A 72,089-nucleotide genomic window follows, 5' to 3' on the forward strand; every position below is an offset into this window, starting at 1 on the left:
TAGATTATAGTAGTAGTGAAAATATTTATTATCAGCATCAATAATAATGGCAATAAAAATAAGAATTCAGTATTCGGGTCCATCTGGTTATCCCGCACTGTAGGTCTTGTGCATACTTTTTATGCAGTTTTTCTTTACTGTTTTTAACTTTTATAAATCGTAGCTGAATGTTACCTTATTACTACCTCCCATGCACATATCTGGCTGTATTTAATGACTCCTTTATTACATTTGTTATTTATATTTTGTGGACTTGTTTATTATATAATTTGGATTATTTAAATGGTTGATTAATTTCCTTTGGGAATTTGAGAATATGGATTTAAAGATTGTTGATTCCTGTGTTATTATATGTACTAGTAGATGAAATAGAAGGCTTTACCATTACATTCCATTAATACTGGATTTACATACGGAACGTGATTGACTATCCAGCTTGGTACTTTAAGTCCCATGGAGGATATTATATGCCAAACGTGAATAAATTGATGGTAAATCCGCCTTTGTTACATTCCAGTTCACAATGGATTTTCAGCCAGAATTCAGATATGATTTTTAGTGCAGTGTGAAGCTACATTCTAGTTCTGGAAACTGTTAGACAATCATAAAATAGCTGTTTTGAAGCTATATTTTTTATTGAGAATAAGTGTTATTTGTATTTTCGTGAGCTGCACTTTCTCTAGCAGGACACATTTAAAATATTTTGAAGAAAATATCAGTTTTGGAAGCAGGGGGTGCCGCGGTCTATGTCGCAGATCGCAGGCACACCTGTGCCCCTCTCCGTGGCCGCCTCTGCTGCTCCGTCCCCAGGCCCGGACTTATCTCTCCACGCTCCTGCTCCAGATCCGACTAGGCCAAGAGCGCGTTCCCGCTCCCTAGGGTCCTGCTTATTGGCACTGGTCAATCCGGCTCTGCTATTTAATCCGGCGGCTCCATCATGCCCCGCCGGATATTCCTGTGAAGTGAAAGCCCTCCTGAGTCCCCGTGTCCTGTGTTCCTGCATTCCTATGTGTTCCTGCTCCTGAGTTCCCATGTTCCTGCATTCCTGTGTGTTCCTGCTCCTGAGTTACTTCGTGCCGCCGCGGGCTAGTCGCACCTGTGGAATGACTTTATGGTACCCTGCAGCAGCAAGACCATCCCGCTTTGTGGCGGGCTCTGGTGAAGACCAGGTGCCAGTTAGACTCTGGTCCCAGGTGTTGGCTAGTACCATCTCCCTCTGTGGTCCAGAGAGTTCACAGACGCAGAACCCTGACAGGGGCAGGAAATGTGCCAGATAACTATATAAGAAAGCATTATTCTCTGTGATCATTTATTACAAATCCACTTGTATTCAGTGTACAATTGATTTATATTTAGTGGGGAACCTCTTTCACAGTTATTTGATCTGCCAATGGAAGACAAGATAGTTTGGTCAATTATTTAGTAATAAGATCTATACCATCCAGTAAGACAGTTTTGGGTGCTACTTAGGCTACTCTGGGTGACCTTATGTGTGTATTTCCTTCCTCCTTTCTTGATTCACTTTCTATTTAGAAAACAGATATAGTCTTTCCTTTCACTTTTGGAGTTAATGTTGTTTTAAAGCTTTAGATATTTGGTTTCCTGTTATCTTTCTGGGTAACTGTCAGAGACCCTCTTCATAATATTATGCAGTTAGAAGATATTCTGTGATTCAACCAATGTAACCACCAACCAAGGACACATGCTAGACTGTCTCACCATGAATCTTACACGGTTGAGTTACACCCATATATCACACCTCGTAGAGTTCTCACAGACTGCTGTGTTTTATCACAGTAGCTGCATAGACAGCAGATTGAGGTTTTGGGCGTTTTCACTTAAACAAAGTGTTTAAAATAGAATGTGAAAACACATTAAGGCAGAAATGAAACATCAACTGCTTTGCAATCATCTTCCAGCAGTTATTGTGCTGCAGCTTTGCCGACATGGTGAGACTTCTACTTTACCTACACAGTCATCATTTTTATTCTTTCACAATGTCATGAAATCATCATTTTAAAGTATTTCCCTTCTCTTATGAATGTACTGCACACAGTGTGAGCTTTGTTAAAATGAGTTTTGTGCAACAGTTTGCTCACTAAATATTTTGCCATCTATAAAGTTATGAGACTAGCTCCTGCTACAGATTTTCATATTTTACCAGGACAGAACAAACTATGACAACTTAGGCTAAAAAACACAAAACTCAGTGGTATAAATATATTTAATGCAAATAACCTGTCTCAGACTTAAAATTGCTTAAATTAATTACATTAAGTGAATAGAAAAATAAATTGCTTGATATCTTAATAGAGAAAAAAATGTCACTCTCTATTTACCTGGCTCCTCCACTAAGAGACTGTAATGCACACTGCTCAAACAGGTAGGAACAATAGACAAAGACAGTGGGCCCTAACACTAAACCCAGCTTTATTTTTCTGATGCCAAATGATAATAGACAAAAAGACATGCCAGGTCAGAATAAAAAAAATCCTAACCATCCGAGTCTCTGTATCAAAGCAATGTTCAGACAAGCTAGTAGCTTAAAAGTAAATTATAAATCCTTCTTACACTCACAGTTGCTTGTAGTGATAATCTAAGTAGGGACTCATAATGTCTTGTTATGCATAAAGAAAGATGAAGGGGGTATAGGGGTATGGATCACTAGACAAGGAAGGTAATACTTAAAGACCAACAGATGGATGGATAATGGCAAACAATTGAAACCATAGATGATCATGGGACCCTATACCCTTAACGGAAGAGGAACTAGTAAGCCCTAAGGCCTCCAATCAGGACCGCAGCACTGACAGGAACTTATACCTAGGTAGTAGTCCCAAAAATTAAACAGGTCCCAAAAATTTTACAAATTTGGACATTAATTGTTTTCGGCAATAGCTTTCACATGCATTTTAGGCATGCCATGTTTCACCATAAAGGCTCATACGGGGATAATGAGTTCTATTAGAAAGGCTTCCAAATGGGTATTATGAGATCACCATGGACAGCTCATAAATAAACATGAGGGGAAATGGCAATGGTGGCTCTCCCGTGATTACCAGTGACTGACATGGTGCTGTAGAAATGGGGACAGATAAGAGCTAAGCACACGGAGGCATATCATGGTGAGTGGACCACAGACGGTTAGGATTTTTAGTCCGGTCTGGCTGTCTTTTCGCCGTTTATCATTTGGCACTTCATGTGCCTACCATTTGTACTATGCACATTTTTTTCATGTTCTAGTTTTTTTATCCTACCATGAAAAGTGTATATTTTTATACCCACTATTTATACTTATTTGGTTAATGGATGCATGTTAGATGCATAGTAGACTTGTGAATGGGGAACCCTTCCCCTTACCACATGGGAGAAGCACACAGCAGAAATTATACATGAGAGTTCCCTAGTCCTGTCATTCTGCTGTCCTCTCCCTGTACCCCCATATTTCTTTTCTGAGCTTCTGATTCATGCTGTGTACTTTGGAAGATGTCCACTATTGTATACATATTGGGGCACATTTACTTACCCGGTCCAACGAATTCCCCGAAGGTGCATTGTCCGACAATAATGCACTCTCCTGCGATTCACTAAGATCATGCGCCTGATATCCTGCATGTGTCATTATCCTGCTCAGGTCAGACAGAGTTCACCTTCTTCTTCCTGGTGCATGTAAGTGCTTGGTCTTGCGGCACAATTTGAAAGTTAAATCCTGTGCGCAGTCCAAATCAGTCGGATCGTCCAACAGCCACGCCCCCCCCATTTCTTTTGCATGAAAGCCAGCGCAGCTGCGACACAATCTGATCGGCTGCGATCCCCTGTTAAATACCTATCAAAGCTGCACAAATCCCAAAAACGGCAAACAGTCCAATGAATGTGAGATCCGCAACCCTTAGTAAATGAGCCCCATTATGTTGTACAATCTGCAGCATAATATGTATATAATGCTGCACATCCTCTATTTTTTTATTGTTAGTTCAGGTGCAGGGGCTTCCTGACCCTGTGGGCCCAGTTACTATGGCTGCTACCCCTGTAGCTACGCCCCCGATTATAAACTTTGATTACATACTAATGTATGTCCCGCTAATCAGCTATTAGGAAAAAGAATGAGCTTTTTGCAGGGGAATTTAGAAGATGCCACATTGTCAGCTGCCAGTTGGGGAAGGAGACTAATTCTGTCCAGAGTCTGCCCTTGGCAGCAATGATTGCAGAATTCAGGGAACACACAGAAGGCAAAATGCTGAAACAATGTAAATTGCTTTTAAAAGTTATTAAAAACCCTTGAGGACTTTTGAGATGTACATTATTATGCTATGAATCCCTTAACAGATAAATACATCTTAAAACAATTACAAGAAAGAGCAAAATGTTTCCAGGCACTATCTTTCAATCATTTCCTGCAACTCATCAATTTAGAGGTCTTTTTTTAATCCATGCAAAATTTGCTTCAACACATATCTGATAAAGGAACATCTGTTAGCACATATTGTTCTGATGATTTGGTCTTGGATGGTGAGCTCTCAAAGCTGGCGCTTTATACTAATGTTTTTTCTCTTTGTGTTTGTGATTAAGTGATGAGAGGTTTGTGTTTGTTTATGTAATTGGTATTTTTCATTTGCGTTGGCAGCATTCATCAGGAAGCCATTTCATATAAAACTCTTCTATTACAAGGTGGATGTAAAATGAGTTCAGTGTGTGTCTCTATTTGTCTATGTGTCTCCAAGTGGTTTCTGTTAATGCTGACTGTCAAAAACCATTACTTTTATTTTATATATTAAATGGAATTATCCCAATTATACATTGTATCTATGTCATTTACTGTAAAAAAAAAAATCTAATGGACACACTTACAGGAAAGAAGTCATCAGGAAATTACTTATTTTAAAAATTACATTTTATTGAATATATTTAATAATAATAATTCCTTTATTTATATAGCGTACAAAGATTACATAGCGCTGCACAGAGTTTGCCAAATCAGTCCCTATCCCCAACTTACAAGTATGTTTTGGAGTGTGGGAGGAGACCGGAGGACACGGAGGAAACCCACGCAAACACAGAGAGAACATACAAACTCTTTGCAGATGTTGACCCGGGGACTTGAACCCAGATCCCCAGCATATTTTATGTATTTACTTATATATGTTTCCATGTCACTATTTGTATTCAATAAAAAATTTATATTTCTTGCACTTTTTACTGCAAGAGACTGTATTATAATTGAAGATAACACCACCAGAAAACCCTGTTATTAACACCACCACTGACATTAGAAGACTTCACAGCGAATTTATACCTCCTATTTAACCATGTACAAAATACATATAGAATAAGCTCAAAATGATCTACAACCAAAATTAAAAGCAGATTAGAAAAGGAGTGATACTTAGTCATTCTCAGATTTTAATACATAGAAATTGGTGAGATATTTCCTTTAAGATTTCAAGAATAAAATAAAACATTTATGCAACATATTTCCATGTGTTATTAGTCATAGCATACCTGTCACTACAGGGTTGAAAAAATGAGCTTTTACTAGCCCACAACCTCTGTCCTTGCTTACTTGTCGGACCTGTGCTAAATCACAGGTGGAAACCTGGCGGCCGCCCCTATACTGCTGAGTGCACAGTAACAGAAGTGAATAAAAACAGACAGATAGACAAGACAGAAAACAAAGGCAATGTCTAACTAAGCCAAAACTAAGATGGCAGCAAGGAACAAAGTCAGCAAGTGAGAGAATGGTTGAGAAAGTCAAGGTAACCAGAAGTAGTACGCAGAGAAGCACTGAGCCAGAAGATTCATTATAAGGCCCCTATGAAGACACAGACAAATATAAATGGAGTGACTAGATTCTGCTGCTGCTGCTAATTGGTTCTGCCGTCCATCACTACAGTTGGCACCTGTGACACACCCATAGTCCAGAGAGGAGGCTAGCTTGTCAATCGTAGCCTCAAACAGTACATAGCCCTGGGTGCGGTCACAAGCCCAGAAACAACATTGTAGAAATACTCTGACAATTCTGAGAGTTCTGACAATACCATAGGAAAAACAGAGGGCAGATGTCCTTGTGAAACCATTTTTTGGCTCTGATTATACCACATTAAATGATAATTTGGAAGCACCCGTACACATTACATGGTCAGCAGAATTCAGGCAATTTTCATTGTGAATGGAGACCTTTAAACTGTGTAGAAATCCACAATTGCCCAGGCTTCTCTGTCACAGTGCCAAGACATCCAAAACAACTAATCACAAGATATAAACCAATGAGGAGTCTTAGATATTAAATGTAAAAAATTATCCGTACTTTATTACAATAATAATCACAAAAGGCAAATCATAAAACATCACACATAATGATAAAGTAAGGGAACTAAAGGGAGAAGCCCAAGATGAAATTAGGGCTTATGCAGAATGCAAAAATTCCCCCACTGCACTATCCTATTCATATTAATACAGTAATGACAACAATGTTTATGCACAATGAATACCTAAAAGGGGTAAACTGGTGCTTGTGTATGAGTACACCAATCTGGAGGTACCATCCAGCATCGGTGAATGTCAGCTAAGTCCTAATAAAGTAATTACCTGTAGGCATACTAAAGTGTAGGGACACAGCAGGGGAATTCACAAAACCCCTCCGCACGTTTCGCACTCTCTGATGAAGCTGTGCTGAGTCCAGCTTCCGGCCAGCCAAGGTGACCAGCAATGTCCACCCAACCCCTCATCTCAGTGCATGATACAGTGCATGGCGTGGCTGGCCACCTTGGCTGGCTGAAACCTGAACTCAGTGCAGCTTCTGTGCCCCAGTAATTGCAGTGCCCATATCCCTAGCTCTAAAAAATTTTTTTTCTGTGGTTAGGTCTTGAATTTAGACAGATAAGTCGAGCATTAATTTTTATACTATCACTGCTCATTACCTCACTAAGATAACGTCTCTCCACAAGACTGGCCATAGAGGATGCATTGCAAGCAACTGACTAAAACCAAACATAGTGATGATCACATGACCTGCCCAGGCATGTGCAAGACATGTGATGTGGACATGTGACCAGTGATCATCTTCTGTCCTACATCTCCACCCCAGGGACAAAATCAATGGACAAATTAAAGGGCCAGTAGCATTTTAATTCATTGTTATAGTGTATGTCCACAACTGCTAAGGAGAGCAAAATTTTAAATAATAACTAATAATATATTAGCTTATATTTTAATGACACATTTTAATATGCATTATGCTTATAACTGGAACACCCCTTTAAGTATCAAATATATTAGGTTTATATTAGAGACATGTTTCATATTAGAGACATTTATCATGAATTTTCATAAATATGTAGCAAACATAAGACAAATTAGTGACAGTTTTTACATAGCATTACAACAATACGACAGAATTGATACATGGGCCCTTAGGCATTTTCCCTCTACTAATATTTTCTTTATTACATACATTTTTCAAGGATGTCATAACCCCAGTTAAACCTAGAGAACTCTTATTAAAAATGGCAAAGGAAAAGTTAGAACAGAGAAGTACTTGTGCTGCTTCCAAGCATACTTCAAGGTAAGGATCGTCTTGTGACTTGTGTCGAGTAAAAATAGCATTTTATTCAAATTTGTAGCCAGAATTAAATACAATGTACTGTGCACTACATAAAGTAACATAAAATCTGTCTCTGGTTCTCAACCCATGAAATGTGTTACAGCACACACCATATGCAGAATTGTCACAATACCATATGTTTGTTTTCCGTATATTATTCAATGTTCTTGTCTAATGGGTACATTTCATCTTGCTCTGTTCTTGTGCAGATGTGTATTCTCCTAGCTCAGTATGGGGGGCTCCGTTCAATTCATCTTGACATACAGTTTGATTCTATTATGAAGGTATTAGCATTCATTGAGGTAATAATACAGATTAACTCTAATATGCAGACAAGACAATCAGAGTATAATCATATTCTGAATTATAGAGGACACAATGGAAGATACAATCCTGTTCTTATGTCAGGTGTTTTTACCCACCAAATGAATATATGTTAGTTGTCTGTTAAGTTTACAGGAAGAGAAATCTTTTTATTCTTTAGTCCACAAGTATACTGCACCACACACAAGCAGTTCTAAATACACAGGTGACCACAAAATATTGAGATATTCTAAACTACTCTGATTTCCAATTATGTTAATTAACAGTATGGTTTGTACATTGAAAAGTTATATATAATACAGGTGATCCCCAACTTAAGGTCACCAGACTTGCTTACCGAAAGTAGGCGAAGGGTACACGCGAGTCCCCTCCCACCACCCCAGAAAGAGGTGGTGGGAGGGGCGCACACGACACATTTTGGCGCACTTTCACTTCAGGTTCGGGCAACATATTTTCTGGTTACACACTCAACTTCCTGTTGGTAACAGGAATTAGCTCCATGACAGCTGCTGCACGTGGGACGCCTACCTCATATAATGGACACTACACCTCACCACAGCACCCCTTAGGAAGCCAGTTGGTTGGCGATACGTGTGGGGTCTCGTGCCCCAGTCTCCCCCTACATCTCCTTGGTCTGTATTTTCATCACCACAGGTAGATACCTTTCTGATCCATTATAGTGCTTTACAGAGAGTTATATGATCTTACTTTGATTTACTGCTTCACAATTTGGATCACTCTCTGTTTGGTTTCTACCATATTCTAGTATTTCCACCTGTTTCATTTTTTTTGTCATTTACCTGGTCAGGAGAGGCATTGCTCATTGGGGGAGCTGGTGTTGGTCAGGTTGACCGGCTTTATCATATGCCAGGTCTCCCTTTTGGTTTACATTTGTGTGTAGTCCACACTTTTAAATGTTTTTAATATGTGTTGTGGTGTACTATGGTACAAATAAAATTTGTTTACTTTTTACTTTTGGGTCTCATAGCATACTTCCTTTTTTTCTTTGTGTATTTATAATTGGTCGTTTTCTGTATGCTTTGATCCTTAGTATATTTACATTAGTAGTGCTAGTCCCTTTGCTCAGTTTTACAATTATGAAATATATCAGGTCCAACCTACATAAAAATTCATCTTAAGTACCAACCTGTACATAACCAGGCCACTTCCTGTACTCCAATATACATTCTGTATCAGTTCCTCAACGTTTTCTAGATCTCTTCTTGCTGTCATTTAGTAACATCCTTTACTGTTCGGTTCCAGTGTATAGATTTCTGTGCTGATAGTAAGATCCTTTACTGTTCTATTCCAGTGTAGATTTTTCTGTGCCCATGCACCGCCATCTTTTTGAAGCCGCCGGCGGCGATCAGCAGGAAAACAACGGGTGTTACTGGTAAGTCTTTGCTGCAATATGCAGCAAAGACTTACCGGCTATGGAGATGGCTCAGCCCATGAGCACTCTTCATGCACTCGCACCTGACATGTGGCGTAGTAATACGATCTATGAGTTTGATTTCCTTTAATACTGAATAAGTGCAGAGGGTACTGTATCTGTGGCTCATAGCAGGTGGATAGATTATATACTGTGGGCACTGGTGTACAATAAGAAGTCCTTAAAATTGTCCCAAATTTTTGTTGTATATAACAAACTTCTTAAGAATCATTTCATGGAGTCCTTATGGTTACTGGATGAGCTCTGTTTAGTAGCTTACAATGTGCAAACAGAAATCCCATTGATTAAACAGCCCCTAGCTACACTTTTGGCTCACCAAATGAGTCTCCTTCCCAGCAATCTCCCTTATATCCTTACCAAAAATACATTATATGGTACAGGATGGATTAATGGAGATTGGATTCCATTTATGTGCATTGGTATATAAACATATAAGTGTCCATTTCTCTTTAAAGATCTTCCCTATTTGCATGCAGTGTGTTGGAGTTCTTGAGCTTATGTTAATATAACACATGGAATTCTATGGTGGCTTGGTATATACAAATTCCAGGTTTGTAGAGTTACACTGATATTACACTGATCATAAATCTTTTAGCATGGTAAATATTTTGATTTCAAGATTGTAAGTCCTGGTATCTGAATAGAAACACCCAAAGGTCTTCTGAGAATGTTAAAACCATCTAGATTTATATGTAAAACTTGCAGTTTATGGCCAGGCACCACACAAAAACAAAAGTCTCCACCATCCCAGTCAATCGGCTGTTGTACCCTACAGTGGAGCTGGAAGAAGCCCATCAAGTGCTTGACTGTACCACAGGCACAGTTCTTATTTCATTTTAATGTGCATGCAGTGGGGCCTGGTTAAAAATACCATCAAAGGGCGCAGATTGGTTGCCATCACAGCTGGGAACCTGTTAGAGTCTCCCATATATGTCAACTGCCTGAGACCAACTGATCGTACTGACCCAAAGAATAAAGGGGCTGTGCCATCTGGACCGCACCACATTTTGAAAGTAATAACAAAGCCTGCAAATTTTTTTTCCAACTTCCAAGTACATGGCACAGAATATTAAATGGTGCACGAGAAAGAACAATTTGTCCAACTGGTAACAAATCCTCATAAAGCTGTGGCTTGTGGAAGGAGTGAAAAAACAAAATGCAAAAACCCCAAAACAGATGGGTTTCAAGGGTTTAAAACAAACACCCTCACAGTGGGAAACAGAGGGGAAAACAATGCCTCCTGTTGCTTCTTTGAAAGGCAGCCCCCTTAACACGAAGCATGACTTACTAGAAGCCTAATAACACGATGTGGGATTAAGCCAAACCAGTAAATGTATTCCAGAAGCAACAGATTCCCAACTGTAGACAGAACTGTTTCAACCTGGTTGAGTCTCTTCAGTACAGCATAAGGAACTGTGGGAATAGGGGCACAGCTCTGTATACAGAAAGGTAAACTTTGATCTAACTTATCTTTTTTCTGAATTAGCCAGTTTTACTATAAAAACTCTTTGGCAATGTGTACACTATTCTCTATGGGGACATGGGGGCGCCAGAAAAAGGGCTCCTGATGACAGGTTCCCTTTAATTGGCAAACTCTCTATAAGGAGAACTTTTACTTCCTGATCACAGTGACTGAGATTGTGTCCTCAGTCACAAATTTCAGACCTAAGTTTGTGGCTTGGCCAATTTGTAGTAGTCTTCTCTGGTTAATGTTGTACTCATCTCCCCAAAAGCCCCTGCACCAGTTTTCTGTCAGACTTTACATGTTCTTTTATGTGCAAACTGCTTGAGTGAAGTGTCCGAAAGACAAATATGTTACACACCACACATTTGTGTCATGGCTGCACTATACCCAATTCACTAAGATCGTGCGCCCGGTATGCTGCATGTGTCGCTTCCCCGCTCAGGTCTTCAGGAGGTCACCTTCTTCTTCCCGGTGTATGTAAGTGTATTGTCTTGCAAGACATTTTGAATCTTAAATCCTGCATCATCCCCAATTCAGTCGGATCGTCTGACAGCACGGCCCCCGATTTCTGTCGCATGACAGCCGACGCAGCGCAGCACCACAATCCCATCGCAGACACAATCGCCTGTTCAATACCTGTCCCAGTGGTGCAAATCCCAAAAACGGTAAAACCAATGAAAGTGCGGCGAGTCCAACAGAATTACTTTGCACGCCCTATGTTAATGGTACACCAAAATAAAGCTGGTGCCCTCTTTTGGAGCAGTGAAGGGAACGACAGATTCATGAAGAACATGCCCCAGAAATCATGAATTCGGTGCACCCTGCGCTATATACAGGCAAACTGCACATAGTGATGAATGTGGGCCAATGTATATCCAGGCAATACATCTCATCTATTCAAATACTTTATGTATCTACATGCATTTCATATTTTACCTTTACATTTGTCACAGCTTAAAGTAGTTTCTTTATGTGGTACTACAGTTTTTCTTTTATGGATATTTCTGTAATATAAGCAAAAAGCCAACACTAAGATCTTCTTATAGATCCTGTATTTTTATTTTTCTAATGGTTTTGTTTTTACTTTAACTGGAGAAAGAAATGTCCATTCTGTTATTATTATAACCCTTTTTTATTGGTTATATACATCTATGCTCTTTCTATCTCTTGATTTTTGGTTGTATACTGTAGTTCACTACTACATATCCTGAGAATACATAACTGAATGCTTGCTAATCTTGGGATGAAAATGTGATACTTTGATATGAACTCAATACATGTTCATGTTCTTCATACTCGTCTGTAATTCGCCATAGCCATGCTGTTTCATTTGCTTGCTTTGTATACACATAGGTCTACAAATAGCATTGGATAATGTGCCATTATTCGCGATCATGTAAGAATATATCATATCTCTAAGTCAGGCTTTTCATCTCAAGAGTAAATACAGGAAAGAGCCATACTCGACAAGCAACATGCATTAGCAGGGAAGGAAATAGATGAAAAAACAAGCATGACTTCTTGCTTCTCTGTCATGTTTGCAGTAATGCCATAGGCACAGTGTTAATTATGCTGTCCATCTATTTGCAACTGTTGGTTAAAGGCAGCATTTAACTTTGATCAGTCTTGGCTAATTTCTGTCTGCATCTAGCTCTCCTTTGTTTAATACTATAAATAAACTCCTCATTTCCTTACTTGCTGTAGCTTTTTAAGTGGATAGAGAAAAATAAACCTTCAACCAAGCCTGTCTGATCTCGAGAGGTGGAGAAGTCATGATGCCCTCAAATGTAGCAGAGAGAATGTGTTATCAACCAATGGAGCAGATACATTGTGACTTAGTACAGCACAAGAAGTAATGTTTTATTCCTTTGTCATTTGCAAGAAGAGGTTGTTAAAGGATGTGACAGCCATCAAAATTCTTTTTCTGCTATATTGTTTAATGAATAGACTGCAGGTGTCACGTGTAATGAAATGCATCCTGTGAGATTGGCATTCTGAGAATATGGACCTAAAACTAAGAGAACTGTGAAGGAGATTTAACACCAAAGTCTGGAGCTTCTAAAATTGCAGTTTCTCATGATATTGTTGGATGTATCCTGAACAAAGTATCAATAAATATAAATATTGTAAAATGTAGCATAAAATGCTAAATATTTATGTATTTATATTGTCTGAAAAAGGTAAATAACCCATGTATCTGAAAGGGGCAATCCAGTATAACATAAAGAGGATCTGTCACCAGATTTTGCCCACCCTAAGTAACAATGCCTTCTGATAAAGGGTTATAAGTCCTCCCCATATCACCTAAAATTAGCTGCCAGTGGGGCAATGTACCTTAATTACAGATGTTTTTCTGATATGCAAATTAGCTTTTCTCACTCTTGTCTCCTGAATCTGACTCTTCTCCTCTCTCTGAGGCTGGCAGTGAGCCACGCCCCATTATTGTGACTGATAGCTCTGTGTCTCTTCAAATCACTGCTCTGCTTCCTTGTACTTATGGGCTGTCTGCTAATAATTAACTACAGACATATAAACATATATGTACAAATGGGAAATATTGTGTAAATTTTTTCTTGTGTTACATTCATGTCATGTGAGCAGTGACATCATTGCAGGTCTCTCAGTCTTCTGAGAATAGCAAACTGTACACCATGTATGTGATTACATGAAAGCAGCCTCCATGGAGGATGGAGAGGAGTAGAAGTCCATGGAGGCTGCTGTGTGGTCATACATGCATGGGGTACATTTTGCTATTATTAAGAGGCTAAAGGATAAAAAGTGATTTATTTGGATGTAAGCAAAACAATTTTTAGCTAAAAGAAGAGTGTCAATAAGTTACTTGGGCTCTATGGGAACCTGTCACTGTCTGTTTATGTGCAAGTGTAGTGAAAGCTTCTCTTTAAAGATACCTATGGGCTGCATTTATGCACCAGCACTACATGTCTTTTGAGCTCAGATCTGATTTGATTTTTGAAAGCCATGGGATAGCTGAGATGTGAAACTACTTTGTAGACTATACTCTACAGGAATTTCTTGTAGGGGTGTAGCAATCTTTTTAACCCTGAAGGTATTGGAAGATATCTTTTACCAGAAACAAATGTGCAGGGAATGATAACTATATTATCCATGCAGAGTACCTCAGTACTTTCTCAGAGGAGCGGGGCACTTTGAGGGCCAATTCTACTGTCTTCCACTCATGAAAGTTTGTGGGGTGCAGGATATTAGATAATTTACCAATATACATCTGTTCTGCGCTGTTTTATTGAAATTTAAAGTAAGGCCCCTGGTTCAGAAATGTCTTTTACCTCATCAGCTGCCATTCCTGCCCATAAAATGTCTGGGAAGAATGCAAATACGTTTTCCAAGGTGTTAAATGGAAAACAATACCTCCTTTTGCTATCTTGAAAGGCAGCCCCCTTAACACCAAGTATGACTTACAAGAAGTCTAAAAACATGGTGTGGGATTAAGCCAAAACCAGTATATCTATTCCATAAGGAACAGACTCCCAACTTTATGGAATAGATATACTGGTTTGGCTTAATCCCACATCATGTTTTTAGACTTCTTGTAGGTCATACTTGGTGTTAAGGGGGCTGCCTTTCAAGGTAGCAAAAGGAGGCATGGTTTTCCATTGGAAAACTTGGAAAACTTATTTGCATTCTTCCCAGAATTCCCTAGTGGAGCATCTATGGCTTTAAGTCTCCACATGCCTCCACATGCCTCTGCTTAAGGAGAACACCTACTGTCTGACCCCATAAAATGTCTGGAGATAGAGGGTACTGTGATGCTAACTGTCCATGACGAATTGCCTATCCAGGACCTTATGAGAGTATTCATGATTTCAATATTAAGGACCTAGAAGGGTGATTGGTCATGACAGTTCCAGTTCCATCTGCAGCCATTTTATGGACAGGGATGGCAGCTGATGAGGTAAAAGACACTTTTGAACCAGGGGCTTTACTTTGCATTTTCAAAAAGAGGAGCATACCTTTTAAAATGAGGAAACATAGTAAATCCAGTGCAGGCGTCTTCATCCTCACATACAATCACAACTCAGATTTCATTTTGCCAGTGCTCATGAATATTTTAAAAGGGAGCTGTGATTGGTTGCCATGGGCAACTAAGAACATTCTTACTTTTAGGCAGCTTGATAAATCTGCCCCTATATCTTTATTCGTGTTACAGAACATCGGGTAAAAACACAGAAAACGATTGATGTGTTTCGGCTAGAGTCTTAGTCTGTATCTGAACAGGTAACATACAATACAGCTTAAATAAAACTCTAAGCCTTTGTCATATGACTTAGGGGGAGGAGACAAGGTTATCTAATTAACCCTATAAAACCTTTCTGTGTTTTAATAGATGTATATTGGTAAATTACCTAATCTTCTGCCCCCCAAAATTAATTAAAACTTGAAACTAAGTGGCCAATCCCTTTAAACCTGGGGTTTATTACTTATTTATTACGCTCCCTGCATAAACACGTTTTGGCTTACACATTTTTAATTTTTCCATTGATATGTCTATACAAGGGTGCTTTAAAGTTTGTGAACTTAAGTCTGATCTCAACCTATTAGATGCAAACTACTTGACTCAAAAATATAAACTAGTTATAATTTGTAAGGAAAATGATCCAATATTGCATATTTTATCTATAAGAGGAAAAAGTATATAAAACTTTGCTTTCATTTGCTGGTGTGGCCCCTCGTCCTGTAATGACATTTCCATTGGTTACTCCTGCATATTGGTTTGGGGGCATTGTAGAATTCCTGTGGATGGGTGATAAATTGCTTTTATATATCCACCACTTTAAAGGACATCTACTACCAGGATGAAGGATTGTAAACTAAACACACTGACATACTGGTGTGTGCCCCCTCTGTCATTGTCAGCTCATATTTTAGCTTCTTAGGACCTTGTTTTTATGGAAAAAAAGTATTTTACAAATTATGCAAATTAACCCGAGGGGCTCCATCTCCATAGATGTCAATAGAGCCTGGAGCCCCTCAGGCTCATTTGCATGATTGTTATAATCTTTATTTCTTAAAAACAGGGGCATAAGAAGCCTAAAGAAGAATAGATCCTGTCAGAGGGGGCACAAGCATGTAAGTGTGCTTGGTTTACAATCCTTTATCCTAGTAGTAGATGTCCTTTAAAGTCTATAGTTGCCTTTGCCTTTATATTCTGCCATCATTTTTGGCTGTACTGTAAATCCTTTGCAGAGAGGCTGTCAGCTAGAATTCCATCATTACCTTATTACCATCTCTCACACATGATGCTGTCATCTGCCAATTTGTTTGATGCATAGAAAGTATGACTTTTACCAATATAGAATTTCTTGTATGCATCAGAATGATTAAATATAATAATCCTGTGACTGTGGCAACAGAACAAATTGAACTGTCAAGTTTGTAATAAATGGAAGTTGTTTGCGACCTTTACTTTGAGTACCCAAAAATAAAAACTGTAAGAAAAAATCATGCTGTCTTGTAGAAGTTACACAAAAATATCTTTGATTTCAAGTGTTGTTTTCATAAGACCCGATGAATTTTAAGTCGCTAAGGTTCAGGAACAGCAATTTCTCTTTCCAAGACTATTAACATGTTTATTGTAGAAGAAAAGAAAATAAGTATTTTGTGCTAGAGGTATTACATTGTGGAAACACCACAGAATCATCATAAATATGTATGAGACTCATTTTAATGCAATTTGATCTGCCTTAAAAATAAACTCAGAATGTTTCCTGTGCTGGATGCAAACTACAAAGCGTGTATTCTTACAATGTACTAAGACATCTTAAGGGAAAGACACTCATCATGGGGCTAAGAAGGGTAGTTTTGCCCCTGGGTGACGGTAATGACATCACACAATAATGGTAGAAGTAAAGTAAATGCCTTACATTACGTTCCCATTATTCACTGTGGGGTGAGACCTGTGACAGTCTTTGATGTGATGTTATTAACACTTAAGTCTCTGTATGCAAACAGAAACAACAGCAAGCGGAGCTGTAGCACTGACAATTAGTTGAGCATTACCTTTTCACCCTAGAACAAATATATTAGAATTAGAATATATAAAATCTATCATCAGACAGCTGTTTAAGGGGGGTTTAGCCTTCAGGAACTCAGGAGCTATGTGCTGATTGTTGCCTAACTTCATATATATATAATAGATCTAAGATATATAATTATCTGGATTCTATTTACATTCTAGTACTATGCACTTAACCCCTTAATGACCGCCCTATCGGGATTCTACGGCGGGATTCTACGGCAGCGCCGCGTCAGAAGAAGATTTCGGGACACCGGGTCTCGCTGGTGCAGGTGTCGGGCTGTAATATCACAGCCCAGACCCGGCGCTAACACCCGGGATCGTAAAAACTCAGATCCCGGGTGTTTAACCCCTTACACGCCGCGGTCATACTTGCAAGTGTGTCCCACGTGGATCAGACCCCCCTGGTGTGCTTACCGGGGGATCCGGTCCCTCCTGTCGCTGCCCCCAGGTCCGGCGAGTGACCCGAGGCTTCCGGCTCCTCTTCTCGCCGGGTTCTGCCTTCCTGGCAGGACCCGGCTGTATGTCACTGAGCATGCGCAGCATGCTCAGTTACTTACACTATACACTGCAATACAAGTGTATTGCAGTGTAGAGGCTTGAATAAGTGATCGGATGATCGCTTGTTTAAGCCAAAAGGTGGAAAATATGTGAAAGTAAAAAAAAAAAAAAAAAGATTAAATCATTTTATAAGAATAATTAAATAAATAAATAAAATAAAGTCCCATAATCTCCCTAGTTACACATACACTCACCGGCCACTTTATTAGGTACACCTGTCCAACTGCTTGTTAACACTTAATTTCTAATCAGCCAATCACATGGCGGCAACTCAGTGCATTTAGGCATGTAGACATGGTCAAGACAATCTCCTGCAGTTCAAACCGAGCATCAGTATGGGGAAGAAAGGTGATTTGAGCGCCTTTGAACGTGGCATGGTTGTTGGTGCCAGAAGGGCTGGTCTGAGTATTTCAGAAACTGCTGATCTACTGGGATTTTCACGCACAACCATCTCTAGGGTTTACAGAGAATGGTCTCCTGTGGGCAGAAATGCCTTGTTGATGCCAGAGGTCAGAGGAGAATGGGCAGACTAGTTCGAGCTGATAGAAAGGCAACAGTGACTCAAATCGCCCCCCGTTACAACCAAGGTAGGCAGAAGAGCATCTCTGAACGCACAGTACATCGAACTTTGAGGCAGATGGGCTACAGCAGCAGAAGACCACACCGGGTGCCACTCCTTTCAGCTAAGAACAGGAAACTGAGGCTACAATTTGCACAAGCTCATCGAAATTGGACAGTAGAAGATTGGAAAAACGTTGCCTGGTCTGATGAGTCTCGATTTCTGCTGCGACATTCGGATGGTAGGGTTAGAATTTGGCGTCAACAACATGAAAGCATGGATCCATCCTGCCTTGTATCAACGGTTCAGGCTGGTGGTGGTGGTGTCATGGTGTGGGGAATATTTTCTTGGCACCCTTTGGGCCCCTTGGGACCCATTGAGCATCGTTGCAACGCCACAGCCTACCTGAGTATTGTTGCTGACCATGTCCATCCCTTTATGACCACAATGTACCCAACATCTGATGGCTACTTTCAGCAGAATAATGCGCCATGTTATAAAGCTGGAATCATCTCAGACTGGTTTCTTGAACATGACAATGAGTTCACTGTTCTCAAATGGCCTCCACAGTCCCCAGATGTCAATCCAATAGAGCATCTTTGGGATGTGGTGGAACGGGAGATTCACATCATGGATGTGCAGCCGACAAATTTGCGGCAACTGTGTGATGCCATCAGGTCAATATGGACCAAAATCTCTGAGGAATGCTTCCAGCACCTTGTTGAATCTATGCCACGAAGAATTGAGGCAGTTCTGAAGGCAAAAGGGGGTCCAACCCGTTACTAGCATGGTGTACCTAATAAAGTGGCCGGTCAGTGTATAATGCAAATACAGTATATAAAACACAAAAACACACGAAAAATGTACATATTTGGTATCAACGCGTCCGTATTAATCTGTACAATAAATCTAAATCAATATTGAACCCGCTCGGTGAATGACGAAAAAGAAAAACTACGAAAAACTTACCATAATATACAATTTTTCATCAAACACCATCACAAAAAATGTTCTAAAAAGTGATAAAAGAAAGCTACGTTCCCTAATATGATACGACTGAAAAGAACAACTCTTTTCGCAAAAAATAAGCCCTCAACCAGATCTGACAACAGAAAAATACAGAAGTTATGGCCCTTAAAAGTTGTCAATAGTAAAAACAATGCGATATTCTCCAATATTGGCTTTGCTCAGGAAAATTGAGCAAAGATAAGAAACTATATAAATGAGGTATCACCGCAATCGTAGTGAACCAGAGAATAAAGATAAAATATTATTTTTACGTTACGGTGAGCGGGGGGAAAAATGCTAAAAATCCAAAATAAAAACTGATGATTTTGTTTGTGTCCCCCTTGAAATAGTTAATAAAATCTCATGAATAAGCTATAGACCCCCCAAATGAATTATCTATACATTGTATCTCATCCCGTAAAAAATAAGCCCTCATATGTTTGCATTACCAAAAAAATAAAAATATATAGGTCGTACAATGTGACAATACAAATCTACTGTGAATGGCGCCTCCATTCATTCTATACTTGGCCGTGCACCCGTACAGAAGTTTACCACCACATATGGGGTATCAGTACATTCAGGAGGAATTGGGCATCAAACGTTGCAGTGCGTTTCATCATTTAATTTATTCTGAAACTGTCAATTTGGCCTAAATGTGGGGTCTATAGTGGGGTCATTCATGGGGTGTTACTATTATTTAGGCCTTTCAAAGTCACTTGGAAGCTGAGTTTTCCCTCAAAATGTGAGTTTTGGCAATTTTCATGAAAATGAGAAAAATCGCACCTAAAGTTCTGCACCTCATAACATACTAGAAAAATGAGAGGATGCATAAAATATCATCTCAACATAAAGCAGACATTCCGTAAATGTTAATTATCAAGCTTTTTGGGTAGTTTTACTTCCTGTCTGGAAAGCAGAACATTTCAAACTTGGAAAATGAAGAATTTTTACAAACTTTTGCCAAATTTTCACTTTTTTTCAGAACGAATCGCAAAACTTATCACTTAAATTTTATAACTAACATGAAGTACAATGTATCACGAGAAAACATTCTCAAAATCACCAGATTTTGTTAAAGCGTTCCGAAGTTATAACCAATTATCGTGAGACATGTCAGATTTGAAAAATCGAGTCTGGTCATTGAGCTGAAAACTAGTGTCGGTGATAAGGGGTTAAAGGGAACCTGTCACCAGGAGACACATTTTTAGCACTCACCCAGTCCCCACAGAGCATAGTACATACTCTGCCAAAGAGTTTTTGTATAAAAAATAGGATTAACAGAAAAAAAGATATGTTATATTGTACCTTTCATTAGCATCTGCTGTGTGAGTAGGCAGTTGCCAATTGGGAGGGGCTGGAAAGGAGCAGTTCCCCCCCACCATTGGGAGACATGTGACCTTTTCAAATATATGAATAACTCCCCACACTCGGGATTGGCTGTAGAGGAGCAGGGGGTGTCGCTAAGCCAAGTGATGGGTGTTTTCATATATTTGAAAAGGTCACATGGAATAGCTGTTCCCCAAGGGTGGGGGGGAACTACTCCTTTCCAGCCCCTACCAATTGGCAACTGCCTAGTCACACAGCAGATGCTAATGACAGGTACAATATAACATATCTTTTTTTCTGTAAAACCTATTTTTTATACAAAAACACTTTGGCAGTGTATGTACTATGCTCTGTGGGGACTGGGGTAGTGCTAAAAATGGGTCTCCTGGTGACAGGTTCCCTTAAAGGATTCTCTGAATCTGTGGGTACAGTAAATATACATAATGAAGTTGTTATACAGAATAGATGTATTTGACTCAATACATTCATCCTGCTATTGTGAACGAAAAACTATCAGTGCTTCTACGCCAGTATTTTGGCACTGAAAAAATTGCATATTCTTGCACAATGCAAGAAATTGTGATTATTATCGTGACTACACCACCATGTGGATGTGGAGGGGGTGTCTAGGAGGGGGTGACAGCAGTCAGCGGAGTGGGCCAGTACAGGGGGTTCCTGCCCCGTGTCTGCGCACTTTCTAAAAAATTGCCATATTTTAAAAAGGCTCTAGAACTTCGCCAGGCAATTACAGGCCTGTAAACTTCCATTGTGGGGAAAATATTGGAAGGGTTAGTAAAAGACTATATATTGGAGTATGTGACATCAAATAGTATAATAAGTGACAGCCAGCATGGGTTTACTAGGGATAGAAGTTGTCAAACTAACCTTATCTGCTTCTATGAAGAGGTGAGCAGACGCCTGGATGGAGGAGCTGCTGTGGATGTTGTGTTCTTGGATTCTGCAAAGGCATTTGGCCCTGTCCCTCATAGACGCCTGATGGGTAAAATGAGGTCTATTGGTTTGGCAGGAATCATTTGAAATTGGATTGAAAACTGGCTAAAGGATTGTATCCAGAGAGTTGTGGTCAATGATTCCTACTCGGAATGGTCACCAGTTAAGAGTGGTGTACCCCAGGGTTCTGTGCTTGGCCCACTACTATTTAATATATTTATTAATGATATAGAGGTAGGAATTAATAGCACTGTGTCTATTTTTCCTGGATGAAAACCTCTTCCAGAGTACCTCTTCCAGCCAAAGGCCTGACCTAAACCCAATTGCACATCTCTAGAGAGTACAGAAAATGGCTTCAACCAACCATACCTGAGAAAACTGGAGAGCATCTGCAAGAAAGAATGGCAGCGGATCCTCAAATCCAGGTGTGAAAAACTTGAATACTTACAGCTGTACTAGCTCAAAAGGTGCTTTTACTCAATACTGAGCAAAGGGTCTGAATATTTATGACGATGTGATATTTTAGCTTTTCTTGTTTGCAAAAATATCTAAATAACTTTTTCAAGATGGGTGAAGATGGTGCGCAGAGTTTACATTAATGAGCAAAAAAAGGAACTTTTTTGATCTTACCAACTGGCTGCAATGAAACAAAGAGTGAGAAATATAAAGGGATCTGAATACGTTCCATACCCACTGTACCTCTTTGATTGCTTCTGCTCCCCACATACATTATGTTGTTTTCAACTAGAGAATGGTTGCATTGTGTTACCACTGTGTGGGCTCTTTTTGTGCTGTATATAGTAACTTTGAGCTTCCCACCTTGCACATTGGGAAGATATACTATATGTGATTTAATTTAACAACATGAAATGTCTACTAGCTGATAAAAATACCTACACATAATGTCACCTGTGATTCAATTAGCCTGGGAAATGCGGAAAGGTCATCGAGAAACACAAGTTAACAGATAAATAGGATGTATAGGAAACAACGGGCACCGCATTTAGCAGAGTAACACAGCATTGTGCTATTTTCTGCTCTCCTCTCTATTGTAATAATGACCTCTAATGGACCTCAGTGAGATTTCCATTGAGTATAATAGAAGAGCCTGTACCTACTTGAGGTAAAGGGCCAGAGCACTTCATCATACTCTGGATGTTTTCGTGCAGTTTTTGATTCATTCACAAATCTGGTTATAACAGTTTAACTAGACATTTCTAGAATAACTTTCTAAAAATTGGTTTAGCAAGACAATTTAGAGACCAATATACACAGTTAAATGACATTTATATGGCTCCAGATCGTCTGGAAATCCACCTAATCAGCCATGTAACAATGCAAGAAATGTGCCTGATAGTTAAGCGTTCTTTAGTAGCAGATGTAATGGAATGCGGGTTCATCTTAATATAGGAATAAGAGCTATATTAATCATCCTAACATTACAGGTAAAGTGAATAATAGTGATTAGCTTGTGACAGTGGCAGCTGTCAAGTGGGGAGGATATTTTAGACACCATGTGAACAGTCTATTCATAAAGTTTATATCTTGAAAGCAGGAAAAAAGGCAAGTACAAGAATATGAACAATATGACAAATTGTGATGGCTCCACAAGTGAGTCAAAGCATCTTCAAAGCGATTCATTTTTAGGTTGTAACTGGTCAGGAGTCAGTGTAGCACTGGTGTGCCTAGGGCCCACCCTACTGCTACATAGGGATATTACACATATTGCGGGTATCTGCAGAGGAGGCAGTGAAATAACAAATAATACCTACTTAAACACAATAATACAAATATTATACCCTAAACACTGGAACTTACCCCTCAAATATCCCAAGGGCAGCCTGCACCTGGTGCTGCCTCCCACTGCCCCAGTAAAAAAAGTGCAGCTGCAGTGTGATGGATAACTATATACTGGGTGAGGAGGGGGTGCACTTCAGTGTGCTGAGCACATATATACTGGGGGAGGGGGCTTCAGTGTGCTGGCTACCTATTTACTGGGGAAGGGAAGGCTGCAGTGTGATGGATACCTATATACTGGGTGAGGAGGGGAGGGACAGTAGTGCGCCGGATACCTATATACTGGGTGAGAAGGAGGTGCACTGCATGGGCAGTATGCTGGATACCTATATACTGGGGGCAGTGTGTTGGATACCTATATACAGGGGGCAGTGCACTTGATATATATATATATATATATATATATATATATATATATATATATATATATACATGTTTTTAAGCTGCCACTTTGAATGCCACTCTGGGGATAGTGTGGCACACACTTAAATCCAAACATGTGTGTCTCTAATATTTTTTATGCTAAAAATCGGGGCACATTGTATATATTTTAATAACTTCGGAGGGGGCATTTTTTGAGATTCTTCATGTACAACAAATTACCTAGAAACTGTACAAAATCTCTAAGAAGCAGTAATGTACCAATTACTTAAAGGGTTTTTCCCACAAAGGCAAGTTAGGCCCCTACCAAGTTCTGCTCCATTAATCTCTTTGGAGCTGACGGAGATCGCTAAGCACCGTGCTCCATAGAGACTAGTGTAGCAGAACGGTCATGCCCGGCCGTCTGTTCCATTAGTCTGAGGAGTTGTGAGGGGTCGGTCAGAACCCTCGTTTTTGCGATCTGCGAGGGTCTCAGCATTGAGACCCCCACTGATCAAAAAGTTAGGCCCTATCCCTTGGATAGGGCCTAACTTGCCTTTGTGGGAAAATCCCTTTAAAATGTAACTGCTTATAATAGAAACAACTCATAGAACATGGGATCTTGGTGCATATGGGGAGAAAGATCTGGTATCTTGGACCAAAACTCCTAGAGATAAGAACTTTATCTCAATGTATATTCTTTCTACAACAAACTGAATAGCCATCTCAGTGCACTGTACTGTGAATTTTATTTTATTGAGAATTACTCACTGAGAATAAATCCTAGTGCCATAACCAGTATGGCGTCATTATATTAGTCTGCAAAGGTTCATTTCACATTATTATACAATATTACAAGTACATTGACCTTTATGCATTCAATCTTGAACTCACTCATCTGAAGCAGAGCCTTTTTGAAGCCAGAATACTTTTCCTATATGTAGCAGTTCTGTTGATTGGTGAGGAAAGACAAGCTTAGGCTCATAAAACAGGGCCAAGATTTTTAAGAAATAACATGCATAGTTTATGCAGGTGTCTACAATGAAATTGGAGTCAGTTTAAAAAAAAAAAAAAAACAGGCTCAACCATGCTTTCTTATGTCACAAGCTTTCCATCTATTTCCATTCGGATTGTCTACTTTGTAAGTAAATATGTAGCAACCTAGATAAAGATTCAGTGACATATCATAGACAGCTATGCCAATATTTGATGTTATTCACTATACAAGAGGAATAAGTATCTGTACTGTATTCTCAGTTCCTATCAGTTGAAGACAAAATGCTTGAAAATTTTTAGTTCCTTTTTGAAGATGAGTTTATCCATATGTAGTTTGTTTCCTCATATAATTGTGTATTTAAAGGTGTATTCTCGTCTGGGCATTCACATTCAGTTTCATTAATCTGCCATATATAAACATTTCTTCAATTAGATGTAATTAAAAAAAAATGTTCCTATGTGAAGGTAATTTCTCATAAATGTAGTCATATGGTCCCTTAGAAACAAGACTAACTCCTCAGATACGGGCACCTCTGCCCAAGAGATTGCACAAAGAAACAAAAGGTTTTTGTATATGAAATGTCTTGGAGTTACTGCATGTACTACAGCCGTCCTGTGGTAATGATTGCTGAAGCCAGGTGGTCAGGCAGGACCCTATAGCGCATGTCTGGCCACCGCTGCCAGAGTGTGACGTGGTCGTATCCGAGGAAGCTATCTCGTTTCTAAGGGACAACATGGCTACATTTATGAGAAATTATCTTCACACAGGAATATTTTTTTAATAACATCCAATTAAAGAAATGTTTACATATGGAAAATGAATGAAATGAAATGTAAATGCCCAGATGTGAATACCCCTTTAAGGTTTATATTTTTATTTCTTTCAAAGGAATGTGTCATCTAAATTTGGTATACTGAACTACCTTGACTGGCCGTCTAGCATCTCAAATAACCCTTCAGTCGCCTATCCAACCTTGTGATAAAAATAAAAATATTAAAAAAAAGAAATGATCTTACCCATACAGGCAGTCATTAGGTTAAATACAATACTGTAGGTTTGTTCCGAAGTTGAATGTGTATGTAAGTTGGAACTGGTATAGTTTGTGTAACTGTCATGGAAATAAGGATTCAAAATAAAGATTAATTGCAGAAACCTTTCACAACTCTTATGATCAGTGCAGCCTGGGATTCAGTAAATGACTAGAATCCAGAGAGCTTCACCAGAGGTCACAGTAAGCAGAGAGATCTGTTTGTAACTTGATTGTTCTTAAACGGGGACTGCTTGTACATGAGTTTGAAGATTGTATTTTCATGGATTCATCTACTGTAGTTCAAATATGAAAAACGGGCTAAATCGTGAAAAATTTTCCCACCCAGAAATTGAACGGAAGGAAACCTCTTTCAATACCAGTAGATGAGTGGAAAGATAATCTACCACCACGCGAGTCATAGTCTGCCTTCTGGTACTATGTGCCATATCCGATGGTGGTGGAGGTTGAGGAGAATTGAACATGGTGTTCCACATTGGGGGTCATTTACTAAGGGCCCGATTCGCGTTTTCCCGACGTGTTACCCGAATATTTCCGATTTGCGCCGATTGTACCTGAATTGCCCCGGGATTGTTGCGCACGCGATCGGATTGTGGCGCATCGGCGCCGGCATGCGCGCGACGGAAATCGGGGGGCGTGGCCGAACGAAAACCCAACGTATTCGGAAAAACCGCCGCATTTAAAAACCTAAAAAGTGTCGCTTGGGGAGCGCTTACCTTCACCTGGTCCGAGGTGGTGCATTCCGGCGCGATGAGATGACTTTCAGCGCAGCAGCGCCACCTGGTGGACGGCGGAGGAACTACCTTCTTAAATCCCGGCCGGACCCGAATCCAGAGCAGAGAACGCGCCGCTGGATCGCGAATGGGCCGGGTAAGTAAATCTGCCCCATTGTGTCCATGCTCACTCTCCATACCGAGTTGTGGCTGGTGTTTCTGTTGCGTTGGTGACTACCTCCTCCTCCCCTTGCTGCCAGTGAGCTCTCAATGTTAAATGAGAACTCTGCCGGTAGTGCATCCACTTGAGCTTGTACTTATTTTTGTCTCATGGTCTGGTAGTGGAATTCAGGATGCTAAGCTATACTTTAAGAGTGGATCATGCAGGATGGCCACCCAGTAATCAGAACGGGTAATTATATGGTAACTCAGGTGTCGTAGCGCAGGCAATTGAGCATATAGTGGCTAATGAGTGCCAAGCTGCTCAGAGCTGTCCTCAGTGGGAGGTGTCTTCTCCTCTCCTGCAACTCCGTAGCGATGTATCATTGAAGCCCAAAAGTTGTTGTAGATATAATGAAAATTCCTCATCCTCCTCCAAAAGTGCCCCCTGGCTGAACAGTTCAGTAACTGACTACTGGTCCAGCAACCCACCCTGCGAGCCATTTGTGCACTGGCCTAACCCCTGTTCCTCTGCTTCTTTCTTCTGTGCCCCCATTACATTAATTATGGTTGTATATTGAAAGCAGTGCAGCACTGAACAAATGTACCTTATGGAGGCCCAGTCATTGGTGTGGATAAAAAGCAGAATGGTTGGTGTCGACAGGTTTCATTATGCTGGCGGAGGCGGAGGCACTGCTGGTGGTGTTAGTGATGGTGGTGTCACATCCTCCCTTTGCTGGAATACAGGAGGCCTGGTCGACTGGGAGGCAGTGGTTCAGGTTGAGCTAACCGAAGCTGCAGTGGGAGCCTCAGGTGTCCGCAGGATTTTTAGTGTCTCATCCAATGCAGCTCTTGTTTACTTTGTAGGGTCCTGGTCAGAATGAGCTGCTCAGATTGTTAAGACTTTGGTTGCGCTTTATGGACTGGTGGTACATCTTGTAATTGACACATGCTCTTTCTTCTGCATTCAACAGCAGTTTACAGTTGACATGATCATTGTAGATCTCTTCTCATAGTTCACTATGCACACTCTAACACAACAGCCCCTTTAAGATATTGCTGGTAGTGTAAGGTAATACTGATGGAAATACTACTAAAACTAGTACTGTAAAGTAACAGTGACGCAAATAGTTCTAAGACTGGTATTTTAACTTAATGTATGATTTTGGAAATGCAAACAGTACTAAACTGCTCCCTTAAAATATTTCTGTATGATGCTGGAACTGCAAAATGTAGTAACACTGGCCCTGCACTAAAGAATCTCATGAGTGGCACATGCGGTTTTTCAGAGTGCTCTAAAAAGGGCAATTATATCAGATTTCAACCTGTCGCTAATCACTTTAGCCTCCTCTTTCTACCTAACTGCCCTTTTTAATAAGACCCTGGAGCTCATTTACTAATGGTCGCGCTGCTCACTTTTGTCTGATTGTTCACCTTTTTCGGGGATTGCACGGCATGGACAGGTATTTAACAGGTGTCTGCGCTGGGATTTCGGGACACGCAATTGTTTTCTGGCACAGCAGGGCGTGCCGTTGGACGATCTGACTGATTCGGACTGAGAGTGGTATTTAACTTTCAAATTGTGTTGCTAGCTAAATCACTTACATGCACCAGTAAAAAGATGGTGAACTCTGCCGAACCTGAGCAGGGATGCATCATGCAGGATATCGGGCGCACGATCTTAGTGAATCGCGGCACAATGCATTATCATTGGACAATGCACTTTCGGTGAACTCCAACGGAGGGGTATGTAATTGTGCCCCCCTGTCTGACTGACCCTTTAAAGTGCAGAAACCTTTCTCTAGCTCTGTCTCCTGTCTGGAAAGGCACCTGCCATGTGACCCTGCCTCTTATACAACAGGGTCACCTGTCCCACCTAGCTAATAACAGCCATGCTTAAATGAAGGCATGGCTGTGGTTGCTAAAGGAGTGCCATTTGGTTAATTGGCTGCATTTTCCCCAAACACGTTCCCGTACAACAGATTGTCATTTGGGGTCATGGGTGCCGAACCTGTCAAATTCCCTAGAGACCAGAATTTGGTGGTTCAGATTAGATCATCACTAATCAACAGTAATTATTTGGAAACTCTGAAGAAACAATCCTGCTACAATAAAAATAGATAAGAAATAACAATATAACACAGAAGGGTTCTTCCTGAGTGAATGTGAAAAGCAGAATGACCTGCTCTACATAGAGAATAACCATTCTGAATCTCCGTAAGCTGCACATGTCCACAAATGCACAAGAACAATGCTGATGGATCAAGCTGATGAAAATGGAAATGTATTTTATATAAATGTGTATTGTATTGTTAGTGCAAAGATTTTATCTACACTTAATGTTTTTCCTTTTTATTGTTGTTGCTCCACGTGAGGCTCTGGAATTACATGTTCACTGTAGGGGAAGACTGCTTTCATTTTTCAATCTGTGAAATCATCTGTAATTTTAAAGAAAAGAACATTCTTTGCTTTTGCCACTTCCTGTGATGTTGTTTACTCTGTCATTTCTTATCTGCCTTCATAGGAACAAACTGCTTTTTCTCCTTCATACAAAACATTCTTTCTCTATGTAGCCTGGGTGTATTGTGCAGCAAGTAACATTATCCCGCGATGCTCAGCGTTTTCTCCAGTACCCAGTGTACCCATCCTGCTGTGATCCCTGGCACTTCAGAGAAAGTAGAGTGCTGGTATCAGGAGAAATCCTTTATCTATCTCACACACCTTTTTTCTCTTATATAAACAACCCTGCAAGGTTTCTACTGAATTCCTAGTTAATGGAATCTTGGCAGAATATTTTGCAGATTCTATTTTTGCTCTTGCCTGGTAATTGTGTGTCAGATAACAATGCTTAAGGATAGCAAAGGTGAAATTACATGTTGTGGTATACACAATTGAAATATATAGGAAGAACAGTTACTCTAGGGCATCTGTCTATTTCTTCATCAGTATATTGTTAGAGTCCCCTTGAGGTATTTGTTCTTCTTCAGTGATTTATAGGAGCAATTTGTTTTTCTGCTTTTATGAAAGCAATGAACAGAAGAATCATAGCACTCCTTACACATAAGGCAATATTTGAAAACAGAACATTTATTTTGGCAAATAAATGTCAAAGCTTTAGATAGGGGACGAAAGATAAGGGACATCTAGACAAGACATAAGGATAGGGTGTTCAAAACACTGTGCTTAGCATTTAATAAAGAAGAATACTGTCCTTGCAGAGGGTATTGAAAATCCATTAAATTGTAAAAAATCCAGTAGACACAAATGAACAATATAAAACAATAGTAAAATACAGCAAGAATCCTGTTTAATCATAGGTTATGGGGCCAAATTATAAAATAGCTCAAGGAACACCTGAATAGTTAATAACAATGCAATTTTAAATCAGTCGTATATTTGTGATGCTACACGGAAAACAAACAGAAAATCCAGTTTAACCAAGTTTGTTTATATAAACCAATATATTCCTCCCAGCATCTACATTTTATTTAAAGGTGTTGGCCACTCTTTTACATAAATTGCCCATTTGTCTTGCGTAGAATCCCTGAATGTTGAAGTGATTAAGCAATCCTGCTACGTACCTTTGTACCGTCTGCAGACCCTCCGTGATTCTTTCTTTACACCATTGAGCTCCGCTGAATAGGAGAAGCTGCAGCAGGAAATTTATGATCATGCTCCCTGCCCCTTCCCTCCCCAGTCTATGTCAGTGTGGACTTAGAAGTGAGACACAGAGGTGTTGTATGAAATGGTATGTTTGATGTTGAATCGTAACCAGTATACCACTCAACTAGGTAATAATCCAGGACAGATAACCTTGGTACTTTTTCCAGAGATGAAGCTTACTTTATATAGATGCCTACAAGAGGCTGCCGTCACTTGGACGTCCTGGAGCAATAAGAGAGAGACGACAGCTGTGTGTGTAGGCAGAAAGTAGCATACTAAGAACAGGTACGGGTGCATGGAGGGGGCTCAAGGGCTGAGCCTTCTCCATAGCCGGTAAGTCTTAGCTGCATATTGCCAAAAATCAGAAAAATAGTAAAAATAAAAAAAAGTTTAGTAAAAAGAATTTTAAAAAACCTAAAATTTCAAATCACCCCCTTTTCTCTAGAACTAATATAACTAAAAATCATAAACACATTAGGTATCACCGTGCCCAAAAATGCCTGATCAAAATATAATAGAAGTTTTTCACTGCGTTTAACCCCATAATGGAAGATAGTGCTGAGTCGAAAATCACACTTTTTTGCCATTTTGAAAAATATAAAAAATTCTATAAAATGTGATCAAAAAGTCGTACAGTCCTTAAAATGGTAGCATTGAAAACATCATCAAAAGTTGCACAAAATTACACCACCCACAGCTCCATACACCGAAGTATGAAAAAATTATTTGAGCCAGAAGCACAAACATTTTTGTACAGGAGGTTTTAATTTTTGTAAATGTATGAAAACATTGTAAAACCTATACAGATTTGGTATCCCAGTGATGGCACCACCCCAAAGAATAGAGTAGACATGTCATTTGGGGTGAACAGTGAAAGCTGTAAAATCCAAGCCCACAAGAAAACAGCACAAATGCGTTTTTTTCACCATTTTCACCATTTTCACTGTGTTTTTTTCACCATTTTCATTGTGTTTTTTTCACCATTTTCACTGTATTTGGATTATTTTTCCTGCTTCCCAGTACATGGCATGGAGTATTAAATACCATGACTATGAAGTGCAATTTGTTATGCAAAAAATCAAGCCATCACACAGCTCTTTATGTGTAAAAATAAAAAAGTTATAGATTTTTGAAGGTGGAATGAAAAATGGAAATGAAAAAAACAAAAAAGGCCCGGTCGTTAAATACACAAAATTCATTAACATTTAAATTTGACAATGCAGTAAAAGCTTTTAAGTATTAAGTATAATTAGCTAGTGCAATGTCCTGCGCCTCAGAACCACTGATAATTGAGCATTTTATCTCTAGGCTAGAAGTAAAATGTTTCAATACAAGGCTGCTAAAAAGAAGATGTCACCAGAAAATATTTATTTAAAACTTATTTTTTTTATGGTAGACATTATTTGTAAAAATATATTTTAAAATAGTATTTCCAAAACCAAATATTCAATATTTTATAAAAAGTACTATACCCTGCAATTTTCACTCTGCTCACTAGTCCTAAAATAGCCTGACACTTCTTTAGGGGGTTCTAAACCACAGACTCCTTCTTTATATAACAGGATTGCAATAAAAAATATTTTAAAAAACCCATCATTACATCCTTTACAGAAAATTGATGAAATCACAGATTATTGACACCTCATGTCTGCTCAGTGAGATTGCTGTATATCACTAAATACATAAAACTGAGCTCAGACAATATGGTAACCCCCACAATCATAGATGTTTAAAAAATCCATCAGAAAATAAAAACAAATTTGTAAAAATGGTACATTTTATTATGTGTTTTTTATTGTAGCCCCTTTTTAACCCTTAATGTCATGTGTAATAGTAGTATGGCCTGAAAACTGGCATACAACCCCAGGCCAGGATGTGCGCTTATTAACTGTTTTATGTCACTTTTAAAGCAAGTGGGCATGGAGCTGCATGAAGAAGGGGGCGCACAAAAGCGGAGTAAAGTGGCACCTCCAGTGTGGCAAGGGGGACAGAGGAAACATTAGCATCAACATATGATAACCCCACAACCTTGTCAAGTGCACTGCTTTTATTAAATTATTATTTATTAAATTAATTTGTATTTGTTTGGGCATTGGTCCATGGATGTGACTGTGAGGTTCTTTTTTGTTTCCCTCCTCCTCTGATGTGACTAAGCTGGAGAAGATCCACCTAACATCAAGGACATGCTGCACCAAAATGCTGAATTGCATCTAAATGAAATGGGAAGAACTTTACCCTAAAAGCTATATGTCTAGTTTGCATGTAATGGGCAGATAACAGGTCCCTTCTAATACAAGTGGTATCTTTGCACCCAGGGGCGTAACTACAGCGGTAGCAGCAATAGCAGCTGTCAAGGGGCTCACAGTGTCAGGGGGCCCCTTCATCCGACCTGACACTAAAGAATGAAGAATGTGCACCATTATATACATATTACGCTGCACATTGTGGTATATATATATATATTGTTTATGTCTGTGTATCTGTTATGTGTATATGCTGTATGTGTATATGGTGTATGGTGGTATAAATACCGTATGTTATGTGTGTATGTAAGCTGTATGTCTGTATATGGCACTGTATGTGTGTATATGTGCGGTGTATATGCTCTATATGTGTGTAACAGTGTATAAATATGTATGTATGAGTGATGAACTGTATGTTTATGTAAATAAGAATGTAATATATGTATATTTTTAAGCCGGCAGGGGGTCCCCTTCAGAAGTCTGCTATGGGGCTCTGCCTCTCCTAGTTACGCCACTGTCTCCACCTATGGAATGATAAAGTACAATTAAAGATAACACTTTTCTTTGCGTTCCAGTCTTGGCAAATAGTGTGAAGCATCTTTCCCTTTATTGCTGTAGTTTCATGCACTGACACAGTAAGAAATTCAATGCCTCTGGTGTGAAAAGGTAATGGAGTCAAACAATGTATCTCTACAGAAACAGTGGGAGACAATATTTATTGCACTCAAAATACCTTTACACCCTGGAGCTATTCTTTTCAGACAAATTCTCTAATCTTAACAGCAGCATTACCAGACAATACAAGTAAGAAGGAAAACACATTTGTCTTAATACATTGTCCTAAATGTCTGTGCTAACAAATAAGAAATCATTTACAATACGTCCCCAAGAAAGCCGCTAGAAAGGATACCCTATTGAATAATTAAAGGACATGCTGCACCACTTCAAGGAAAGGTGATCTTTCTCCCTGAAGGAGGATAGTGAAACTCAGAGGAAGGGAAATAGACCTGTGGTGCAGTCACCTTGAGAGGTAGCAGTATTTTCAGGATTTACGCTTCAAATGTCTCTATCCAAGATTTGCACTCGCCTAATATAAGAATTGGCCTAAAGGGTGTATTTGGACCTTTAGACTATTTGATATGGATTTCAGGATTTTTTGTTCCGATGGAAGATTTATGAGCAGAGAGGTCATCTTATTGGGTGTTTGGTCATATACGGTGGAGTCAGCAGAAATAATCGATGACAGATTTGAAATATATGGCCAACCTTAGACTGGTTCAAGAGTAAATGTAACTTCTGTTTCGAAGTCCAAATGTGAAAGAATTCTCTTTTTCTACTTCTAATACATTTGGTAATACACTGGCCACTACAATGTAAAATCAGGAAGAATTTGAGCTCATATTGTACCAGAAGTCACCCAAGTGCAGCTATTCATAGATCCGGTACCTAGTGTTACTCTGGATCTTGTTACTAGTTACATTTTGTCACTATTGTATAATAGTATTGGATATGACAATATTAATTCAAGTTTCAGACTGTTATAATCTTGTTTTTTCCACATTTTTTGTTAATTATTACACATATAGTTTTTCACCTGTAATCGAGATGTACAATGCTTTTCTTTTTTCATAGCTGAGTAATAAAAATAAAGCATAATGATCATAACAATTCAACAACGGATGACACGTGATATCAAGCATTTGTCAACCAACCTTCTCTATGGTACACTCTATTGGACACTTCCTATGATATGCATTACGCTACACTGTACATTCTATAAACAGGCAGTCCTCTTAAGAACACCCGACTTACAGACAACCCCTAGTTACAAACGGACACAGGGATGTTGGTAATTTATTGTACTTTAGCCCTGGGCTATAATAATCAGCTGTAGGAGTTATAAAAGGCATCTGCATTTAAGCTTTATTGTTAATCCTGGTTCTTGTGACAATCCAACATTTTTAGATGTACTCGATTCTCTACACATCTATCTATGTGTGCACAGGGAATGCTGTCATTTAGCTTATGTGTGGGTAGGAATCTTACTGTCTTTAAGGTCTTGTCAGGGTTTCTTTTGCTTTTTAGACGGCAGCAATCACCACTAATGTTACAGCAGAAATTCTGGTAAACAACAATATAAAAATGGATCTGGCCATGTATAATAAATAATTCCATTACTGGCAAGAAAGTTATTAGACATTTTCAGTTTCTGCCTTACATTTATTGAGAAGATAAAATTGACAATGTACCTGAACCTGTACATTTTACTGTCACTATGCTGTCATTTTTATACATGTCACAGAATGTTCCCGAGCATTAAATATTGTAGAAGCAGAATCTGCTCTATATGTGCAGAAGCCTCATAAATAAGCATGTTCTATAGAATTAATGAACACTTCATTCCTCACAGCAGGCAAAAGGGCAAGATTTACTAAGAATAGAGCAGTCTGTACTATGTGCAGTTTGCCTGTGTAAAGTGCAAGGTGCGCCAGATTCAGGATTTGTGTCTCACTTTCTTCATGTGTCTTGCGCCCCCTCCACTGCTCCAACAGATATCACTCTTTTTTTGTGGTGCAGTGTCTGACTGAGCACCGGAACGCCCCCTATAGTGCTGAAATTTGTGTTGCATTGGCTATAGTGCAGCATGCGCCACAAGTGTGTCGCATGCACCAGAAATGTGTCTTCTTAAACACCTGTGCAAGCTGTTTGCACTGAAAAGAATGTGCAAAGTCCAACAGAAAATGGGCGCACGGCCCTTAGTAAATGTGGGCTAGTATTACAAGTTGTGAATTGTTTGCATTAACATTTTTTAAGCTGTTTTGTTTTCCATTAAGATTTTTCATCAAAAGGATTTATCTAGATAAACTACCCTTAGGTCATTCTGAATGAGTACAGGAATTCCTAATTCTGAATCCATTTTATAAGCCAATAACACTTGTTCAGGAGCACCTGAGGTGTACGTTCATTACATGGATGTGAAAGTTCTATCTACAGGGCAACTCATAAACAGGTTGACAAATTTCCCAATATCAACCACTAACGCTCATTGGTGTAAGAAACTAAAAATTGATGCACAGCTTACCTTTGCTTACATTGCATACATACCCTTTTAAAGATATGGCTTGCTGAAACCTATATGTGAATAACCTAATACTAGTCAAGGGGGCGGTAAGCATATTTTCTCTGGAGGTGTGTGTCCTTGTGTGGTTGCAAAAATAAATGGCTACCACCCCATTCACATATTAACTCTCCTGGATCATATCTTTAGAATGGGTGGATGGTTATAGAAAAAACATATAGGTTACCAGTCTGTGTGAAAGGTACTTTTTAAACTTTCCTTTCAAAAATAAGGGGAAAAAGAGTTTACAGATAAAAGCTTGACTGTACTAGTAGATGCAGCATTTCTATCATCACAACGAAGGAGACCGATGTCCTGATGAGAAGCAGAGCCAAATAACACTTTCAAGGTCCACAATATCCAAACAATATGTTTGAAAACAAAATACTCCATTGCAATCCCTGTATGGAATAGGAGGACTGGTGAAATGTTTGGCATAAATCTATCTGAACCCTAAAAGTCCTACTAACAAGGAGAGAAAAGATATTCATTATGTTATTTCCTCTTTAAGGATTGCCCGTCACAAATAACAGGAATAGACAAAAACTTCCATAACAGATAGATCCAAAATAGTGTCAGTTTAAGTCCATTATGAGACACAGACATTATTAAAATGTCAACCATAGTTCCTTACAAAATAACAACATTCAGTTAGTATTCTAAAGAGAATCAATTATTTGGAAAATGAGATTCCCCTAAACCTCTCAGAGATGCTGCCGTTACTATAACTTTCAGGTAATAACACAGCTATAAGGTCCTGAATCTCGGTGAGCATGGCTCTTGGGGGGTAATTTGTGGGGAGATATTTGCTAAAAGGAATATTGGAGAACCAATCAGGGGACTGAGCCAAACAATAAAAAAAAAAAAAATAACATGTATTATAGAAAAAAAGTTTGTATCAGCTCACCCCTTGGCGTCTTCGGCATGTGCCCTGGATTACTCCTGGATCTGGGAGCTTATCAACACAGCAAAAAAAATTATCCAGTGTTAATTAACCATGAGTAAGGGCTCAGGATAGCACTTGAAACGGGCAGGTTTTTCTCCATATCGCATAGTTTTATGCACACTGATGTATACCCTTTAACCCATGTATATCTAAACTTTTTAATGTTTCATCAATAAAAGAAGGCTACAAGCCATGTTTTAACCAAATGCTGAGGCTGGTGGTGTATAAAATAACATGTACCCTGCAGGGGCTTAGTTTCAACATCGCAGTGAAGCCGGAGACAGGTAAGTACACCATAGAGGCTTCCTTGAAAACTCCTTTTAGCACATCAATCACCCTCCAAGACCGATGTTCTCCAGGATGCTGTATCATATAGGTTGTGATAATCTTTTAGGAAAGTGTATCTGTGAGCTTATACACGGATTCCACATGAACAATCAGTAAAAACAGAAAATGTAAGCCTGTTAGAAAACTGACTTAATACATTGGGGCACATTTACTTACCCGCCCCTGTGTGTCCCCCGAGGTGTGTTGTCCGACAAGAATGCACGCGATTCACCTTCTTCTTCCTGGTGCATGTAAGTGCATGGCTTGTGACACAATTTAAATGTTAAATCTCGCACTTAGTCCGAATCAGTTGGATCGTCCGATGGACCGCCCCACCGATTTGTGTCGCATAAAAACCGGCACTGATGCAGCAAAATCCAATCCAAAACTCCTGCTTAATGCAGCCCAAATTGAAAATCATCCGTATAACCGACGACAGTTCAGTCCGCGGACGCATAGTAAATGAGCCCCATTATGTTTTATCCGGAGAGCCTTTTAACACCACTATAGAGAAAAAGAAAAACTGTGTTGCTCACCAATCCAAACCGCTAACATGTGCCGGGGATCCTCACATCCGTAGTTTGGGTACTTGAAGGAAGAAAAGGAAAAGGTCTCCACACCAGTGATAGGATAAAAATGGTAAGTGTCTGTCCAGACTTTATTTAAGGTATATTTAAAATGTACAAGGCATATCCCCCTAGACTATAGAGAGGAAAAAGAACCTATGCGTATCAGGTGCAGCGGCACCCTTAATCATGGTTAACTTTCTTGGGGTAGACACGGGGATATGTACCCACCCATCAGGCAAAATCCGGTCACCTGACATAGGTGATCCCGAAGGTGTGGGACAGATCGCGGAATGGTCATTAAATTTTGTTAAAACCAACATAAGTATATATATTCAATGTGAGAATGGACATATTTATACAGGAATTCGTATAGGACTGTTATTGACGTGAGGCGCCACTTAAATATTACCATCCTGGCTAGTGCATTAGAAAACCTTCGACAAACCAAGGTCTGGATTGCGTGGTAATACTTGTCGGGAAACACATACCTTATATGTACACTACTATAGGAGACAAAAAAAAAACATCAACATGAAACATCCCCTAACATCACTTAACACCACTGCCCTTTTTTCGTTTTTCTGTTTGCATTTTTTGCTCCCCACTCTCAAATATCCATATGTTTTACATTTTTCTGTGTACAGAGCTGTATGTTTTTTGCACAACAAATTGTCTTTCCTAGCGATGGTATTTATTATTCCATGTCGTGTACTGGGAAGTTGGAAAAAAATTCCAAATGTGGTGAAATTGGTGACATTTGTGTCATTTACTTGTTGGCTCTGTTTGTACGGCTTTCACTGTGCACTACAAATAACACCTCAGGTTTATTATTTTGGTCGTCATGATCACAGAGATACCACATTTATATAGGTTTTATTATGTATTAGTGGATTTAAAAAAATTAAAACCTTGATTTCGCCCTATTCTGATAACTTTTTCATACATTGGTGTACAGAGCTTTTTTTAGACCCCCTAGGGCAGTGATGGCGAACCTTTTAGATACTGAGTGCCCAAACTACAACAAAGACCTGCTTATTTATCGCAAAGTGCCAACACAGAAATTTAATTTGTGATTTATACTCCCTTCTCTGTCACAGCTTTCATTGATACCAGCCCCTGAGGACACCAATAAAGCAGGAAATAGACCCAGGTACAGCTGTCACTTTAAAATAGCTCTGTGCACAGCAAGTCCTGGCCTGTCTGGGACTGCAGGAAGATACCTGGAGTCATCTCTGGTGATGGCCTGAGTGCCCACAGAAAGGGCTCCGAGTGCCACCTCTGGCACCAGTGCCATAGGTTCGCCATCACTGCCCTAGGGTACTTGAATCCTAGGGTGTCTGATCACTCCCATCATATACTGCAATACTACTGTATTGCAGTATATGGGGTATTTGTAGTGCATTTGTATTGGTCAGTTAGTCGCAGACAGTTACAAATACTGCCTAATATAACACAAACCGATTGGTGCGCCCCGATGACGTCATGGGGCACCCTGATCGGAGTCGAGATGGCGGTGCCCAAGCTTTTGTTAATGACTGGTGTTTGCTGCATTATGAAGCAGTAAACCCTCTTCATACTCCCCCACCCACAACATAACATTCAGGAACATCCAGATGCGGAAAGGCATTAATAGTCATTCGGACACAGTGCTATCTTTAGCACCAAACACTGAAGGTACTGTACCCTCAGATAAAAAGATGCTTGTACACAAATGTTTTCTATTCCCTACATATTCATTTATGGATTCTACCAAGCAGTAAACCTAGAAGTAACATGATTTATGTAGGAGGACATTGGTCTACAGTGACTTATTCATAGTTTTGGTTGGTTGTTGTGACCCTGCATACAACATCATTAATAAAATTGTGGAATGTATTTTACACATACACAACTTGTATCTATGAACTGTTGCATTTCCCTACTATACCTTACGTTTACAACTAATACATCATTTAGTGTACTATTTGGATCTCCTGGGGATAGTGGGGGAGATTTATCTTTTCTCTTTCTAGTTTTCCTGTCAGTCTAGTTCCTTTTTTGTCATGTTTCTTAGTCTAATTTGTCTTAGGTAGACCTGTTCCGTTTAGTCTAACATTACTGCTTGGTGTGGAGGATGCGACTTTTTTTTGCCACCTGAAACTAGGTAAGCTTTTGGCCAATACATTTAACTTTAGTCTAAACCGCTGGATTAGTTAGATAAATACAGCAAATCCATTTAAAAAAACAGTGAGAATGTGAAAAAGTTTCCGAAAAATGTGCAAAAACGTGACTGAGCAAAAAATTAGGACTTTTTTGCACTAACATTTAAAAGAAAAGTAATGATAAATCTCCCCCGATGACTTTTGTTTAAATATTTAAACTTATTTAAAGAGCAGCTACTTTGCCTTAAAGAAATATCAAATGAGATGATCATGGTACAACCATTCTGCAATCCAAAGTTTAAAGGGGTTGGCCACTTTACCTCATGTTTTTGTACTGTGTGTGTATAAGAGAGGGGGACAGCATATTAGGAAATTTATCAATATTCATCTATTAAAAGTTCTGCACCACTTTCTTGATATGTTACGTGAAACCCCCTTTCTTTTCCGCATCAGTCAGACATTCCTGATGATAAAATGGAGATGGAGGAACATGTGATCTCTATCTGTCCATGAACAATCACCCTGCGATTATATTTGAAGAAATCTCATTGTTTTTTCTGCTCTCAATGAGTGCTTACTATACAAGGTATCATACTTTATATGTCACAGGGATGAGCTAGCATTGACCTATACAGTGTGCAATTTTCTGATGCAGGTACTATAGAAGAGGCTTGTTTGCGTGTTACACATAGTACAGCTTAGATGTCTTTTGTAGAAAAAGCTTAATAGACATTATTAATAATAATCAAATCAATTAAAATAAATACATACTTTACAATTTAAATTTATAGGGATATACCAAACTAGGAATATCATGGCATTTGCAGGATTTACAAATTTCTGATCTCAGATTTGGAAGAGAGTACAAATCCTTTGACTTTTGTAACTATCAAAGAAGTGGGTTTAGAGATCTATACATATGCTTCCCAATACTCTACCCCACATTTATCAGACATTTGTAGCATAAGTTGCCCAGCAAGTTGCTAGGTGCTTCGATAGCCTTGCCATATAATAATAAATGCTTATATTCCACAGAATATTTGTAAACACTTGAAGCCCATTTGGCTGGATAGGGTCTGGCTGCTGAGTAAATGCATCCTCTCAGGAGGTTTTAATGTATAATTTCTGTTTGTTTACATGATTAGAAGTAAATGTTTTCCTTGAACAATTGCACAGACATTACAGTGTTTCCAGTTCCTATTTGCTATATCTAATTCATTGAGAGTACAGCGGAATAACAACAGTGAATGATAATAGCCAGCACCAAAGGTTCAATACACAATGATCAATTCAGACTAGGTGCCTTAGCCAAAAGAGTCATTTGTAATAATATAACCCACAAATCAGTAATAACAGCCATTTTATACTCATCCAAACAAAGGAAATAGCTGCTAAATCTTTGTGGATATGGTTACATATATAAATTCTTTCAATATATAGAAAACTGATCTACTGGCAAAAAATAAATTGAAACTTTTTTTATAACATTTCTACAAATATAAAAATGATTGATTATACTTTCTATGGTAATAAGACTAATAACTGTATCTGAGATTTGGCTGCTACATTGTTAATGACTATACTGTAACACATAGTCAGTTGTGTTATCTTCTCTATAAATTTATGTTTCTAAGACCTTAAAAGACATCTATTATCATATTAACGGATGGTAGACTATCCTCACAGAAGTGCTGGTTACCTTGCCTAGGGGAAGACATCTTTTTTCTTTAACTTTGGAATCGCCATACTGGACAAAAAACAACCTAATAAATATATGTAAATGAGCCTGAGGTGCTCCGGTGCTCCGAAATGCCTCTTGGCCCAGCTCTGTTATAATATATTCATGCTCGCACTCTCAATATTCCCCCCTCGTCCCACCCGCATAGCCGCAGACTCATTTACATGTTTTTATAAAGTTGTTTTAAGCGCAATTCAGCCGTTCCTGAACCCTTTACTCCCCTCAATCATTGCTAATCTTTCATCTTGGTAATATGCAAATTTTGTAAAGAGGCTACTGGGGCGTGGAGTAAGCTGGAGCTGTCAACTTCACACCCCAGTAGCCTCTTTGATCCTCCTACCCATCTTCAGCATGCAGCTCCTGGTAGCTGAGCACATCTGTCCGATACAAGGGTACAGTGCGGAGATGTGCAGTACAGGTTGAAGACATTGGGCAACAAGTTCTACTTCGATCAGTCATAGCTGAAAGAAGTTGCCATTACATTCTGTACCTGATGGAGTACAATTATCACCTCCTAGAACAGTGATGGCAAACCTTTTAGACATCGAGTACCCAAACAACAACCAAAACCCACGTATTTTTCGCAAAGTGCCGATACGACGATTTAAGCAGTAACTTATTACTCCATGCTCTGTCACATGTTTAAATTGTATAGGCACCTGAGGACACCAAAACAGTAGAAGGAAGGAGAAGAAGTTTAGATCATCAATGTATCCTTCTAAGGTCCAGGGCTGCCTGGGACTGCAGGAGTCCGTGAGTCCTGTCTGGCGAACTCTGCTCTAGGGTGATGGCGCAGGTGCCCATAGAGAGGGCTCCGAGTGCCACCTCTGGCACCCGTGCCATAGGTTCGCCACCACTGTCCTAGGAGTTTACCAGGACAAAGACCATGAGGGACCAGGCTAGCACAGAGAGAGAAAGCAGCAGCTGTGATTCAGCACTAAGAAATGTCTATGTCTGTCTGATGTTAGCCATGATTTAGCATCTACATCACCTCTGGCATACATTTTAACAGCGGAAATGCACCTTTTAATAATTTAGGAACATTTCATTGCAGAATCTGTTATTAAGACAAGCATATTATATGTTAGTCTTACAGTCACCCCCTGACTGTGATGTCACTTAGAAGGGGAGGTCTGCATTACCCCTTCCCTTCAGAAATTTTCCATTTGTGAATGATTTCAATTAAAACCCCATAACTTTTTATTGAAAGATGTCCTAATTGGGCCACTGCTTCCCATCATCGGGGTATCTTGCTACCTCTAACCCCATACCAAATTTGGGGTGGCTAGTAGAGATGAACGAACACACTCGTCCGAGCTTGATGCTCGTTCGAGCATTAGCGTACTCGAAACTGCTCGTTGCTCGGACGAATATTTCGCCAGCTCGAGAAAATGGCATCTCCCGCCGTTTTGATTTTTGGTGGCCAGAAACAAAGCCAATCACAAGCCAGGAGATTCTGCACTCCACCCAGCATGACGTGGTACACTTACACGTCGATAGCAGTGGTTGGCTGGCCTGATCAGGTGACCCTGGAATAGACTAGCCCCTGCCCGTGCTGCTCGCTTCATTCTCTGTCTGGATGCCGTTAGGGAGAGAGCTGCTGCTGCTGCAGGGATAGCGTTAGGGTGTTATATTAGCTTACTGTTAGGCAGGAGTGATTCTACAAGAACCCAACAGCCCTTGTTAGGGCTAGAATATTTTTTTTTTATTTGCTTGTGGCTGGGCTTGCTGGCATTAGTAGTGCAGCTAGTACCATATTGTGACGAATTTGCAGGGAGACTTGCGAACGTTCTATTTAGCTCTTAGTGACACACATATCCATCTCAAACGCCTAAGTGGGACAATTTATGAGGGGTTGATTGAATTAGGCACAGTCTGCAGATTTTTTTTTTTTTTTTCAAAACTTAAAGTGACAGGCACACCACATAATCCAGTTGTGTGCTGTCAGTGTAGGTTAGAAACTAGCCATAGCAATCATCATCATCTTCTGTGGTTGCTGTGTGATTTCTTCTGATTGTTTTGTTAAAAAAAACACACCAAAAAACACAAAAAAAATTTACAGTTTACACTTTAATTTTGAAAATGTTGAACCCAAGGGCTAGGGGTAAGGGTAGAGGACGAGAGCGTGGGCGTCCAACTACTGCAGGGGTCAGAGGCCGTGGTCCTGGGTGGGGTGAGACACCACCTGCTGATGAGGGAGCAGGGGAATGCCGCAGAGCTACACTCCCTAGGTTCATGTCTCAAGTTACTGGAACTTGTGGTGGAGCACTGTTGAGGCCAGAACAGTGCGAACAGGTGATGTCGTGGATTGCGGACAATGCTTCTAGCCATTTGTCCACCAGTTAGTCTTCCACGCAGTCCACCCATGTCACCGAAATCAGCACTCCTCCAGCTCCTCCACCTCAGCCTCCTTCCCCCCAGTCTGCCCCCTCCCAGGAAAATTTGGCATTTGAACCGGCATACTCTGAGGAACTGTTTCCTGGACCCTTCCCAGAGTCACAAACCACTTGTCCGGTTGCTGCTGACCTCTTTCCCGATGCCCAGGTTTTCCACCGGTCGCAGTCTGTGGGTGATGATGACATTGTTGACTTGTTGGAAGAAGTGTGTAAAGAGGTGTCGGACGATGAGGAGACATGGTTGACAGACAGTGGTGAAGTTGTTGGCAGGGCAGGAAGTCCGAGGAGGGAGCAGACTGAGGGATCGGAGGATGATGAGGTGACAGACCCAAGCTGGGTTGATAGGCCGGGTGAACACAGTGCTTCTGAGACGGAGGCGAGTCCTCAACGAGAACAGGTTGGAAGAGGCAGTGGTGGGGCCAGACAGAGAGGCAGGGCCAGAGCTGGTGCATCAGCGTCAAATGCTTCACATAGTCAAGCTCCCGTGGCGAGGGCTAGATTTTCGGAAGTCTGGAGGTTCTTTAAAGTAACAGCGGATGACCGACGGACTGTGGTGTGCAACCTGTGCCACACCAGGATCAGCAGGGGTTCCACCACTACCAGCTTAACCACCACCAGTATGCGCAGGCATATGAATGCTAAACATCACCCACACACCCAAGCCTTCAACAACCACATCTCCAAATTACTCAGCCTGGAGATGCTGCCCTATAGGCTGGTAGAGACCGAGGCCTTTCGCAAACTCATGGCGGCGGCCGTCCCTCGGTATTCGGTCCCCAGCCGCCACTACTTTTCCAGATGTGCCGTCCCAGCCCTGCACCAGCACGTGTCAAACAACATCATTCATGCCCTGACCAACGCCGTTTCTGATAAGGTCCACCTGACCACGGACACGTGGACGAGTGCTGCCAGGCAGGGCCACTATATGTCGCTGACGGCACATTGGGTTAACTTGGTGGAGGCTGGGACCGAGTCTGACCCTGGGGCTGGTCATATACTGCAGACGCCGAGGATTGCGGGGCCTACCTCGGTCCAGGTCTCTCAGGCTATGCCTTCTCCTCCTCCCACCCCACCTCCACCTCCTCCTCCGAATTACCATCGGTGGGTATGGCGCCATCAGTCGGTAGCTATAGGCACAGCAGCAGTGCCGTCGCTAAGCGACAGCAGGCAGTGCTCAAACTGCTGAGCCTAGGCAATAAAAGGCACACCGCCAAAGAGCTATTACAGGGCATCACAGCGCAGACTGATCTGCGGCTGGCACTGCTGAACCTGAAGCCAGGCATGGTTGTGTGTGACAACGGCCGTAACCTGGTGGCGGCTCTGCAAATCGGCAGACTGACACATGTGCCATGCCTGGCCCATGTGTTAAATCTCATAGTTCAGCGGTTCCTCAAGACATACCCCAATCTGTCTGATTTGCTCACGAAGGTGCGCCGCATCTGTGCGCATTTCAGGAAGTCCAGCACAGATGCTGCCACTCTCAGGGCAGCGCAGCGCCGCCTCCAACTGCCCGCTCACCGACTGTTGTGCGACGTGCCCACGAGGTGGAATTCAACATTAACCATGTTATCCAGAGTTTACCAGCAGTGCAAAGCGATTGTAGACTGCCAGATGTCAACTTCCACCAGAACTGGTAGTCAGGTCAGTCAGCTTCCTCAAGTCTACAATGAGGAGTGGATGTGGATGTCTGATATCTGTCAGGTGCTGAGTAACTTTGAGGAGTCAACACAGATGGTCAGTGGCGATGCCGCCATCATCAGCCTCATCATCCCGCTGCTTGGCCTGTTGAAAAACTCTCTGGTCAGCATGAAGTCGGAAGCTTTGCGCTCGTCACAAGAGACGGGGGAAGAAGATTCCCTTGTTGATAGTCAAAGCACCCTCAGGTCTGTTTCTCAGCGCATATCGGAGGAAGTGGAGGAGGATGAGGAGGAAGAGGAGGAGAATGTTGGCGAGACAGAAGAGGGGAGCATTGTTCAGTCCTTCACTATTCAGCGTGTTCATGGCTGCTGGATGTATAGATGACATACAATGTTTTGCCAACCAATCACTCCTCCCCAGGCCCCACCTTACCAATTATGCTGTGGAGTCCCATTTAGCAATCTGTCGCACAGGTAAGGAAGCATACATACTACTAATATAATTTTTCATGGCAGCATTTTTGGAATCTGAAAATGGATGTGAGATAATATTTGCTTGTAGCTATCCAGTTGAGGGCCCCAAAATCATATTTCACTGCTAAACCCTGCATAATGCACCTTTTCATATGTCGTTAACCAATCCACAAGCTATATTAGTCGATTGGGACTGAGTGCAGACTGCCCCTATATAGCGAGAGCTGCTTTTTTATGCACAATAGGAAGGTGAACTATAGAATGAAACAAAAAACAGAGGAGCGCAAATATTGCCACCTTAATACATTTACCCTGATGAGAATATTCTCCACCAGGAATATCAAGGTTTAAAATTAGCCGAGATATTTACTGTATGTTTCCAGATTCGTCTGTAGGCGTGCGTAGATGTCAGTTCTCTACAGGAGGGATCTGCATAGTGCAGTTCTTAGTGTGGTCATCTCTAGTCACTAACACAGAAAATGTCACTTAAGGGGTTAATATCATGCTACATTAATTAAATATCAGATTTCCATTTTGCAGGTTACCTAGGTGGATGCTGTGAATTGTCTACTTTCTCCTTCATAAAACAAGTGCAAGTGACAACAGGAGGCAGAAGAGATTAGATGAGTCATATTGTAGAAGTCATATTAGTAGGTAAGATGTGAAAAATATTTACATAATTGAAAATGTTATTTAGGATTATGCAAACTGAGTGTTCTTTGTCTGTATAAATCCTAATGCAGAAAAGCATTGAGGATTTCCAACTTAGGTCCACTTCACACATATTAGTAAAATAGAATGTCATATAGAAATTGTAAGCAGGTGGCTGGAATAAATGATTGTAGTACTATATGTGTTCATTAGATGATAGTGATGATCATCCAGGCAACACTAGTATTACCCTATATACTTGAGTATAAGCCGACCCAACTATAAGCCAAGACCCCTAATTTTAACACAAAAAACTAGGAAAACCTATTGACTCGAGTATAAACCGAGGGTGGGAAATGCATTGGTCACAGCCCTCCCAGTATATAGCCAGCAAACCCCCTGTATTATATAGCCGGCATACTGTAGTATATAGCCAGCCCTGTAGTATATAGTCAGCCCCTGTAGTATATAATAGTATATAATCTGCCAACCCCCTGTAGTATATAGCTTGCCAGCCCCTGTAGTATATAGCCTGCCATTCCCTGCCCCCCCCCCCCCCCAGTATATAGCCACTAGCCCAGGGGTCAGGAATCTTTTTGGCTGAGAGAGCCATGAATGCCACATAATTTAAAATGTTATTCCGTATGAGCTATACCATATGCACATGTCCTCCACTAGATAGGTAGTCCCAGTGTCACGGGTGCCCCTGCGATCTATGTCTCGGATCGCAGGCACACCCGTGCCCCTTTCAAAACTCACCTCTCCACGTTCCCGCGCCCGTCCCGGCTGGCCAGCGCGCACCACCACTTGCGGATTTAAAGGGCCAGTGCACCGCTGATTGGCTCTGCCCACTTCCCTGGTTCCTATAAATACCAGCGGCTCCCAGCATTCCCCGCCGGATCTTAGTGCTTCATGCCTATGATGAAGCTTTCCACATTGTTTCCTTACCAGACGTTGACCTCCCATTGTGACCCCGGACCTGTTCCTGATTCTGCTCCTTCGCTGCCAACCCTGATCTCTTGCTCCGTCCCCGACCTCGCATCATTGCCGCCTGCCTTGAGGGTCTGTCTGTTCCTGACCACGAGACTGCCTAATGATCCTGTAGCTCGACTTTGGAAGAACCATGTACAAGTCACGCCTGTGGAATGACCTGGCGGTACCACACTGTAGCAAGACCATCCATCTTTGCGGCGGGCTCTGGTGTAGACTGGGTGCAACTTAGATTCCGGTCCCAGGTGTCTGCTTACATCATTGTCCGCGGTGGTGCCCCCAAGTAGATAGGTAGCAACAGCACATGCCCCCAGTAGATAGGTAGCCACAGCACATACTCCCAGTAGATAGATAGCCACAGCATATACTCCCAGTAGATAGTTAGCCACAGCACATACTCCCATTAGAAAGGTAGCCACAGCACATGCTCCCCAGTAGATAGGTAGCCACAACACATGTCCCCAAGTAGATAGGTCGTCACAGCACATGCCCCCAAGTAGATAGGTAGCAACAGCACATGCCCCCAATAGATAGGTAGCCACAGAACATACTCCCAGTAGATAGGTAGCCACAGCACATACTCCCAATAGAAAGGTAGCCACAGCACATGCCCCCAAGTAGATAGGTACCCACAGCACATGCCCCCCAGTAGATAGGTAGTCACAGCAAAAAAAAAATTCACTTACCAGCGCTCCCTGCAGCCAGCTCCTCATCGCTCCCATGCTCTTCTCTTTGACCCAGGCTTAGACGATTGCGGTGATGGCGTCTGGGTTGCACAAAGGACGTAGGCAGTGGTAACATCGCTACCTGTGTCCAGTGATCAGTCTGAGACACACAGCCATCACTATTTATTAAAGATGTGTCTGAGAGCCAGAAGCAGCCAACAAAAGAGCCACATCTGGCTCCCGAGCCATAGGTTCCCTACCTCTGCACTAGCTCCCGCCTCCCAGTTTATAGCCTGCAGCTACTTCCCCCAATTTTAAGCCTGTAGGAAAAAAAACAAACAGTGTACTCACCTTCCAACACCCAACCTCCCTCGCAGTCCGTCGCAGGCATTGTGACGTCAGACGCTCGCTGACATCATAGTGTGTACCGATGCCGATGCACATACTAGAATGTCAACATGCAGCGTGGGAAGGTGAGTACACTTTTTGGTTTTTTTTCCTTGACTCGAGTATAAGCCGAGTCAGGGTTTTTCAGCACATTTTTTGTGCTAAAAAACATAGCTTATACTCGAGTATATACGGTAAGTGCTCTTCTTCCATATTCAATAGATACCCTAAGTATAGCAATATGTATAGTAGTATAAATGGCTCCCACTAATAGTTAATTTGTCCAAAATAGCTGCCATATTGAATATATGTTTGCAAGTCCAAAATACTTCCCCCCCTGTATTGTTGCTTGATCTCAGTAGTTTGATTAACCTCAAAAGTGGGTGGTGGTTTATGATATGTACATGGACATAGGATCTAGCATTTGGACTTTCACATATATCATGTGTGTCTTCTACCAAAACCAAAAATGTTGTAAACATGTTGGAACAGTTTAAGACCACATGCACTATAATCTGTGCACTTTGCTATGCTCATAGCACCAATGTCAATAGAAAATGAATGCCAAAAGACAGATCTGTTCTATAAATTGCAGCATGCAAATTGCAGCACCATGATGCTGTGTAAGCACTAAAAAGTAATGAGGCCCTGTGTTAGCTGCAAAAAACATGGTTGTCACATGGCTCCAGGTAGGGTATAAAGTGTCATTTCTAGAATTCCATCTTTTATTTGAAATCTTGCCCATTTACCTTTTAAAAAATGGGAGAGTGGGAGCAGAAGAGAGGCAAGTATATGTTTTTTTTTTTTAATTTTAAAGACCCCCCAGCCATATCTAGTGATCCTTAGCTACACAGGCAGGACATCAGAGCAAGTCTCTAGTTTTACTTGAGAAAGTGACCCCCGAGTCCCGAAACACATTGTATGCAGAGGCATCCAAATCAAATCAACTCCTTTTAAGACAACCAAGTCCTAACATTGTGGCCCCTCTCCTACTCATCCTCACATTGTTGCCTCCTCCTCCCCATCCTCAAATTGTGGTCCTTTCCTCCACTTATATTGTTGCCCCCATGTCCTCCATCCCATTTATATTGTGGGTTCCTGTCATTCACCCCCCTCAAATTGTGGCCCCTCTCCTCCACCCTACTCAAATTGTGCCCCCCTTACTCTCCCCCCCCCCCTCATATTGTGGTCCCCCTCACCTCTCCCTCATATTGTGGTATTCCTCCTCCATCAATCGTATTGTGGACCTTGTCCTCCATCCCTTGCATTCTGTGGCCTCTCTCTTCCTCCTCTTGCTGCACATTAAATAATCTAACCTTTGTAGCTTATCTTTCCCTCATTCCCCCGCAGCAATGAAGCATGAATGTGTGGAGGTAACAGGAAACAAATCTTGAATTGTGGACTCAATGCCTTGGTTCCGCTGGCTCTGCAGCTCTAGTAGGTCAGGACTGGGACCAGGAGGCGGGACAAAGCATGGCATGCCAGGACAATCACCCAACCGCCTGCGATGCCGGGACAGAGGGGTAAACTGGTACTGACCTGCCGAATCTAGGATGGTTGGGAGCTATGAGTAAGTTGTTTATACAAAACTTATATTTTAATGTGTTTTTATCAAGTCAATATTAGTGTTTTAAATGTGCACATGTGTTTTCAATATGTGAATATCAGTGTTATGTTTAAGTATGTGTATTTTTATATGTGTGAAGTTCACCCATAGTGAAATTTAGCAGTACAAATTGTGAATGTGAACTGCTTAAAGGGCACCTACCACCAGGTTCAAGGATTGTAAACCAAGCACACTGACATGCTGGTGTGTGCCCCCTCTGGCAGGATCTGCTCTTCTTTTAGTTTCTTATGTCCTTGTTTTTACAAAAAAAGGCTTTTAAAATTATGCAAATAAGCCTTAGGTGTTAATGGAACCTGGAGCCCCTCAGGCTCATTTGCATACATTATTTTCTTATAAACAAGGACACAAGAAGCTAAATGAAGGGGAAATCTTGCCAGAGGGGCATGCACTAGTATGTAAGTGTGCTTGGTTTACAAACCTTGATCCTGGTGGTAGATTGTATATGAACTAATGGAGTTTGACTGCTTAGATGTCTAAGTTATGATTTGTAATGGGGGAGGGGTTGTGCTATTTATTTTTCCCTTCATAAAGGATAGAATCATTCGTGCTTCTGCTATGTTTTTGCACAATTGAGCTTACATCGTGAGTGTGGAGAAGGGGGTGCATGTTTTTTGTTGGCCTAGGGCACCAGAATACCTTGTCCTGGCCCTGTGAGCATCTAGTAGTTCATATGAAGCTGTACATTTATTACATACAGAAAACAAACTAGACATGTTTTATGCATGAAGATTGGTTATAGCTTCTATGCTTACTGAATACAAAGTATCAGTTCCTCATACATTCATTGTACTTCTCATCCCATTCCCTGCTGTTCATGCTTTTCATCTTTTCTATGTTTGTGTTCAGAAAGATATGTACGATAGAGATTTCCAACCCATGACATGATGTTTCTTGCTGCCATTGTTCTTATGGCCATTTATTACCAGCTACTAGAGAAGGACATGACAGCAGATTCATTATGAAGGTATTAGACAGTCTTCTCCCTCATAAAAGATGTTCTTTAGCAAAACAAAAGCTGTCTTCATGATACTTAGCTGGAAAAAAATGCTTTTTATTAACAGACGTCAATTGCAATTTTAACATATGATATTGAATGATAATGACAGATTGTACTTAATAGTAGAGGACTGAAATATAGCGCAGATGATGAAAGATCAAACAGCGCACATTAAACGTAATTGCTTTCAATAAGCCTCGTCTTTCAGTTCAAGCAGCGTCTATATTGAATCTGTATACAGTACATGGTAAACTGATGATCTATTATATTCATTTTCTCTAAACATTTAGTCCAAGGGGATCAGCATGCTGGTTTAATGTTTACGGCAGTGCGGCTGAAGCCAATGTATTTAATGATTTGTTATGATAGCTGTCATGTGAGGAAAGCAGTTTAAAGGGACATGGACACAAGCATCAGTGTATGGCTCCTGTTTATGTAATAGGACACATAAGGCTTTATTTCTTCTAATAAATATAATTAATACATGTATAACATACAATATTAGTAGACACACGTGTGGAGTAGCCAGAGGTACAGAAATGTAAAAAAGGAGGAATCTTTATCTACAACTTTCCAACTCTTTGGGGGTAATTTACTAAGGGCCCAATTCGCGTTTTCCCGACGTGTTACCCGAATATTTCCGATTTGCGCCAATTTTCCCTGTATTGCCCCGGGATTTTGGCGCACGCGATCGGTTTGTGGCGCATCGGCCGAACGAAAACCCGCATTTAAAAAAAAGTGTTGCGGGACTCGCGCTTACCTTCACCATGTATAGGCCGGTGAACTTCAGTGCATTCCGGCGGGCCTCAGCGGACTTCAGCGCAGCATCGCCACCTGGTGGACGTCGGAGGAATTACCTTAGTGAATCCCGGCCGGACCAGAATCCACCGCAGAGTACGCGCTGCTGGATAGCAAATGGACCATGTAAGTAAATCTGCCCCTTTATCTCCAGTTATCCAGAGCACAGAACCACAAGCCTGATGCAGTCTGAAAGATGAGAGTCCTATCTTTAAAATGAACACCAAAAGCATTTTTCTAGGTACTACAGAAATGAATCAGGGTGGACACCTCTCATGTAGCCTCTTAACTTGACTCATTTCAAAATATGACTCTTCTCTGCTCATTTTCACATGACAGCAGCTTAAGGGATACGCTATTTCAGGCCATTATATGACATATTCTGTTCAGCATCTTTAGCAGTTTTCCCGTCCACTGGCTCCATGTCTCAATTCTTAGTTGCTCCTGAGCTAGCAGGTAGCATATAACATACAGAACAAATGATTCATATATTCATGCATACTATATGAAAAGTTTGATGAAAAATTTGAAACCATAGTATAAAGCTAAGGTATGCATACAAATTCAGAGTCTCCAAGAAATCATATTGAAAAACACAGTAAATAAAGAATATTATTAGGTTAATTACTGTTACCAAGAAGATAAGCTATGTACAAGTTTTTTTCCGTACATAAATATCATTTATACTTATATGGCAATGTTAGATGTGGATTCAGTCTCACAATATAATAATAGGATATTGTCCCTTTTAGCAATAGTACATGTTATTCAGTGAATCTGTGTTCTAGCTATGAATTTTCAGTACAATTCTTTGTATAAATAGAATATAACAAATTGGTGACATTTACTGTTGAGAGGAACACAAGTAGTCACAAAACAGCTTCTTTGTCTCTTTTGGACAGCACTTGTTCTATATGCGTTGAAATAGCTATAATTAAGTTCTCACTATTCTATAAATGGGCCTGTGCTTGCAAAATCCATGTTGTAGTAATGCCGATGTTCCTCCAAATTATAACTTACCAGCACTAAAAATGTAGGCTGATGTAGAATAAATTCACGTGTTGAATTCACGATGAATAAAAAAAGGCAAGATGACTGCATTTGTCATTTGGATTAGCCTGCCAGAAGATCTAGTAAAGTTCTGATGTAATAATGAGAGTAAAAAAAATATTTTTACAAATAACCTATTGATTGTAATGAAATGACCAGTGCATGCATTATAAGTAAGCCTTAAAGAACATCTAACACTAGGATGAAAGACTGTATGCAAATGAGCCTGAGGGGCTCCAGGCTTCATTAACACCTATAGTACCTGGAGCCCCTCAGGCTCATTTGCATACAGTCCTTTATGTGGATGCCGTTTAACTTGCCTTGCAAAGCTCTAGTGCATGCAAGTCATGGGGGGGGGGGGGGGCATGATTTACTCCTATTGCTTTCACAGTTTGAGACTTATTAGGAGCAGAATCAAGCAGCGCACCAAAGTTAGCTTACTCCGGGATGTAATGCAGTGGCCGGATTTATCTTTGTAGCCCAGATGTTTCTACAACTTGTGCGACTTTTGGGCTCTGAAATTGCCTGATTCCTGCGCCTAATAAGTCACAAAACAGAGCGTGCTAGACCCAGACTTACTTTTGGGAACTAATATTTGGGACTAAAAAGTTGCACACCAAAAAACGTTGCAAAAGTGAGACTAAACAGGCAACTCCTCACATGTATCACAAAGTAAAAAAAACCTTAAGATACATTGCAATGATTAAGTAGGCCAACTTCATCAAAAAAACTATGATACATGTGCCCCATGGAGTTTAAAGGGAGTATACTTTCACCATAATACATTTTAACCACAGCCCACAGACTGTAATACATACCTTTATAGAGTTAACTTGAATTTTTGATTTCTTTACAAATCACTTTTTTTCATTATGTTAATGAGTTTCACAGTGCACCTTTTATGGCCATCCCAGTCTGAGCACCACTCCCTCCCCCCACATGGTTAGCTTTGCAGTATTTCCTCTCCCGTCCTCTGCTGTGACGTCAGCAGCTCTCCAACTCTAATTCTAGGGAAGGTGGGAAGAATGGACTTATTGTACATGTACTTGGGGAGAAATTGGGTGCACTGCTGCAAAAATTGAGTTACAGATGCGGATGCACTTCTACACTAATGCATTAGTTTGTGGGCTGGGGAAACAAATTGCGGACGTGCAGATTGATAGAGATTAGAGATGAGCGAGCACTAAAATGCTCGGGTACTCGTTATTCGAGACGAACTTTTCCCGATGCTCGAGTGCTCGTCTCGAATAACGAGCCCCATTGAAGTCAATGGGAGACTCGAGCATTTTTCAAGGGGACCAAGGCTCTGCACAGGGAAGCTTGGCCAAACACCTGGGAACCTCAGAAAAGGATGGAAACACCACGGAAATGGACAGGAAACAGCAGGGGCAGCATGCATGGATGCCTCTGAGGCTGCTTAATCGCACCATTATGCCAAAATTATGGGCAACAGCATGGCCATGACAGAGTGACAGAATGAAGCTAGATAGCATCTAAAACATCCAATAATTGACCCTGACACTATAGGGGACGGCATGCAGAGGCAGCGGCAGCAGGCTAGAGAGTGTCATGGCGACATACCCTAAATAGACTCAGGCTTCAAACCAATGGGTGGCAGAGAGGAACCAAAGGAGGTGAGCAAGAAGCGCTCAAATAATATCGGTACATGATAAAAGTTTGCCAGTATATTTTGTGGATTACACAGCAGGGTGGCGACAAAGTTAACAACTTTGATGTGGAATCCATGAAAACAACCCAAATTTGTGCCTGACACACCTCGTTTGATAAGGGGACGATGTATGGAGGCAGCTATATGGACGACTTTTGGAGGTAGCAATGGAGACAACGTGTGGAGGCTGCTATGGAGACAATTTAATTTGGATAGTGCCTGTATGTGGCAGTCCAAAAAAGTTTTCAAACCAGAGGAGCAGGTAGGTGGCCCTCCAGAAAAATGGACTAGATTGAGTGCCTGTATGTGGCGGTCCAAAAAAGTTTTCAAACCAGAGGAGCAGGTAGGTGGCCCTCCAGAAAAATGAAATAGATTGAGTGCCTGTATGTGGCAGTCCAAAAAAGTTTTCAAACCAGAGGAGCAGGTAGGTGGCCCTCCAGAAAAATGAAATAGATTGAGTGCCTGTATGTGGCAGTCCAAAAAAGTTTTCAAACCAGAGGAGCAGGTAGGTGGCCCTCCAGAAAAATGGAATAGATTGAGTGCCTGTATGTGGCACTCCCAAAAATTGTTTAAAACAGAGGACCGGGTAGGTGGCCCTCCAGAAAAATTAAATGCATAAAGTACTATAGCTAGAGCCAGTGGGCCCTGTCAAAAAATAGCCAGTTTCCTCTGCTTTAGTGTACAAAGAGGAGGAGAAGGAGGAAAATGAGGAGGAGGAGGAGTGCATAAATTATTCAGGTTGAGCTTCCTTCACCTGGTGGAGATTGGAAATTATGAGAAATCCAGGCTTTATTCATCTTAATAAGCGTCAGCCTGTCAGCGCTGTCAGTCGACAGGCGTGTACGCTTATCGGTGATGATGCCACCAGCTGCACTTAAAACCCGCTCGGACAAGACGCTAGCGGCAGGGCAGGCAAGAACCTCCAAGGCGTACAGCGCCAGTTCGTGCCACATGTCCAGCTTTGAAACCCAGTAGTTGTAGGGAGCTGTGTGATCATTTAGGACGATGGTATGGTCAGCTACGTACTCCCTCACCATCTTTCTGTAAAGATCAGCCCTACTCTGCCGAGACTGGGGACAGGTGACAGTGTCTTGCTGGGGGTGACATAAAGCTGGCAAAAGCCTTGTAAAGCGTACCCTTGCCAGTGCTGGACAAGCTGCCTGCTCGCCTACTCTCCCTCGCTACTTGTCCCGCAGAACTACGCACTCTGCCGCTAGCGCTGTCAGAAGGGAAATACTGTTTCAGCTTGTGCACCAGGGCCTGCTGGTATTCATGCATTCTCACACTCCTTTCCTCTCCAGGGATGAGAGTGGAAAGATTTTGCTTGTACCGTGGGTCCAGGAGAGTGAATACCCAGTAATCGGTGCTGGAATAAATTCTTTGAACGCGAGGGTCACGGGATAGGCAGCCTAGCATGAAATCTGCCATATGCGCCAGAGTCCCAACGCGCAAGAATTCACTCCCCTCACTGGCCTGACTGTCCATTTCCTCCTCCTCCAACTCCTCCAACTCCTCTTCTTCTGCCCATACACGCTGAACAGTGAAGGACTGAACAATGGTCCCCTCTTCTGTCTCGCCAACATTCTCCTCCTCTTCCTCCTCATCCTCCTCCACCTCCTCCGATATGTGCTGAGAAACAGACCTAAGGGTGCTTTGGCTATCAACAAGGGAATCTTCTTCCCCCGTCTCTTGTGAGGAGCGCAAAGCTTCCGACTTCATGCTGACCAGAGAGTTTTTCAACAGGCCAAGCAGCGGGATGGTGAGGCTGATGATGGCGGCATCACCACTGACCATCTGTGTTGACTCCTCAAAGTTACTCAGCACCTGACAGATATCAGACATCCACGTCCACTCCTCATTGTAGACTTGAGGAAGCTGACTGACCTGACTACCAGTTCTAGTGGAAGTTGACATCTGGCAGTCTACAATCGCTCTGCGCTGCTGGTAAACTCTGGATAACATGGTTAATGTTGAATTCCACCTCGTGGGCACGTCGCACAACAGTCGGTGAGCGGGCAGTTGGAGGCGGCGCTGCGCTGCCCTGAGAGTGGCAGCATCTGTGCTGGACTTCCTGAAATGCGCACAGATGCGGCGCACCTTCGTGAGCAAATCTGACAGATTGGGGTATGTCTTGAGGAAACGCTGAACTATCAGATTTAACACATGGGCCAGGCATGGCACATGTGTCAGTCTGCCGAGTTGCAGAGCCGCCACCAGGTTACGGCCGTTGTCACGCACAACCATGCCTGGCTTCAGGTTCAGCGGTGCCAGCCACAGATCAGTCTGCGCCGTGATGCCCTGTAATACTTCTTGGGCGGTGTGCCTTTTATCGCATAGGCTCAGCAGTTTGAGCACCGCCTGCTGTCGCTTAGCGACGGCACTGCTGCTGTGCCTAGAGCTAGCGACTGATGGCGCCATGCCCACGGATGGTAGTTCGGAGGAGGAGGTGGAGGAGGGGTGGGAGGAGGAGGAGGCATAGTAGGCCTTTGAGACCTGGACCGAGGTAGGCCCCGCAATCCTCGGCGTCGGCAGTATATGACCAGCCCCAGGGTCAGACTCGGTCCCAGCCTCCACCAAGTTAACCCAATGTGCCGTCAGCGATATATAGTGGCCCTGCCCGGCACCACTCGTCCACGTGTCCGTGGTCAGGTGGACCTTGTCAGAAACGGCATTGGTCAGGGCACGGATGATGTTGTCTGACACGTGCTGGTGCAGGGCTGGGACGGCACATCGGGAAAAGTAGTGGCGGCTGGGGACCGAATACCGAGGGGCGGCCGCCGCCATGAGGTTGCGAAAGGCCTCGGTCTCTACTAGCCTATAGGGCAGCATCTCCAGGCTAAGCAATCTGGAGATGTGGACATTAAGGGCTTGGGCGTGCGGGTGGGTTGCACTATATTTTCTTTTCCGCTCCAGCGTCTGGGGTATGGGGAGCTGAACGCTGGTGGATGCTGTGGAGGATCGTGGAGGCAACGATGGGGTTTTTGTGCCAGGGTCCTGGGCAGGGGGCTGACTATCAGCTGACACAGGGGAAGGAGCAGTGGTGTGCACGGCCGGAGGTGAACGGGCTTGGTGCCACTGATTCGGGTGTTTAGCATTCATATGCCTGCGCATACTGGTGGTAGTTAAGCTAGTAGTGGTGGAACCCCTGCTGATCCTGGTTTGGCAAAGGTTGCACACCACAGTCCGTCGGTCATCCGGTGTTTCCTTAAAGAACCTCCAGACTTCTGAAAAGCTAGCCCTCGCCGCGGGAGCCCTCGCCACGGGAGCTTCACTATGTGACACATTTGGCGCTGATGCACCTGCTCTGGCCCTGCCTCTCCGTCTGGCCCCACCACTGCCTCTTCCAACCTGTTCTGCTATAGGACTCTCCTCCGTCTCAGAAGCACTGTGTTCACCCGGCCTCTCAACCCAGCTTGGGTCTGTCACCTCATCATCCTCCGATCCCTCAGTCTGCTCCCCCCTCGGACTTCCTGCCCTGACAACAACTTCACCACTGTCTGACAACCGTGTCTCCTCATCGTCGGACACCTCTTTACACACTTCTTCCACTACGTCAAGAAGGTCATCATCACCCACAGACTGCGACTGGTGGAAAACCTGGGCATCGGAAAATTGCTCAGCAGCAACCGGACAAGTGGTTTGTGACTGTGGGAAGGGTCCAGAAAACAGTTCCTCAGAGTATGCCGGTTCAAATGCCAAATTTTCCTGGGAGGGGGCAGACTGGGGGGGAGGAGGCTGAGGTGCAGGAGCTGGAGGAGTGCCGATTTCGGTGACATGGGTGGACTGCGTGGAAGACTGACTGGTGGACAAATTGCTCGAAGCATTGTCGGCAATCCACGACATCACCTGTTCGCACTGTTCTGGCCTCAACAGTGCTCTACCACGAGTCCCAGTAACTTGAGACATGAACCTAGGGAGTGTAGCTCTGCGGCGTTCCCCTGCTCCCTCATCAGCAGGTAGTGTCTCACCCCGCCCAGGACCACGGCCTCTGACCCCTGCAGTAGTTGGACGCCCACGTCCCCGCCCTCGTCCTCTACCCCTAGCCCTCGGGTTAAACATTTTGAAAATGAAAGTTATAACTTTAATTTTTTTTTTTCTTTTTTTTTCTTTTTTTTTGTGTTTTTTTTTTTTTTGTGTGTTTTTTAGTTTTTAAAACCAAACGATGCTATCCTATTGCTATGGCTATTTTCTAGCCAACTATGAAAGCACACTGCTATGCCAGATGAGATGACGCTGAGTTATGAAAAAATAAACGTAAAATAAAAAGTAAATGGCAGACTGTGCCTAATTGAAATCCAACCCCTAATAAATTATCCCACTTCGGTCTTTGCGATGGATATGTGCGTCACTAAGCGCTAAACACAGCGGTCGCAAGTCTCACTCCAAATTCCTCACAATTGGCTAGTATATGCACTGCAGCAAGGACAGCCACCAGCAGATCAACCAGAAATAAAATATATATAACGCTATTGTAGGCGTAAGTAAGCCGTTTGGATTCTCCTTTGGCTATTTTCTAGCCAAGTATGAAAGCACACTGATGAGATGACGCTGAGTTATGAAAAAATAAACGTAAAATAAAAAGGAAATGGCAGACTGTGCCTAATTGAAATCCAACCCCTAATAAATTTTCCCACTTCGGTCTTTGCGATGGATATGTGCGTCACTAAGCGCTAAACACAGCGGTCGCAAGTCTCACTCCAAATTCCTCACAATTGGCTAGTATATGCACTGCAGCAAGGACAGCCACCAGCAGATCAACCAGAAATAAAATATATATAACGCTATTGTAGGCGTAAGTAAGCCGTTTGGATTCTCCTTTGGCTATTTTCTAGCCAAGTATGAAAGCACACTGATGAGATGACGCTGAGTTATGAAAAAATAAATGTAAAATAAAAAGAAACTGGCAGACTGTGCCTAATTGAAATCAAACCCCTAATAAATTTTCCCACTTTGGTGTTTGAGGTGGATATGTGTGTCACTAAGAGCTAAACACAACGGTAGCAAGTCCCCCTGCAAATTCCTCACAATATGGTACTAGCTGCACTACTAGTGCCAGCAAGCCCAGCCACAAGCAAACAAAAAAAAAAAAAGTATAACGTTATTGTAGCCCTAAGAAGGGCTGTTGGGTTCTTGGAGAATCACTCCTGCCTAACAGTAATCTACCTGCACACTAACGCTAACCCTGACCAGCAGCAGCTCTCTCCCTAGCGGCATCCAGACACAGAATGATCCGAGCAGCGCGGGCAGCGGCTAGTCTATCCCAGGGTCACCTGATCTGGCCAGCCAACCACTGCTATCGACGTGTAAGGGTACCACGTCATGCTGGGTGGAGTGCAGAGTCTCCTGGCTTGTGATTGGCTCTGTTTCTGGCCGCCAAAAAGCAAAACGGCGGGAGCTGCCATTTTCTCGAGCGGGCGAAGTATTCGTCCGAGCAACGAGCAGTTTCGAGTACGCTAATGCTCGAACGAGCATCAAGCTCAGACGAGTATGTTCGCTCATCTCTAATAGAGATCTTTGCTTGTACAGAAATTGATTCATAGAGCTGCTGATGTTGCAGTAGAGGACGGGAGAGGAAATAGGGCAATGCTAAGCTTGTAGGGGATGGGAAAGGCATGACAGACTGGTGGTCAAACAAGGAATGGCCACGCCATTCATTAAAAAATTTGGTGATTTTTTTAGAAAATGGGGGGTCAACTACACTGTTCATTATAAAGGTACAGTATGTTTGGATAGATTCTCTCGCCGCAGAATAAGATACACATATGAATGTGACCTTTTTAGATTCTTTTGACGATTAAGACTAAAAGCTTTTTTTTTTCAGATATTAATTGTAATATACCAAATAGTGAAAATGTACTCTATACTAATGATCATGTCACTATATTTAAAGCAAAGGAAGTGGTTATTTATAATCCTAGTGATTACCAACCCCCCCCCCCCCTAGACTGCTCGAGACCTATATACAAATTGTTAAGACTAAATTTGCACAATTGAAGGTGAATACCTCAGGAAATCTCTGTCACCCTAACTTTACATCAGAAGAGGTGGTAGCCCTTGGCAGACTGGCTGGTGCCCATGACCTGACGATCAAGCCAACCGATAAAGGCGGTGCGATTGTGGTCATGGACACCACCCAGAATGTCAATGAGGCTTATAGACAATTGAATGATTCCAATGTATACAAGAAATGTGACCCAAAGTTTGATATCTTGAGGAAAATCAAACTGACAAGTGGATAATGCGCTGGCCAATGACATTATTGATCAAAAACTCCATAATTTTTTGTTAATACAACATTCCATAACTCCTGTCCTGTATCTACTACCCAAGATACATAAAAATCTTGAGAATCCGCCTGGAAGACCTATTGTGGTGAGAACTAATTCCATTCTTTCCCCATTTTCAGTATTCTTGGAAAAAATCCTGAGAACAGCGGCCATAAAGACCAAATCATATGTTCAAGATACTACGGACTTCATCAATAGGCTGTCCACGTTTGAGGTACACAAAGGTGATTTGCTGGTTTCCTTTGACGAGGTCAGCTTATATACGAGTATAGAACATGAAAAGGTCATTTTTGCGGAGGGAGAGGCTATCCGCACTAGAGAGATAGCGGATGATTTTAAGGAATTAGTTGTGTCTCTTTTAGAGATCGTTTTACAATGTAATTATTTTCTTTTCCAGTCTGATTTTTTGGTGCAAAAAAGGGGAGTCGCAATGGGTGTCAAATGTGGCGCCCACATACACCAACATTTTTATGGCCTGGTTTGAGGAGACGTTTGTCATAATGTGATTTGCTGGATGAGGTACATAGACAATGGGGCAAATTTACTTACCCGGCCCATTCGCGATCCAGCGGCGCGTTCTCTGCTCTGGATTCGGGTCCGGCCGGGATTCATGAAGGTAGTTCCTCCGCCGTCCACCAGGTGGCGCTGCTGCGCTGAAAATCATCTCCACGCGCCGGAATGCACCACCTCGGACCAGGTGAAGGTAAGCGGTCACCAAGCGACACTTTTTCGGGTTTTAAATGCGGCGGTTTTTCCGAATACGTCGGGTTTTCGTTCGGCCACGCCCCCCGATTTCCGTCGCGCGCATGCCGGCGCCGATGCGCCACAATCCGATCGCGTGCGACACAATCCCGGGGCAATTCATGTACAATCGGCGCAAATCGGAAATATTCGGGTAACACGTCGGGAAAACGCGATTCGGGCCCTTAGTAAATGACCCCCAATATCTTCCTTGCATGGAGAGGCAGCTAGCATGATCTAGTGCTGTTCACACAAGAGCTAAAATCGCATACAACTGAATTGCAATTTACTAAAGTTGATTCCGAGGAGTCCTCACAATTTTTGGACACTAAGGCCCCTTCCACACTGGCGTTTTTCACGCGCGAGTTCTGAGCGTGCATTTGACGCGCAGAACTTGCATTGCACTCTGTCCCATTGTATTCAATGGGTCTTTCTTCATTAGCGTTGGTTTTCACGCGCGTGCTTGCGTTCGTTTTCACGCGCGTCAAAATTGCAGCATGCTCTACTTTTGCGTGTCACGCGCGTTTTTCCCGCCCCATTCAAGTCTATGGAGATGCATCAAGAACGCATTGCACTCGCAATCATTGCAAGTGCAATGCGAGTGCAATGCGTTTTAAACGTAAGGGTTGCTAGGTGACCAGAATAACAGTATTTCCCCTGCTCGCGATCGAGCATTTAATTAAAAAAACACAATGAAGAACAGTGAAGAATAGAATAAAAACATTGAACACAGTGAACACAGTGACCACAGGATCATTTAAGAGAAAAACACAGTGCAGAACACAGTGCAGAATAGATTACAGATGTTCGGCACATCTGCTTACTTGTCGGGAGATACGCGCGGAACGGTGCGCCCAAAATAGCATGTGAAGAACAATATATATGTGTGAAGAACACATATACAGAAGAGCTACTAATCTGCGTGACCGGCTGGTCCATGCAGATCTACCTCCTAAAAAACCCACTGTGAATAAAATGGGTTGCTGCACCTGTCTTGGCTTCTGTAATTGCAGCAACAAGGGCGACACTTTCTTTCACCCAAGAACTGGTAAAAGTATAAAATTAAAAAACACTGTTCACATGTACATCTGAGTTTGTAATATACTTGATCCAATGTCCGTGTGGCCTCCTATATGTTGGTGAGATCACACAAGAATGTTGCTTGCGCATTAACCCCTTCCCGACGCGCGCTGTACTAATACGGCGCGCGGCGGGTCCCGGTGCATGGAGAGGGCTCGCGGGCCGAGCCCTCTCCATAGACGGTAAGTCTTTGCTGCATATTGCAGCAAAGGCTTACCGGTAACACCCGCGATCGGTGCTAGCAAATGTGTTTTTCACCATTTTCACTGCATTTGGAATTTTTTTCCCGCTTCCCAGTACGCGCCATGGAATATTAAATACCGTCACTACGAAGTGCAATTTGTTACGCAGAAAATAAGCCATCACAGAGCTCTTTATGTGGAAAAATAAAAAAGTTATAGATTTTTGAAGGTGGGGTGTGAAAAATGGAAGTGAAAAAACTAAAAAAGGCCAAGTCGTTAAGGGGTTAATCAGCATTAAACTACAATTAGGACTGGAAAAACATTATTACCCCTTCCGGATCACTTTTCCAAAACAGGACACCAAATTTCTCAACTCCGTATTGATGGGATATAGCGTCACAGTAGGGGAGGTGACAGGGAAAGAGCCCTTACAAATTGGAACTTAAATGGATCTATGAATTAGACACTTTAGAACCAAAAGGTCTGAATAGGGACTTTAAAATGGCTGGAGTTATCTAGGTGTGTGACTGGTGTTCTTCTCACCAATTGTCCGTATTTATAGGATTTTTGACTATATGTACCTTAAGCATTTTACCCAGTAATAATATGATTACTGCAATAATTGCAAACTTGTTGTATGCTTGACAAAGATTCATGGTGAATCGAAACATTGCTGCTTTTTTCATGCCCATGAATAAAGGTGTACAGCCTTCTTTAAACTGCATTGGATGCTGTGCCCTTTCCTTATTTTGTGAGTATTTGGATCCCATACACCAGGATCTACAGCTGCGTGCATCATTCCCATCAGAGTGCAGAAGCTATTTCAGTTGCTGTCTTTTTCCTATTTTTTGTATGTTTGGACCTATACTAACTCTGGCACTAGAATCAACACAGAAAATGGCCATGTCATTTAAATAAATGAGGGCTGAACTGCCATATGATATTTCTTCCACAATAGTTAGAGAGCCATTCCATCTGCATTCTCTGTGTTCATCCCAGCACTGGTACTGATTGGTCCAAATGCCATAGCATACAAATGACACTAAATGCATGACACCAGCCCCATCATCACATTGATATTTTTGGATATAGTCTCTCAACATCTGTCGGTCATTCAATATCCTGTATTAGATGTTGCTGTAAAATTGACTTATTTCCATCAAGCTGCAATAACAAAACAGGTCTGGCCAGCTATAATCCAGATAAAACAAACAATTTTATTCAGTATGGATTAAAAACAATTAAACACACACAAACACAATGGTTTATATATCCCAAACAAGCTATAATAAACTTATGTGCTCTCCCACTGGCAAAGTGTTGGCAAATTGGACACTGGTGTGAACAGGGTTTTGCAGGGTACAAATAAACAGAAGCAATAGAATTTGCTATACGCAAAATTAACAATAAAAGAAAGTAATCAATGATATCACCACAGTCCTTTGGGCCGCTCCAACTTGGTTTCCTCATGGGAAATCAAACACACCTTGTCCATAACTCACCATTATTACTATACCTTCATTTTTTTCACAGACTGTCCAATATCTTTAGAAATAGATAGAGTTAAATCATCCTGTCTGTTCCTGTGCAGTTCAAGCTCTTCAATGTTTGCCAGTTTCCCAATGGCAGATTTCAGATCACCCCAAATATTTTTTAATGGGATTGAGGTCAGGACTCAATGCTGGCCATTTTAAAACAGTCCATTTTCTTCTTTTTCAACCTGTGTACTTTAAGAAAATTGGATGTGTTCTTTGGTTCATTGTTTTCCTGGAGGACCCATGATCTCTGTCTTGAACCCGGTTTTCTTACTTTTTTAAATTTAAAATCTTATGATTATTCTCTGATTTCATGATTCCGGTGATATTGTCAAGCCCTCCAGTATTAGATGCAGCAAAGCTACCCCACAGCATTATGGATCCCCCACCATGCTTAACTGTTGGTAGGGTGTTCTTTTCCTTATAAGCTTCATTGTGCCTACTGTAAACAAATTGTTGCTTTGCATTGCCAAAAAGCTCTATTTTTCTTTCTTTTTCCACAGAACATTTGTCATGGTACTCTTTGACAAATATCATTCATTTTCTTTAGCAATGTTTTCTTCTTTGGCCTTTACCCATAAAGTTCTTCTTGGTTTAGTGTGAGGCGTATGGTACTTGATGAAACCGTGATCCAAGACAGCTCCAGGTTAGTCTTAAGGTCTTTGGATGTTTGACGTGGTGTTTTTTTCCACAACTCGCACTAACCTTCAAAGACATCTCTTGTTAATTTTTCTATTTCCCTCACATCCAGGGAGGTTCCATACATGACAAATTTTTTAATAGCATTGTGCGATGAAAAAACTGGAATACCAAGGTCTTTGTAGATGGCCTTATACCCATTGTGACAAAGGGAACAGGGCCTACCATGTGGCTTTTTAAAACACTGAAGTCATCATTAACTGCCCAATTAATTTTAAATGGGTATCGCCAATTAATTACAGGTGGTTCATATTTGTGAATTACCACAGGCAAAATTTGTTACCGCACTTCAGCTCCCACTGTATGGAGAGGGATCAAGGGATGAACCCTCTCCATACAAGGTGGGCGTTTGCTGGCACCAATCGCAGGTGTTAACCCATTTGATTGTCGCCACCCCATGAATACACTGAAGTATAAAGAAGTTACTAGTGCCAGAACATGGCAAAATGAAGAATTTTTTTTTGTACAGGAGTTTTTAATTTTTGTAAATGTATGAAAACATTCTTAAACCTATATAAATTTGGTTTCCCCGTGATCGCACTGACCCAAAAAATGAAGGAGACATGTCATTTTGACTGCAGTTTGGAATTTTTTACCCGCTTCCGAGTACTCTGCATCAAATATGAAATACTGTCACTATGAAGTGCAATTGGTTATGCAGAAATGAAGCCCTCAGGCAGCTCTTTACATGGAAAAAGTTATGGATTTTTGAAGTTGGGAAATAAAAAATGGAAATGCAAAAACAAAATAGCCAGTTTGTTAAAGGGTTAATGTAAAGGGTGCCAATACCAGTGTTACAGCAAGCCTTAGCTTTGAGTCAGGTTGCCTTGGGGATCCGAGTTGTCCGGGCTCGGCCAGCACATTTGTACAGTGTTTCTGTATAGGAGGTACGAGGCACGGGGTGGTGTGCAGGCACAGGTGCCGGGAGTTAAATTGATTAACTTCAATTTACCATCACACAGCAAGTGTTTTACCCTATAAAACACTAGCATGATAGCGAGTTATGTACAATATATATTTGATTACCCCTTTATATTGTTTTAATGCATACCAAATAAAATTGTTCATTTATCTGGATTATAGTTGGCCTGTCTTATACACATGCTGTTGTTGTTGTTGCGGTTTGAAGGATATCTCTGCACTTTTCTGTCTTTGTACTAAGCCGTTATTGTTTGCCGCTTTCCTGTACTTGACTTGTTTCCTCTAACTGGCTGTAGCGATCAACGATAATGAGTAGCGTAAAACAGAAGAAGACTATTAAATATATGTCTTTCAGTTGATACAGCGAGTATATAAGTGTTGAAGTGAATGCTGGCTCTGTACACTTTTCTGGGATTTAGCAGGGAATTCTAGTATAACTGCATACCCATCTCACTCTCGCTCATTTATCACAAATTGCTCTTTTCCACTTTAGAGGAAACTATTGTTATATAGCCAAAATCAGCAGAGCATGGCTTTAACAATATTGCAAGCCAGGATAGGTTACGAGTTCAACTAGAACATTTTAGATTGTGATTAATTAAATCCTCCATGGTGTATGAGCTGAGGCCTGCTTCTATTCAACAAGTGCAAGTTCACAGATTTCTGCTACTGCGAACATGTAATGGGTGATCTTAAATACATTAAAAATAATTGTACTGCAAGACAAAAACCTTTATATAATTAGCGGTACTACGGGCAGCACTTCAAAGTCTTATAAATGGTGAATAATTATAGTCATTAGCTTTCTGAGCATTTTAGGAAAAAGCAGCGATGGTCTTATTATAACAGGGTTAAGGATCTATGTGGCGTACTGCAATACAAATCGTCTTCAATGTTGCACTGATCTCTCACCTGATGTCCAAGACAGGGCTTCAAATTCTACCTTTAAAACACAGCTATGCACTTCAGCAACTGCGTGCAGCCATGGGCCCTGTCTGGAAATTATATGTTCTCGCCATGAATATACTTCAGATGATCCAAAATCCATTGCTTAAAGAGGTCCTGTCACCCGAACAGTGCCTAGCCCTACCCCAGTAATAGCAGTGTTAAATCATTAGTTTTATCAAAACAGCCGCCCGTATTCATGAAGGGGCGGTCTGAGATGCTCCCCTCTTTGCAGCTTCTCCCCCAGACTTGATGACTTGATGAATTGCTTGTTTGTAAGGAGGCCAGAAATGGCTTTATTGAATGGGCATTTTTAGGGAGTTTTCAAACATAGATCCTTTAAGCCATAACTTCATTTTTGTTTGCTACCTTACAAATCTTTGATGCAGTTTTTTCCGTGACACAAAGGGCTAGCTAGAAATTAAGAAATGTTAAAAAAAGATGTTTTTTTTAAATTTATAGAATGTTTTCAAATTAACTCAGAAAGACCATTATAAAATAATTCCCTACTGTGTGCAAATCGTTTTGATGGGGTGACTATGTTGGCAGATGTCTTAGGCAGAGCTGAAATGGGTCTTATTAACTCTTTCAGAGCCAGTGATCGCCCTGTCTACAGAGACTGCGTCACTACTGCTTCTCTTTGACTACATAACTACAGGCGGTCCCCTACTTAAGGACACCCGACTTACAGACGACTCATAGTTACAGACGGACCCCTCTGCCCACTGTGACCTCTGGTGAAGCTCTCTGGAGGCTTTACTATAGTCCCAGACTGCAATGATCAGCTGTAAGGTGTCTGTAATGAAGCTTTATTGATAATCCTTGGTCCAATTACATCAAAAAATGTTTAACTCCAATTGTCACTTGGGCAAAAAAAAAAAAAAATTGTCTGGAGCTACAATTATAAAATATACAATTCCGACTTACATACAAATTCAACTTAAGAACAAACCTACAGACCCTATCTTGTACGTAACCCGGGGACTGCCTGTATTTCAGTGCTATGTTATAAGGAAAGGAGAAGGCAGAAGCTGAAGTGCTTCTTCCTTCTCCTTAGGGTCTTTTGCTGTCTCTGATAGCCAGAGACCCAGTTCTGCTCCTGTGATCTGTGAAAACTGCAGCAAAACCCAAAAGTGGTAGCTACAGACTGGGACACCGCACCGACTCATGTAGGCATAGTTAATGTATATATCCCCTGTATATATAGGATAATGTGCTACTGACAAGTAATGAAAAGAATGATGAATGAGCAAATGATTGATGTCCACGTTTATACTGGGAAATGATTAGGAAGAAAATGATATTTGTGATCCTCTCACAAATATATCAGTAAAAGGCTTATCTGGAGGTAATCTCAAGAGAGTCTAATATAGTCTGAATAATTATGTATTTGGTTTTTTACATCACAACTACTTAACTTAGTTTCATGTTTTATTATTAACCCCTTACCGACATGTGACGTAATACTGACTAATAGCTCTGTATACCAAAAAAAAGTTATTAGTGCCAGAAGATGGCAAAATCCCCCAAAAATTTTTTCCACAGGAGGTTTTAAGTTTTGTAAATGCATGAAAACATTATCAAACCTATACAAGTTTGCTATCCCTGTAATCGTACTGACCCAAAGAATAAAGTAGACATGTCATTTGGAGCATACAGTGAAATCCGTAAAATCCAAGCCCACAAGAATATGGCACAAATGCGTTTTCTTTTTACAATTTCACTGCTTTCAGAATTTTTTTCCCGCTTCCCAGTACACGGCATGGAATATTAAATACCTCCATTTTGAAGTGTAATTTGTTACGCAGAAAATTAGCCATAACACAGCTCTGTACATGAAAAAATAAAAAAGTTATAGATTTTTGAAGGTTGGGAATGAAAAACGAAACCGCTAAAATGAAAAAGGGCTGCGGCGGGAAGGGGTTAATAATCATACAACTCATAAAAGATATGTGGTGGGCATGCAATTTAAAGATTCTTTATATTGATCGCCAAGTTATAGAATGGGTTAACAATATCAGATGGATGGCGCCTTAGTCCACTAAGGCTCTTACCCCGTCCCACTGATCAGCTGACTGTGACTGCCTCCATCTTCAGAATCGAATCATAGAAGAAAGCCTAAAGATTAAGGACACAATTCAAAGACAGGAACTGATTTGATATTGATGATCTATTTTATGAATAGCTGTAAAATCCCTCTAGGCATTGAATGTTAATCGAATCATGTTTACCATACCTTTGCATGTAATACTGCAGCTTTGTTGACTGTTCTTATTCCTTGTTACATTGATTCAAGAAAATAATGTTTAACACTGTAGCAATGATACAATAAAGAGTTGCTGTCCCTCACCATCCTGATAAGAATCGATCAAATCTCAACACATCTTCATATCTTAGAAATATGCACATATGTTTTCTAGGATGGGAAAAGAAAAGAATGCATCTTGGCTATCTTGTAAGGCAGTCCCCTAACATCAATCATGACTTTTTCAGAAAGACTAATGACATGATGCAGGACAATAGCCAAACCACTATATCCATTTTATATGAGGAACAGCTTCCAAACTGTAGACAGCACTGTTTTGATACGATTGCATCTCAGCAGTACAGTGTAGGTAACTGGGAAATAAAAGACTGCGTATGGAGATCTTGCTATTTATGGCCACCGCTGCAAGCATGTAAAGATTTACATCCATAGATGCTGCACTGGGGGGCTCTGGGAAATATGCAAATCTATTTCTGTTTTCCAGGAATTAATAAGGCATAGCTTAAAAAGTTTATATTCATGTAATTAAGGGATGTACACAAAGATACAAATCAGTGTATTATACCCAGACCTGGAAGAAAGCTAGTTTCAGATATTGACAAACTATAATAGGCTCTGACTTGCTCCCAGGATAGGACTTTCTTTCTTTGCTAGAACCTTTTACTGAAAGCAAAATCATTGCTCCTCCACTTATGAAGCACTTTTCTATGTTACTTGTGATTGGAACAGAACATTTCAATTATTTGTATCTCATGAGCCACAATGAAAGTGGCTCATGGCAGGCCAGTTCCTGCTTTATAATGTACAATTTTTTTACTTGCGTGAGTCCTGATTGATAACAAACTTTCCTTCTCGTGTAAATATTCACGTATGATTTCATGAAGCATTCAGATGAACCAGCTACCACTTAATACTGCTTTGATTTTCATGAAGCTGTTCCAATCCTTGGAATGAAAGTAGATAGGTTTCAGTGATGCGCTTTTTCATTCACTTTGAAACTGTTGTTCATTTTTGACCTACTTTTCTCTTTTGTCCTGTGTTATTACCATTTCTAGGGCAGAGACGACCTTGCATTTTCCTTCAAGGTCTGGAAAATATTTTGTTTTCATCCTTTTTCTAACTGTTATGATTTTTCAGCAAGACTCCATCTCCTTTAGCCATTTGTATGACTTGCAATCAGAACAAATAACAGTAAAATTAAACTAATTGCTCCATTTGCAAACATAAGTAATTTTTTTATGTTAGTCTTGTGACTAATTTTGTGCTGGAAAATGCACTGCTTTTCATTTCTATTTACTGACATTAAGAGAGGCTGATATGATCATTGTTAAGGTTTCAATAGCACAGATAGGGTTTTGTAATGTTATTAATGTTCTAACAAATAATCATAATAACAAAATGAAAGGACATTTTTTTGTCCAATCTTAAATGCTCAAATGAAATGCTATCATTTTCTCTAATGTATATAAACTCATATTAAAGGTAGTAGTAATAATTGGACACATTTTTAAAGGTACCGTATGTCTTTATTGGAGATTGCTTTAAAACTAAGCAAATGGAGCTGATATCCCTGAGCTATCTGAGAATTTTTAGCTCATTTTTCACTGTGTTATTTTCTGCATTACATATTTACTTCTCAGTGACATTATTTATTATTCCATACCGTGTACTGGGAAGCTGGAAAAAAATTCCAAATGTGTTGATATTGGCACAAAAACTTTCTTGTGGGCTCAGTTTTTACGACTTTTACTCCAAATAACATCTCAGCTTTATTATTTGGTTTGGTACAATCACGTTGATACCATATTTATATAAGTTTTATTGTGTTTTAATGCATACTCAGAAAGGAAACAAATGTGTATGGATAAAAATAAATTTTCACCATCTTCTGACATTAATAACTTTTTAATATTATGGTATATATGTTGGGTCCTGGGGTGAGCCCTCTTCATACAAGGTGTGTGTTTGCTGCATATTGCAGAAAACACCTGCAGTCGGTAGTTGCACCGATCCGAGTGTTAACCACATAAATGCCTTCGGCAAAGCTGCTGGAGGCATTTAAATCCTGTGTGGGTGTCACCATATAGCAGTGATGGCTAACCTATGGCACTGGTGCCAGAGGTGGCACACAGAGCCCTTTCCGTGGGCACTCATGCCATCACCAGAGATGACTCCAGGTATCTTCCTGCAGTCCCAGACAGCCCAGGACTTGCTGTGCACAGAGCTATTTTAAAGTGACAGCTCTACCTGGGACTATTTTCTGCTTTATTGGTGTCCTCAGGGGCTGGTATCAATGAAAACTGTGACAGAGAAGGGAGTATAAATCACAAATTAAATTTCTGTGTTGGCACTTTGCGATAAATAAGTGGGTCTTTGTTGTAGTTTGGGCACTCGGTCTCTAAAAGGTTCGCCATCACTGCCATATAGGGTTCATTTGCTGTCCGCTGTGAGGTTATCAGGGGGGGGGGGCGATTGGTTACTATGACAGGCTCGGGTCATGCAAAGACCCAAGGCTGTCTGGATTTAACCCATTTTTACAATAGAAGATGTAAAAAATCCTCATATACTGACATACTGTAATATGGCAGTAAATGGTAGGATCAATCAGACAACCTAAAAATACCCTAGGGAGTCTTAAAAATAGTAGTAAATTATTAAAAAAAAAAAATTAAATAGAAAATAATTCAGATCACCCCCCCTTTTCCTAGAAGTGACACAAGTCCTTAAATGCTTGCATTGAAAATGTCGTCAAAAGTTGCAAAAAATTACACCACACATAGCTGGGTGTTACCAGTAAGCCATGCACCGGGACCCTACATGTGACGCACTATTACGTCACATGTCGGTAAGGGGTTCAATTAGATGCCGCACATACACCTAATGTTCTCTGTGTATTTGCAAAATATTTTAAAAATGTCCATGCTCTTTGCTGTTTTAGCTCCTATCACTCATTGATGGTCAGTGTAAAATT

Source organism: Engystomops pustulosus, chromosome 3 (genome assembly GCF_040894005.1).
Source record: "Engystomops pustulosus chromosome 3, aEngPut4.maternal, whole genome shotgun sequence".
NCBI classification, from domain to species: Eukaryota; Metazoa; Chordata; class Amphibia; order Anura; family Leptodactylidae; genus Engystomops; species Engystomops pustulosus.